This window comes from Helianthus annuus, chromosome 12, assembly GCF_002127325.2.
Source record: "Helianthus annuus cultivar XRQ/B chromosome 12, HanXRQr2.0-SUNRISE, whole genome shotgun sequence".
In the NCBI taxonomy this organism is placed as follows: domain Eukaryota; kingdom Viridiplantae; phylum Streptophyta; class Magnoliopsida; order Asterales; family Asteraceae; genus Helianthus; species Helianthus annuus.
The window spans coordinates 146,130,715-146,202,803 of NC_035444.2; the positions used below are offsets into that span (position 1 = coordinate 146,130,715).

Here is a 72,089-nt window from a genome sequence, read left to right on the forward strand (position 1 = left end):
TTAGAAAAAACCTCTATTTTAAATAATGCAAAGTGTCATTTTAGATGATATGTTGGTATGATGGTAATAGATAGTTTAATATTTAAATATTTTTTAAACTGATTTCTAACAATTTTTTTATATTATACAACATATATATATATATATATATATATATATATATATATATATATATATATATATATATGAATATTGATTCTTAAAGTTTTTAAAGTTTTAATACAAAGTTTTATTTGCCATTTGATATGGTTCTGTTTGAGATTTTAACACGACTAAACGCTTGATCAATTGATCGCTATAAATGTTTATGTAGACAGTTGCTTGACGGTCTATCATCCTTTGAGTTTAAATGATTTTGAATTTAAATTGAAAAATTATAAATAAATGTTTACCTTAATTGATTCTATTTATTTTTAGAAAAAAACTTTACTGTAAATAACGCAAAGGGTAAGTATACATGATATTTATGGTATGATCGTGATAGATAGTTTAATATTTAACTATTTTTTTTTATTATAATTCGGTTATATATGAAGTTCAATATTGTAAAAGTTTAATATTTCGTAAACTGATTTCTAACAACTTTTTATATTATACAACATATCTATATGAATAAAAAAGGACCATTATTTATAATTGGATCGGACCAGGCCCATACAAAAAATTATTAAATCCATTTACATATAAATTAGATATCTAACCTATTTACTATCCATTGTTAAAGTTTTTAAAGTTTGAGTACAATGGTTTATTTGCCATTTGATATGCTTCTATTTGAGATTTTAACAAGACTAAATGCTCGATCAATTGATCGCTATTGTCACACCCCGATTTCCACGTGTATCACCGGTGGGCCCGGTGGGGGATTACCGTGACGTAGTTGGCAACAATATAGTCAAACCACACAATTATAAAAATGCACAGCGGAAGCTTTAAAGATAAATATATACTTCAACCTCTGGTGGTAATATCAAATGTATTACAGAAGTCGAATGTATCCACAGCGGATCAAAACAAAAATAAAATATTGTTCATTCAGATACGGCATCGAGTTTGCGAGACTATGCGTGATGCCTAGGAAGCTACTACCAGCCCATTTCGTATAGTACCTGCACTTAATCTTTGGGGAAAAATACGTCAGTTTACACTGGTAAATACATTCAACTGACACATTTGAAAATGTTTATTAAAATTGATTTGAATGCACAAGGCACAAACTCTTTTATAACTTGGGAAAATTATTAAAATCTTGTGAACGTATTACATGTTCTTTTATGCGTTCAGTAGCCCGGGTCGTGCCGGGTTAAAGATTTATAGACACACCACATTGCGTAAAACCGGAGTATAAAAACCAACGGCTACGTCTTTTAATTTAATGTCGACAATATATACCGGGTGTACGCCTACACCGGGATGTCGATGGTCGTGGCCATTTCGTAAAATGATGCCAAGGATATCCGAGACAACGGTCATTAAACCCCCCAAAGGCTTTTAAGAAACAAAACTGTTTAAATGAGCCGATCATATTATTTAATTAACCACCTAAGCGATGGAAAAATATAATGCTCAATCAAGCGGTATTAACATACCGTAACCCAAGCCCGTATAGGGGAAATAAGTTAAAGTATTTACCTTTGCAAGTATTATTCCTTAATTTGATTAAATCACCGATAGCTTTTACTGGGGCTCCTAATCTGGAACGAAGGTTTTAATTAACCTCTTAGAATCCTAACGGGTCTTTTATATTGGCCGTAGCCTAGACCGGTTGGTTCCGATATATAGATATGGTTTAATCGCGTGAAAGGTGAAAACTGAGAATGGAATGTGACTCTGCCCCAAACAAGTTCAGAGACTTGTTTCATACGGGTTTAAGGTTCACACTCTGGATTTTGGGGTCCAAATAATATAGTTTGACCCGTATCGGCTAATTTATGAAAACTAGTTTCATAAGCCGAACCGTGCGCGCAATAGGCGAAACGGTTAACCATGAGAGTATTACGCTTATTTCCTAAGTCAATATGCCTAAAAGAGGTTGTGGTATCAGTAGGATACCTTCCGTGATGCCCGTAACGAGTTTAAGTCAATATTATGCCCCGTAGGGGCTTTTCGGTCATTTTAAAGACTTTTAAAGAGCTTTTCGAGTTCTACAGGAAATCTGAGTTTCCTGATCAGTTTGTAAAGTCTAAAATACTTTATTTATTATTTAAAATCAATAGCAACTGGAACCGGGTCAAAGACCTTGTAGAACTCAAGTTTTGGCCAAAAAGGGCATATTCGGTATTTACCGAACCGTAGCCATAACCGCAGGTTATGAGCAAGGTAAAAATTATTAAAAATCTTTAAAATTCCAAAAATATTATTTTATAACAGTGGGTAAAAGTTTTCGTGACGAAATCTTGGTTTAGATAGGCGTTATGCTAATTGCGCCGTTTATTACAAAAGTTTTCTTAAATTGCGCTATTTAGCATAACTCTTATTCTAGACCTCGGATTGGCGTGAAACTTTAAGGACATGCTTATAATTTAATAAGCAAGGTTCTGGTTCGTTCACGTGTCCGAAATACTCGTTTTATTTTCAAAATGGCGTTACGGTCAATGTTTAGGCGATTAACGGAAATGCGCAAAAGACTCGGATAACTCATGAACCGATCACAGAGGTTTATACCATCATGTAACCTGGTCCTAAGAGAGTCCTAAGGCATATCTATACCTCACTAAAACGGGTCAGAACTGAAGTCAAAGCAAAAGTCAAACTTTTGCGACATTCGGCTCCGAACCGGTTCAATATAGCAAATGGTCGATTCAAACGAGCGCAAACAAGTTTATATACTTATTATCATGTTTTATGAGTGTCTAAACAGGTTCCATAGTATATACATTACAGATTATGCATAAATCGCAAAAATAACTTTCTGTTGACTTTTTAACCGTTCGTTTGACTCGACATTTGAGCTAGTTAGAGTGGTGATCAGAGGGAACCCTTTTAGAGGTTTATTACCCACATAAATACCAACTCATAACTACTTTTGATTCGTCATAAGACTGAACCGTCTTGGATTTATTTTAAAGTCAAACCGTATTTACGACGGTTTGGTTTCTAGTGATTTACTAAGCATAATTTGAACTACAAAGGATCTAAGCAACTTACAGAAGTTAAGACTTGTTTAGAGAGCAGTGAAGAAGACTTGAGAGCTCTTGAAATGACCAGATGAGTGAGTTTGAGTTGTGATGAACTTATGAACACAAGCTTGCTATTTATAGCCAAAGACATGGTCCAAGATCATCACACAATGGTCTATAAGTGCTCATGGATGATGGGCAGGTGTCCCTAAGTGTTATGGGTCGAGTAGGGGGCGCCCATACGTCTGGAAGACCCATCATTGAGTGTTTTGCCGCTTTAAACAGCCAACAGCCAAAAATCTGTCGCTGGGCATCGCTTACGGACCGTATGGCTTCGGCCTTGCGGTCCGTAAGCCATAGGCGGATCCTCAGCAATCATTCCCCCTCCTTACGGTCCGTAAGGCATACCCTTTACGATCCGTAAGGGGTTAAAAATAAATCTTTTTCAAATCTTTTTGTAATGATTAAAATCTTGGTAATTAATTACCTGACCTTTCGGGTTTGAAGGGGTAACTTTGCGATAAGGCCCTCGATTAATTACGATTAGGGACCTCGCGTTATTTACCCGTATTGTTAAGCCCCTGGTTAATCTATTTATTATTCAGAAGGACTTAGTTTATATTATTGACGCTTTTAACCCTTCTCACATAAAATCGATCGTAACTTTCTCGTTTGATAACGGAACTTCGCGAAATTTATATATTACATTCTAGTGAGTGTATAACGCCGTTACAAAGCCTTGGGAACATTAACGGGTCACTCAGAGGTATAATTAAACATGTTGACACAGTTAACCCCTATGGTTTGTAATCTCTCACTTTCTTCCGCGTTTCACTTCCGTACGACCTATGATTTACTCGTTTGAAGGTACAAGCATTATTCAGGGTTACTATACAGTATATTTACCCTTGATTGACATTTATAACCCTCGAATTTATATACTTTCAAGGTTTGTCAATATTAGTCCTTTATTTAATATCAATGCCACGTATATCAAATGACACGTGTTAACACATTATTGGACACAAAAATTCGAGGTGTTACATCCTCACCCCCTTAAAATAAATCTCGACCCGAGATTTACTCAAATAAATAGGGGTATTTTTCTTTCATTGTGTCTTCGACTTCCCACGTATATTCGGGACCTCTACGAGCATCCCATTTGACTTTTACAATCGGTACGTGCTTTCTTCGAAGTTTCTTCACCTGTCGATCTTCAATCGACAAAGGTTTCTCTACAAACTTTAAGCTCTCATCTATATGCACATCTGTGTGTGGAATCACCAATGATTCATGGGCGAAGCACTTTTTGAGATTGCAGATGTGGAACACATTGTGAATTCCATTGAGCTCTTCAGGCAAGTTCAACTTATAGGCGACTGATCCGACACGTTCAATGACCTCAAAAGGTCCTATGTATCTCGGACTCAGTTTGCCTTTCTTGCCGAAACGCATCACTCCCTTCCAGGGTGACACCTTAAGTAACACCTTTTCACCCACTTCGAAGTGAAAATCCTTACGCTTTGGATCAGCGTAGCTCTTCTGCCTATCGCGGGCAGCTTTGACACGTTCCCGTATCTGGACAATCTTGTCCGTTGTCTGGAAAACTATCTCTGGTCCCGATAATTGGACCTCTCCTACTTCCGCCCAACAAACAGGCGATCTACATTTCCTACCGTATAATGCCTTGAAAGGCGCAACCTTTATGCTGGTATGGTAGCTATTATTGTAGGAGAATTCGATTAGGTGTAGGTTCCTATCCCAGTTACCACCTAAATCGATTGCACATGCGCGTAGCATGTCTTCTAATGTTTGAATGGTACGCTCACTCTGACCGTCCGTCTGTGGATGGTAAGCCGTACTGAAGTTCAAACGCGTGCCCAAAGATTGCTGGAAACTCTTCCAGAAATGAGACGTGTATCTAGTATCCCTATCGGAGATAATAGACACAGGTATGCCGTGTAAGGCTACAATCTTATCAACATAAAGTTGGGCTAACATATCGGAGCTATACGTCTCCTTGATGGGTAGAAAATGAGCTGATTTAGTCAGCCTATCGACTATGACCCATATTGTATCGTTTCCCTTCCTGGTTTTGGGTAACTTGGTTATGAAATCCATAGTTACACATTCCCACTTCCACTCGGGAAGCTCAGGCTGTTGTAGCAAGCCAGACGGCTTTTGGTGCTCGGCTTTGACTTGAGCACAAGTCAAGCAGTTTGCTACATGGGCGGCCACAGACTTTTTCAAGCCTATCCACCAATAGTTCGCCTTTAAATCTTGATACATCTTGTCTGCACCAGGATGGACAGAATATTTGGAACTATGGGCTTCCTGGAGGATAACATCTCGTAGTCCTCCATAAATCGGAACCCATATACGTCCGTTCAGTCTAAGGATTCCATCCTTGCTAAGAGTCAACTGCTCCTCAGTTACTCCTAACTTTTCATTAGGATAATTAGCTTCCAACACAGCCTCTCGCTGTGCAGCTAATATCCTTTCAATTAAATTGTTCTTGACTTCAATGCTCTTGGCATTGATTCGAATAGGTTTTACCCTTTCTTTCCTGCTCAAGGCATCAGCGACTACATTCGCTTTGCCGGGATGGTACCTGATCTCGCAATCATAGTCATTCAAGGTTTCCATCCAACGGCGCTGCCTCATGTTCAACTCTTTCTGATTGAACAGGTGCTGGAGGCTTTTGTGATCAGAATAAATCACAAATTTAATACCATAAAGGTAATGCCTCCACAATTTCAGTGCAAATACAACGGCACCCAACTCCAAGTCATGGGTGGTGTAATTCTTTTCATGCACCTTTAGTTGTCTTGAAGCATAGGCAATCACCTTGCCCCTCTGCATAAGCACACACCCCATGCCTGTGTGTGATGCATCGCAGTAAACTACGAATTCATCTGTGCCTTCAGGTAGTGTCAACACAGGTGCGTTGCTTAGCTTCTGCTTCAGAATTTCGAAGGATTCTTGCTGCTTTGGGCCCAAATAAATTTTTCCTTCTTCTTGGTTAGGGAGGTTAAGGGCGCAGCAATCCTCGAAAAATTCTCAATAAACCTCCTGTAGTATCCTGCTAACCCCAGGAAACTACGAATTTCGGTAGGCGTCTTTGGCTCTTGCCAGTTCATGACTGCCTCTACCTTAGCGGGATCCACTTGGATACCACGCTCACTCACAACGTGACCTAAAAACTGAACCTCTCGTAGCCAGAATTCACATTTCGAGAATTTGGCGTAGAGTTTCTCACGCTGTAGTAATTCGAGAATGCAATGGAGGTGCTTCTCGTGGTCAGCTTGGCTTTTGGAATATATAAGAATATCGTCGATGAAGACGATGACAAATTTGTCCAAATACGGCTTGCAGACGCGATTCATGAGATCCATGAACGCAGCCGGTGCATTTGTGAGCCCAAAAGGCATCACTAGGAACTCGTAATGACCATAGCGAGTCCTAAATGTTGTCTTATGTACATCTTCATCTCTGACCCTTAGCTGATGATAGCCCGACCTTAAGTCGATCTTTGAGAAGTAGCTCGCTCCTTGCAACTGATCGAACAGATCGTTGATCCTTGGCAAAGGATATCTATTCTTTATGGTAACTTTGTTCAGCTCGCGGTAATCGATGCACAACCGCATCGATCCGTCCTTCTTCTTTACAAATAGGACAGGTGCTCCCCAGGGAGACGAACTAGGTCTGATAAAACCTTTTGCCAACGATTCATCCAACTGGGTTCTCAGTTCCTTCATTTCAGTAGGAGCTAGCCTGTACGGTGCTCTAGCTATAGGTGCTGCTCCTGGTATGATATCTATTCTGAATTCCACTTGTCTATCTGGTGGCAAACCAGTTCTTCAGGAAAAACCTCGGGATATTCAGAAATGACGGGAAGATCCTCGATCCTCGGCTTAGGTTCTTCAATTATCACCTGAGCCATGTAAATTACACAGCCTCTGTTCAAACATCTAGAAGCTTTGAGCATGGATACGTCCTCGGGTAATCCGTACTGCGTATCTCCTCGAATGGTAAGCGATTCACCACTCGGAGTCTTTAATACTATATGCCTTTTGCCGCAAATGATTTGGGCCTGATTATGGGATAACCAGTCCATGCCTAGAACAATGTCGAAACCCGCTAGTTTGAAAGGAAGTAGAGATAGAGGAAAAGAATGGTTCTTAATGGACATTTCACATCCTTCTAAAACAGTGGAGACGGTTTCTATCGTGCCGTCTGCTAACTCTACTTCGTATTTCATATCTAGGGTTTTGATCGGCATATTCAATAGTTTACAAAACTTTTGGTCTACAAAGGATTTATCGGCGCCTGAATCGAAAAGTACTCTTGCAAATATATTATTTACGAGAAAAGTACCTGTAAGCACATTGTCGTTCAGCACAGCCTCCTTCGCATCCATGCGGAAGACTCTAGCATTAGTCTTCTTTGTCTCCTCCGCCTTCCTGGCGTTCTTAGGGCAGTTACTCTTGATATGCCCCTTTTCGTTGCAACCATAGCAGGTTGCATCCTTGATCTTCTTGCATTCCACAGTCTTATGATCCTTGGACTTGCACAGTCCACAGGAAGGAGTCTTTGGTTGTGACTGTGAATTCGATGCAAACCTGCACTTCCCAGAGTGGGGTTTCTTGCAGATTTTGCAATTGGGTCTTTCACCAGCCTGCCCATCCTTCTTCGTCTCAGCCCCTCTCTTGCCGTCACCGTTTCCACGGTGCTTCTTTCCAGACCTTCGTGAGGTATCATCCTCACGTTTCCTCTTCTCAGCCTCCTTGCTCCTTAGCGTCCTCAGACGGACAGCATCTAAAGTTAGAGACAAGGAGAGGTCAGTAACTGACCTGAAGGTCGTCGGCCGAGAGGCCTTTACGCTAGCCTTTATCGCAGGCTCCAAGCCCCCAATGAAACGGGCGATTCTTCTAGACTCTGGTGTCACAAGGTACGGAACCAGGCGAGACATCGTATTGAAGCTCGTCAAATAAGCCTGGCAGTCCAGGTTCGTTATCACCAGTGACACAAAGTCAGCCTCGATCTTCTCAACCTCATGCTGAGGGCAGTAGTTTTCCTTAATGAGAGTAATAAATTCCTCCCATGTCATCTTGTATAAAGCAGACTTACCAGATGCCTGCACCAACGCTCTCCACCATGCCAGGGCCTCGCCCTTAAATGACTGGGACACAAACTTCACCACATCCTTCTCTGCGCACCCACTGATGTCCACAATAGTGTCCATCTCATCCAGCCAGGTGATACAATCAACAGCACCTTTCTCCCCCGTAAATTCCCGGGGCTTACAAGATACAAAATACTTGTAGGTGCAACCCTTGGCACCAGATGCATCAGTGTACTCTCGTTCACGACGAATACTATTTTCAGCTGACGAGTGATTGTCGTCATCCTTCTTGGGTTGAGAGGGTGGTTTGGAGTGTGTCTTTGGTTTGGAGGGTGGTTTTGTTACAGATCTGCTATGTGACTCAGTGTATTGACGATCAAGAGCTGCCTGGACAGCATTGTCAATTAGAGCCTTTAGCTGTGCGCCTGTCAGATGCACTGGCGCATTGTCGTAGTCATCTTCATTAGTATGGCTATTCTCTCCATTGGGATCCGCCATTGTAACTTGAATCTGTTGCAGAAGATAACAAAATTTTATTCAGGAGATTATTATATAATTGTCTTTTATGACAATTTGTCAACCATGGTAACAGAGACCATATTTGGTTAACTTATTACTCATTAAATCTTAGGATTTGAATATATCCTATTTTAGCTATATCACTAATATTGGCGGCATAAAGCCTAATCACGAGGATGTTTTATACTATTAGCCGAGATTTCAGAGAATCAAAGGCATAGAGATTTGAACCGTAGTTCTTTTATCTCTTTCTGACAGGGAGTCATAGACCACCACTGTCTTTTGTCTTTATAAGACAATTATTACGGCCCATATGCACTACACCAATAATGGATGTTTTTATAAGGTTGGCCCGTAGGCACTACATCACTAATGGATGTTTTAATAAGGTTGGCCCGTAGGCACTACATCACTAATGGATGTTTTAATAAGGTTGGCCCGTAGGCACTACATCACAAATGGATGTTTAATATGATTGATCACCTTCATTGGTGATTTAACCCTCGATTTATAAATCATTTAGTTGGGTTCTGAAATCCTTAAAGGATTATTGTATAAGAATGACGTGTGTGATTTTAACGAATCACATCTGCCACGATTGTTAACATGCTTGCAGCGGTTAACAGGGAATCTGAATCTTTTAATTAAGTCCTACCATCTTGGCCGGATCTTAAAAGACACCAGGCTAGGTTTCACTCTTTAAGATTCTTTATTTAGGCAGATCAATTTAAAAGGAATGGTTTTGATTTATTTCATACATATTAAAACAAAACTCATAACATACATTCCATAATCTCAAATACAATCACATATTGCCCTAAACGGGTCTTTCAAATAGTACATACCTCCATAGAGGTTTAAAATAAGTGACAAGTCCACGCAGGGACTAACATAAGATAAGTGTCCATGTAAGGACTAAAAGATAAGTCCACGTAGGGACTGAAATATGATAAATGTCCACGCAGGGACTTCTTTCAAAGTAGAAATTACATTAGTACAACTATTAAGGGCTAGTGGTCACGTTTCTTCTTTTTGCCCTTTAGTAGGTTCGCCAAGCCTTTGAGAAATCCTCGGTGGCTCTTTTTCTCTTCCTCGAACTCTCTCTCCACACGATCTAGTCGATGGAGTATCTCTTCCTGTTCAGGAGGAGAGAAACGTGGTTGTGGCGCTTGTTGCGGAACTGGGGGTCTGGGAGGTATTGGATACCCATGAGCTGAGTAGTCTGGTGCTCCCATGTTCCCATGAGCTCCGTCAGGGTAGCGTGCATTATATCTAGCCGACACCACATATGGGTCGCGCTCATAATTGTAGTTGTAATGTGCTTGTGACGGTTCGAACGGGTTGTAAGCCGTTGGACCCGTGTAAGCAGGTATGGGTTGGTCATACCCAAATGGTGGCGAAATTGGTGCAGCTGGTGCGGAGTTCGCCTCCTGTATAGGACTTGAAGGTCCTTCTTCTTGTAGTGGCGGATAGTGGCTACTACTAGAGTGTCGAGGGGTGCTGAAGTGGATACCCCCTCCTCCTCGTGTGGACATACGAGCATTCGTCCTCCTACGCCTTGGCGGATCAGGCATTACTGGTTGCGCCGGCGGTGGAGGTGGTGGCGTAACTGCCACAAAGCATGAATCCTCAGAGGGATCCTGTGGATGTCGCGGTTGTTGTGATGTCTGTTGAGGTGGTGTGTAGTACCACTCATGTCGGTCAAACAACGCTTGGAAACTATCTGGTCCCTGATAGGGTGTGCCATGGAAGGATGACCCATCAGAGACTTCTATCGGATGCGTGGGCGTACCACGAGCAGGTTCTGTTGGATCAGTATCTTCATCCATATGGTCCTCCGAGAAATGATCTTGTGGCCCTAGTGGAACAAAACCTGAAGGTTCCTGTATGTAGTCAGCTGGATTAAACTGACCTATGAAGTATGGAGTAGGGTCGTCATAATTCCGGTGCGACACCGAACGTTGTAGAGGTATGAAGGAAGGTTGTGGGTTGTTGGGATCATTTTCTGAGTTTGGCCCAAAGGAGTGCCGGTATGATGGCGTCGAGCTGTGCGAGGTGGAATGCCTCGCAGGTTCATACAGGTCTCTTCGTCGTTGTGGTTCTTCGCTCCTTGTCATTGAAGGAGGTCTTGTACCTGACGGTCCAGCTTCGTGATCGTGATGTGTCACGATATCTCCTCTGCCTCTTCTTCCCCTTCCTCTGCCTCGGAATATAACAGGTGGCATTTTCCTGCTCCAAAACTTATTAAAAATCGAAATGAAAATAAAGACAAAAAGGAGTATTAATCCGAATTTGTCCTAAGTTATTGTCTAGACTCAAGTACGTGCAATTGTGTCATTGAGATTAAACACAATAGGATAGTGTTTAATTCACTCAATGTTGGCTCTGATACCAACCTGTCACACCCCGATTTCCACGTGTATCACCGGTGGGCCCGGTGGGGGATTACCGTGACGTAGTTGGCAACAATATAGTCAAACCACACAATTATAAAAATGCACAGCGGAAGCTTTAAAGATAAATATATACTTCAACCTCTGGTGGTAATATCAAATGTATTACAGAAGTCGAATGTATCCACAGCGGATCAAAACAAAAATAAAATATTGTTCATTCAGATACGGCATCGAGTTTGCGAGACTATGCGTGATGCCTAGGAAGCTACTACCAGCCCATTTCGTATAGTACCTGCACTTAATCTTTGGGGAAAAATACGTCAGTTTACACTGGTAAATACATTCAACTGACACATTTGAAAATGTTTATTAAAATTGATTTGAATGCACAAGGCACAAACTCTTTTATAACTTGGGAAAATTATTAAAATCTTGTGAACGTATTACATGTTCTTTTATGCGTTCAGTAGCCCGGGTCGTGCCGGGTTAAAGATTTATAGACACACCACATTGCGTAAAACCGTAGTATAAAAACCAACAGCTACGTCTTTTAATTTAATGTCGACAATATATACCGGGTGTACGCCTACACCGGGATGTCGATGGTCGTGGCCATTTCGTAAAATGATGCCAAGGATATCCGGGACAACGGTCATTAAACCCCCCAAAGGCTTTTTAGAAACAAAACTGTTTAAATGAGCCGATCATATTATTTAATTAACCACCTAAGCGATGGAAAAATATAATGCTCAATCAAGCGGTATTAACATACCGTAACCCAAGCCCGTATAGGGGAAATAAGTTAACGTATTTACCTTTGCAAGTATTATTCCTTAATTTGATTAAATCACCGATAGCTTTTACTGGGGCTCCTAATCTGGAACGAAGGTTTTAATTAACCTCTTAGAATCCTAACGGGTCTTTTATATTGGCTGTAGCCTAGACCGGTTGGTTCCGATATATAGATATGGTTTAATCGCGTGAAAGGCGAAAACCGAGAATGGAATGTGACTCTGCCCCAAACAAGTTCAGAGACTTGTTTCATATGGGTTTAAGGTTCACACTCTGGATTTTGGGGTCCAAATAATATAGTTTGACCCGTATCGGCTAATTTATGAAAACTAGTTTCATAAGCCGAACCGTGCGCGCAATAGGCGAAACGGTTAACCATGAGAGTCTTACGCTTATTTCCTAAGTCAATATGCCTTAAAGAGGTTGTGGTATCAGTAGGATACCTTCCGTGATGCCCGTAACGAGTTTAAGTCAATATTATGCCCCGTAGGGGCTTTTCGGTCATTTTAAAGACTTTTAAAGAGCTTTTCGAGTTCTACAGGAAATCTGAGTTTCCTGATCAGTTTGTAAAGTCTAAAATACTTTATTTATTATTTAAAATCAATAGCAACTGGAACCGGGTCAAAGACCTTGTAGAACTCAAGTTTTGGCCAAAAAGGGCATATTCGGTATTTACCGAACCGTAGCCATAACCGCAGGTTATGAGCAAGGTAAAAATTATTAAAAATCTTTAAAATTCCAAAAATATTATTTTATAACAGTGGGTAAAAGTTTTCGTTACGAAATCTTGGTTTAGATAGGCGTTATGCTAATTGCGCCGTTTATTACAAAAGTTTTCTTAAATTGCGCTATTTAGCATAACTCTTATTCTAGACCTCGGATTGGCGTGAAACTTTAAGGACATGCTTATAATTTAATAAGCAAGGTTCTGGTCCGTTCACGTGTCCGAAATACTCGTTTTATTTTCAAAATGGCGTTACGGTCAACGTTTAGGCGATTAACGGAAATGCGCAAAAGACTCGGATAACTCATGAACCGATCACAGAGGTTTATACCATCATGTAACCTGGTCCTAAGAGAGTCCTAAGGCATATCTATACCTCACTAAAACGGGTCAGAACTGAAGTCAAAGCAAAAGTCAAACTTTTGCGACATTCGGCTCCGAACCGGTTCAATATAGCAAATGGTCGATTCAAACGAGCGCAAACAAGTTTATATACTTATTATCATGTTTTATGAGTGTCTAAACAGGTTCCATAGTATATACATTACAGATTATGCATAAATCGCAAAAATAGCTTTCTGTTGACTTTTTAACCGTTCGTTTGACTCGACATTTGAGCTAGTTAGAGTGGTGATCAGAGGGAACCCTTTTAGAGGTTTATTACCCACATAAATACCAACTCATAACTACTTTTGATTCGTCATAAGACTGAACCGTCTTGGATTTATTTTAAAGTCAAACCGTGTTTACGACGGTTTGGTTTCTAGTGATTTACTAAGCATAATTTGAACTACAAAGGATCTAAGCAACTTACAGAAGTTAAGACTTGTTTAGAGAGCAGTGAAGAAGACTTGAGAGCTCTTGAAATGACCAGATGAGTGAGTTTGAGTTGTGATGAACTTATGAACACAAGCTTGCTATTTATAGCCAAAGACATGGTGCAAGATCATCACACAATGGTCTATAAGTGCTCATGGATGATGGGCAGGTGTCCCTAAGTGTTATGGGTCGAGTAGGGGGCGCCCATACGTCTGGAAGACCCATCATTGAGTGTTTTGCCGCTTTAAACAGCCAACAGCCAAAAATCTGTCGCTGGGCATCGCTTACGGACCGTATGGCTTCGGCCTTGCGGTCCGTAAGCCATAGGCGGATCCTCAGCAATCATTCCCCCTCCTTACGGTCCGTAAGGCATACCCTTTACGGTCCGTAAGGGGTTAAAAATAAATCTTTTTCAAATCTTTTTGTAATGATTAAAAATCTTGGTAATTAATTACCTGACCTTTCGGGTTTGAAGGGGTAACTTTGCGATAAGGCCCTCGATTAATTACGATTAGGGACCTCGCGTTATTTACCCGTATTGTTAAGCCCCTGGTTAATTTATTTATTATTCAGAAGGACTTAGTTTATATTATTGACGCTTTTAACCCTTCTCACACAAATTCGATCGTAACTTTCTCGTTTGATAACGGAACTTCGCGAAATTTATATATTACATTCTAGTGAGTGTATAACACCGTTACAAAGCCTTGGGAACGTTAACGGGTCACTCAGAGGTATAATTAAACATGTTGACACAGTTAACCCCTGTGGTTTGTAATCTCTCACTTTCTTCCGCGTTTCACTTCCGTACGACCTATGATTTACTTGTTTGAAGGTACAAGCATTATTCAGGGTTACTATACAGTATATTTACCCTTGATTGACATTTATAACCCTCTAATTTATATACTTTCAAGGTTTGTCAATATTAGTCCTTTATTTAATATCAATGCCACGTATATCAAATGACACGTGTTAACACATTATTGGACACAAAAATTCGAGGTGTTACAGCTATAAAACAAGTTGTAGATGTTGTTTTATTCCCAAGATTTACTAAATCACTTATATTTCGTGAGAATGTATATTGCTCCGTCTTTGATTATTTTTTCTTTCTTTTAGTTTTTATATGTTATGAATTATTATTTTGATGTTTTCCTTATAAAAAACATAATTAAAAAATGGATATTACACATATTATATAACAGATTATAATTATAATAAGTAAAAACCATTGATTTGCATATCACAATTTTTTTTTAATCCAACTAAAATTAAAACTGGAAATATTATTCATAAGGTAGGAAACAGTTATTATAACGAACAAACAAGCCATAAGTTAAATGTTCCAAAAGACTAATGATTTTTTTTCACCAATCGTGTTATCTTCTTCCATTGCCTCATATTCTTCTATTTTTCTGCGTTTCGATTCAGGAGAAAGTACTCGTCATAAATGATTTTATATAGCGTTGGGCAATCCTCCCAGAAACTTTCCTGCGTCCATAAATCGGAAATAATTTTGAAGAAAAAAACAGACATTGTTGTTAAAAGTAATTTAAATTTTGAATGTAAGTACAAGATAAGTATAATATATTACCGCATATTGTTTAGCATAGTTGACGTGTAACCATTCAAACGGCCATGTGATAGCCCTTCATTCCATTGTTTGCATACACATTTGTACTGCTCAATGTCTCTACCATTGAGCCTAATTAGAATTTCAAACAGTATAATATCGAAAGGAATATAAACCATTATGAAAGGGCTTTGAAACCTGTAATTGAAGATGCTATGTTGATGCTTTATATAGTAGAATAACTTGGGCCTAATTGAATAAACCAAAAAAAAACGAAATCTAATTAAAAAATGGTGATGAAGTTTCTAAATGTTAATTTTCGAAAATATTGTTAAGTAATCAATTCCATATTTGTATAATCGGTTTTTGTACGAAATGCTACAAGAATAAGGTTATTTGGTTACTTTTTCTGTTTTGCTATAATTTTGGTTGCATAAACTCATTGAACTCTATAGGTTTGATGATCAACAGTTAAGTGAGACAAATTTAAAGGTTTCTGATTAGGTGGTGATAATTGAGAATGGTCAAAGTACTCTATATCAACTTTATGATGATGCCAACTAACAGTATCATTGAAATCAATATTGTCGATTTTTCTTCTTTTGAAATAAGTAATAATTTGTTTTCAGTTATAATCTAAATAATATATATCTATTTTTCTTCTTAGTATTAGTAATGTGCGACCACAGTTGACAACTAATGATACTATATAATCCTAATATAAACAATATTGTTAACATTCATACATATTGTTATATAATGTTTCAAAAACTTCCCATCATACATATACTGAAATATTAACTAAACTTTTAGAAAACAAACTACCAACAACATGTTCATATGCAAATATATAAGTATCCAAAAAAACCATAACCATTAACCACCCATAAACCAACAAAAAGATCTATTACCATCCTTCGACATGCCTTAAATTCGATCCACATTTGTTAACTCCATCACCTGTGTCACAACCCCCAAATTACCCCTTAGGGAGTGTCCCTGATAGGCGTGTGACGTACCAGCAGTGAGCCACTAATTACATGGAACCCATACATGTTGCTAAAATAAAGTTCTTGATTATTAATAAAACACAATCCAAGTTCAAAAGAAAACCCAAGTATTCAGCGGAAGCAAAATTAAACGAAGTTAAATAGTTTAAAAACCAATATATAGTATCAAGAAATCAATAGCATTAATCCCCCAGTCGACCCATGACCTCTCCAGCTACTCCAGACCGCAAGTTCCAATGCATACAGCTAATGACCTACAAGCATGCAAACAAGTGTGTCAGACGACGCTGGTGAGTTCAAAGTTTTGTTACCGAGTTTAGTTACCAGATACATGTATAAAACAGTTTATCAATTCGATTTGACGTTGTTATTAACTCGATTACTGAAATGGCTACAAGATGTGTTTGCCCAACCCCAATGTCTCTATCAAAACATTGGTCATGCTTTAAGGAAATTAGTTCACGCCCGTCCTCCCAGGTATGGTGTGAGGGTGCCAAACCTAATAGCGCTATCAACTAATAACCTCGTTGCCTCCTCGGCAATTGTTGGTAGATGTAAGGGGTCTTATATGATAGAAACTGAGAATAATAACAAATATCCCAAAACCTGACGTTCCTCCCTGGAACGCTACCCGATATCCCTCCCCGGGATGCATGCTTGAAAAAGAGCAGTGAACTCACCTGAGATTGCTCGGTATGTTATATTACTTGTTCACTCTTAGTTAATCAAAGCCTATGGTGTCCAGGTACACGTAATCAGTTTACATTCGCATAACTTGCGTATAAATTGTAATCATATTGTGTTCAAGCAACAATCAGCAAGCATCACATAAGCAGTTATTCAGTTCACATGTGTATTCACATCCTATGCATATCAACAACAGTTAAGTATTACACAACAGTTAACTGGGTTACTTCGCCAATTCGTTTATCAAAAGTTAACACCCTAATTAACTACCACGTCGGATCCAACCATATGCTCATATCATGCTATGCTTACATGTGTTCACAACACTCATTATTTAATCACACAATCAAGGTTCTATATCATCATAATAACCATCTATCTTATAAACACATGACCGATTACATGCATAAAATATTGTACTATTGAATCATTACTCCATGTTGACCCCCATCCCCATGCTCATTAAGATACCCATCACGTGAACAGCCATTAATCGGCCCAATAGCATTCTTTTTTTTTCTTTTTTTTAATAATATTGACAGAAGCATCTAATTGTTGTGGGCTATATCATTGACTCACAACTTATTTTACCTTAACTTACATCACATCGGCCACACATCAACCCATTAAACATCAATCCACATATACATGCAGTCGTACGGTTCCATTCAAATAATCATTCAGCCATTTAATTAAATTATTAATTATTCGTCCATGCACAAGATTACATCATGCTTCTTAGTCAAAAGTTGAGCCGCCACCTACACCAATTTGAATTACACACACAAAACATCATCTCACATTTATTATTCAAGCTAATGCTTACTGACAACTTATGAAAATAATTATATTGCTTGATTTCACCTCACATGGCTGCATTCTAATTTCAAAGTTACAAATCAATCACTATTAGATCTCATATGGCCATGTGCCTTCAATTATATTGGACCAAATAATCCCACTGATATATTGAATTCCTAGCATATCACATAATTAATCTAACTCAAGTTCCTTATTTTCTTTAATCACAACAAGCACAACAAATAACACGCACACAAATTAAACAATAATGAATACTAACCAGGAAGCTTGTTCGAATGCGACGATGTTGCCTCGAATGGGGGGGGGGTCTCTACTGAAATCGTACGATCAAAGGGGGAAGGCTGTAGGGTTTGTTTTAGTTTTTAAGCTAATCTAATTATAAGGACCTATATTACGTATATTAGTTAGCTAAGGAAATATAATAGCCAAGTTTAGGGCGGTGGATACCTTAACCGATCTGGGCCAGGCCCACAAACAACAAGTATTGCTAGGCTTAGCTTCAGTCGCAATTCAAGGAGAGGGTGTAGGGTTAGTTGGACTATAATACCAATTACTAAATCAAGTGGGTCGGTTGCATGATAATATCATTTATTAGAACACTAGAGAAGGATAGCGAGAAATAAAGATCGTAAAATATAGCGTTACGGACCTTGAAAGTTCGGGTTATCACAACCTGTGTTGAGGTAACAAAGTTGAAGTGAAGAATGTCACCATTCTTCAAACTATTTGCTGACATAAAGTTACCCCAATTGACCATTTTGTAACGCGGTACATCACCATTTTTTTCGGTTTCCACTTCGTTCTCCATTATTTTTCCATCCAGAGTTTTAATCTTCAATGCATGAAGCTTCTTTGTAAGACCAGATCTCCTCGCTACTTCAACAGGAAGCCTCTACATAAAATATGTTACATTATATTATTATAATTTACCCTATAATTTATACATTATTTAACTACAACTCATTATACAAATTATCATACCAATCTATTTTCTCCTTTTTTTTTTGTAAACTCATAATTTTCTTGATCAATTTCAGCCTTCTTTCGTTTTCCACTATGTTGTCTGGTTTGGCTTTCTTCTCCAACTTTCGATACCTTATTATAGTAGTTAACAACATTTGAAGTTTAATATCAATAATCAATAATAACCAATAAATAATTCTAATTTTGGTTCTATAGCAATCACTAAATAAATCAATTGTTACCTCTTTTTTTGATGATCTACGACAGCTTGAAACATCTGGTTTGAGCACTTCTGGAGTTTCTTCAATTTCCTTTCCCTTTTTTGATGTTGAAACAACAACTTATGCAACCTTTTTGCGTTTCTTTTCAATATATTTAGTATATATTTTAAACATATAAATTTGTAAATCAAATACATACTAATCATACTGAATACTGTTTCTATTTATATTAAGTGATTATTACCTTGTCACTACCTTGAACTCCTTTTTTTGTATTCAACATCTTCTCAGTTTCACTTCCAATGTCTTTAACCTGATATTAAATTTTTATTCAATTTTAATTTATATAAAAAACATAAAATAAAAAACTACATTAGTTCATTAATAAAAGTTATATTAAAAAAAATACAAAGTATAACACACTACCTCATTCATCAACGTATCTCCACTTGTATCCGTTCCATTATCAGATTCAACAAAGTTCTGTAAATAAAATTTATAAATATTACTAATCAAATTTATTTGATAAACCTTTTTTTTAAACTGGAAGATACTTACATAATAAGCATTTCGTTGATATGTTGATTGAGATATTATTTCACAGAAATCGCTCTCTACTGCTTCTTTTTGAATACCCAATCCAACTTCGATTCCATTCCTGAATGCCCTCAGATGAAATATCACATTACCAATCTTATCGAATATCAGTGTGTCACCATCACATATGTTCAAACTTTCACACAGTTTCGGCCATCCATCCTTAAAAACATAAGTAACATGTAGTTTAGCTGCCATTAGATCCCAGTACTTACCACCTGCAAATACTTGGTAACTGCCGTTTAGCTCGTGGTTTCTGTAGAACATGTTAATAAATTCATCTGGAATTACCTGCAAATTATTAAAACATATTAATAATGATAATTACTAAATATGTATTACATTTCAAGTGTCTACAATGTTCACATTTAATTTACTATCAAACATTATGCTTACCGTAAGACCCAGTTTTGTGTAGTTGTTCTTTGTTATGTATGATTCACCATGCACATTGTTTATGAAAGGATAAACCTCCAACACTTTTTCCCCGATGCTTCTAAATAACAACCATGTGTTTTTTAACAAATGAAGATTATTAACAACAGCCCTCCAACCATCTGTTAATACTGGTAGATCATCCATGTGTCTAAGTCTTACCATCCAATGTCTACCGTCTTCATGACGAACCTCTATGTTCATATGTTGCCAGTCATTGCCCCATTTTTTTTAACAAGTGCAACAGGTACCATCTACATTATACGGCTTGTATTAGGTACAAAGTAACATATTTAAATAATTCATATTGTGATAACCTTATATTTGATCAACTTAGAAACCGAAAGTACACATACCAACGAAAGCTCTTTAGGATCTTCCATCAGTTGAACAAACCATAGAACCATTTTGTACACTGCATTGCATAATACTTATTATTTGGAGTTCATATTTTTTATGGTTAAATAAGTTATTATAAAGTTTTATTAAGAATCATCAAAAACACATTAAATTTGCATAATTGATCCAAACATCTAATTCTGACTAAAATTCATAATTTTTAATGTTATGATTATTTGTAAACAGAAAAAGTTATTTGTTACCCATTCTTTATTTACTTCCGTATTCCCAGTAGCTATATGTTTAACATACAGATATAATATTTACATAATTTTAGAAAATAATTAATTAATTTAACCATTGCCTTCGTTCCTTAAGTATAAATTTATTCCTTTTATGAGTTATAGCATCTATCAATTTGTTAACACTCTAAATCCATGATATTCTTAACATACAATCTATAATTACTACTGAATTTCTGTTTTAATCGATTTCCTGTTCATTCTCTATCAGATCTATACTTAAATATCTAAATAAATCAATGTATGATCCAAAAAATACTAACCGATTAACAAAACTGAAGATACGAATCTTACCTTTTCTTTGAAATTATACACCAATCTTTCTTCTGTACACTTTGATTGTCTGCAAGATTATGTAAGAAAGGAACTTGAAAACCCTAACCGATGGTGTTTGTTGTTGTTGAAGTGATAATAGTCTTTTTTGAATTTTGATAGAATTGATTAATTAAAGGCAATGATGGTATTTCATTGAAACAAGGTATTGAAGTGACGTTTATTAATATGGCTATGTAATAATTTGTTTTGTTAACATTTTTTATTATTTATCTTTTCTTTATTTAATATACAAATAAGAAAAAAATATACATTATTTATTTTAACAATTGAATTATTTAGATTTTAAATATAAACGATTTTAATTACTTTCCATATTAAAGACAATCTAATTTTTTTTAATAATTCATATAATTAAAGTATTGAAATTTCCATTATATTTTAGCAATTCAAATCTTTCCAAATATTATTACTTATTACATTTGTTATTTCATAATCTTTTTCAAACTTAACGAATTTTGTAACATTATAAATACGACCGCTTTTACATTAAACCTATTATCTCAAATTGAATTTTGGCTTTTATTTTCAAACAATCATGTTTTCAAAATCTCATGATGTCTCTTCTGAGTGTTTTAACAATGCATCTTTCAGTAGCATTGATGTTTTATGGGAGACAACTAAGGTATGTGTAATTAATTTTCCGTTAAACTTTTCAATTATTTATTTTAACTATTTATTGTATTTTGCAATTTTTTTAGCCAAAGTCTCTTATCATATTCGGTATCATCAAGAACATATTTACTGGTTTTGGTTGGTACTACATGACATGTCCAACGTGTTTGCATGAGGCTACTATGGAGATTGAGGAATATCTTCCACTTGATGGTTCTTTTGATTCTAAGAAATATGAAGTTTATCACTGCTCTAACTATGAATGTTTTGAACACATCATAAAACCTCTTCCGAAATTTAAGATCAAAATTGAAGTTGAGGACGATACTGATTCAACTCATCTTATATTATTTCATGATCAAGCTGTACAGGTTTTGAATAAATCTGCTGCTGAATTGCTAAAAGATAATGAATCGGTATATTTTCAGTTTATAATACTTTTATTCTATAATCTTTATTTTAACATTTGTAAAATATTAACAGATCGATGAATATTTAACATTTCCAAAGGAGATTAAATCTTTGGTTGGGAAGTTGTTTGCTTATAAGATTCAAGTTACCCATGAAAATATCGAAAAATTTGATGAAGTTTATGATATCACTGCGATAAGCAGCGATTATTCTGTTATTTCCCATGTTAAAAAGAGCCTTTTGACTAAACAGGTAAAAATATTGCTTATGAGCAATACATATTATTACTTATTATAGTAAATTGTTAAATATTTAAGTAACTAATAAAAAAATATTTTGCATTTACAGGAGGAGAATATCGCAAAAGGTAAACGTAATCTCTATGAGCTGTACGACGTTGATCCAGCATTTCCGAGTTGTTCTACAAAGCGTAAGATTGATGAAGAAAAAAATGGGAAAGATTTTCATTGAAGTCTACAGAGTTATTAATTAAGAATTTATTTTTTATTTTTGTTTAGTCACACGAGTTTAAAGTTTTGAATTTGAACTTTGTTTTATGTATTAGACTCGATTCTAATTTTTATAATTGAAGTTTTGGTGTTTTCCTTTATAATCTTTTTATTTATACTGAATGCTTTAAAATTCACATTTCTGAACTTGATATTGTAATATTTGTGACTATGTATAAATGGAACCTTTAAACTAAATTTAGAAATTATATAACTGAATATAACCGAAAATCAATTCAGCAAATTTAATAGATAATCTCAATTAATGCAAAATATATAAAAGACCTTATTTAAGCCTCTCATTTTGCATTAGAATATTTGTTATGCATAATATTTAATGAAATTCAAAAGAGACAACTTCTCACTTTCAAAGACATTCATACACACATTTCAATTCTTTATGTTCCAGTTCATCCGTATCTATTTTTGAAGGTAATTCTATATGTATTCATCATTAGTGCATGTTACATACAAGATGTAATTATCACCAATTCCATTTCCTTTAGCTATTCTACAATTTTAATATGAACAATTTTGTTTTCTAATAATTTTCTTTCTGGTTGTTAATGAAGTTGTGATTATTCACATATACTATGTCAAAAAGATCATATAACTCGCGTTCATCTTTAAAGGATCAGAATTCATTACAACAAATATTTAACAGTAAGTGACATACTAAGTTATTCAGTTTTCATTTACCTAACCACAAATGATGCATTTTTTATATTAAATCTGTATTCATATTTGTGTTTTTTAGGTCCTATTATCAGAACTCCTCTTTCAGATATCTCAAATGGTAAATGCTGTTAAATCTAATTAAAACTATAATTTTTACATTTTATGTTTCGAATGCTACTAATTCTTATGTTTCTTACGTATTCTACCTTTTTAATTATTAAGTTGATTCACCTGCTGAAAGACGTAAGCTTCGAAAAATAATACTTGATAACAAGAGATCAAAGAAATCGTCATCATCAACAAATGTTCCTAACATATTGCCTGAGAACATAAGTTCGCTGCAGTCTTCTAATAATAACAAGAGATCAAAGAAATCGTCATCATCAACAAATGTTCCTAACATATTGCCTGAGAACATAAGTTCGCTACAGTTTTCTAATAATAACAAGAGATCAAAGAAATCATCATCATCATCAACAAATGTTCCTAACATATTTCCTGAGAACATAAGTTCGCTGCAGTCTTCTAATAATATTGATCGCAATATATACTCCTTTTCTCCTCATAGAAGTATAAACCATACAAGTTCATTAGTTTCAACCATAACAGGTATGTCTTATGTTTCTGTTGTCTTACTTTTCTATTATATTTTACTAAACAAGATGCTTATACTAACATTTATGATAAATTATGTAACCTTTAGATAACTCCAGAACCAAATCCACACCGTCAAATGAAAATTGTCGATATTCCATTTCTCCTCGCATCAATATTAGTAACAATCAAGTGGTATTTGGTACTACTTCTACAATTACAAGGTTGTCTTCTGGTAAACGTAAGCTTGAGCACAAGAAACGTGATACCACTCCTATACCTATGGTTAATTTGGATTCCGATGAAGATGATGTTGTTTTAGTTAGAGTGGACGACCCTTATAAAGGGGTATCTAAAGGTTTAATTCTATTTCATCTTTTTATGTGATATATTATACTGAAACTGAAATATAACCATTAATATTTTTTAATAGATTATTTGGACCATGGTGACCAAGTTCTTACATGCCAAATCTGTAGTGCAAAGTTATGGACATCAGAAGGTGGAAAAGGTCGAATAACTATTAATAAGCTGTGTTATGGTATGTGTTTTGGGTATGGTAAAGTTGAGCTACCGCCTTTAAAGGATGCGCATCCGTCTTATCAAAATTTGTTTTCTTCCACAAATGAAAAAAGCAAGTTTTTCCAGAAGAATATTAGACGATACAACTCTATGTTCTCTTTTACATCTATGGGTGGAAAGGCTGATTCTACTATTAACAAGGGCAGCGCTCCATTTATATATCGTATAAGTGGCCAAAACTATCATTGCATCGGTAGTCTTAAACCTTCTAATGGAAATCAACCTCAGTTTTGTCAGCTATACATATATGACACTGAAAATGAAATAACAAACAGACAGACATTATTCGGGTATGATTCATTATAAGCACCATCTTTTTTACTTATATTTATTTATAAAAAACGATGTTCTATTATTATTATGCTATATTAACTTTATGTTGTTTATTTATATTTTGTCAGGAAAACAAGCAAACCTTCGTCCTCTAATGATAAAGAGCTTGATGTTGAAATGATACAGTATTTGAGGAATTTATTAGATTCAGAAAATATGTTGGTTAAGACATATAGGATGGTCAGAGACCATTTTCACGAATCCCCAGAGGCCAACCTTAAACTCCGTCTTATGTATAAAAGAGAAAAAGATGGCAGAATATATAACTTACCAACCACGTCTGAAATTGCTGCTTTGGTTGTCGGAGACATAGATAAAGCTATAGATCATCGTGATATTCTTGTGGAGACTCAGTCTAGAATGCTCCAGCGTATTAGTGAATTACATCCATCATATCTTGCTTTGCAATATCCGTTGCTATTCCCATATGGTGATGATGGATATAGAATTGATATTCCCCATAGAGATTTCATTGCGACACAAAAGAAAATAAAGCCAAAGTGCACCATGAGAGAATTTTTTGCATATAGGATCCAAGATAGAAATTATGGTTTTTCCTTAATTCTTAATGGAAGAAGGTTGTTGTGTAACACCCCCAAAAATTTCACCTGCGGAAACCCCGCGAGACGTGTTACGCATCAGAGTTCGAGCCACCAATCACATTGAACCAATGATAAATATCTAAATAAGTCATGACAATATTTTACCAGAATAAGTTATCAACATAATATTAATTCTCAAAAGTTGTGTAGCGGAAGCATGTAATAAGTTGTTTAGCAATTGTTTCATAGTAATGCTTAAAACCAATGTATCAAATGTAATTTAATCCAAGAGCCTCGATCCATGACCACTCCAGCACTCCCAGATAGCAAGCTTCCCAATACCAAGATGCCTAACGTCCTGCGAGCATGTAACACGTATATCAGACAAAGCTGGCGAGTTCATAGTTTTAGAAAACGTTTGTTACCCGTTGTATGTAAAACAGTTCAATAACCAATGCAAGTAATATTGTTAATATCTCATTTCCAAACACGGACGGCTCCTGAAATACATGACTGCCCTTCCCACGTACTCCTATCTAGTACTGGGCCAGACTGGGTCATTAGTTCACCTCCGTCCTCTACAGGCACGGGGTGAGGGTGCCAAACCTAAGTAGCGCTACTAACTAATACCCGATGAGGGACTTACAAAAGATGATAGGTGAGAATATTAACCAATATACCCGTTTTTACCCAAAGACTTATCCCCCCATGGAATACCCACTGACTGTCCCCAACCACTGGGACGCATGCTCGAATGTAGTGAACTCACCTTTGGTTTGCTCGGCTAAATTAAGTGCTTGTTTAACAGTTAACCGATCAAATCCTACCGAGTTAACAGAGATAGTGAGTTCCATGTATTCACGTATTTATTCACATGTAATATTCAACAGTAACTATGCACTCATTTCGTCACATTTTTTCCATACAAGTACCCTGATCATAGTTCGTTCATCGTACTAGTTATCACAACACACCAAGTCTCATGCAATAGCTTATCATACCGGTAGTCAAAATCCAATCACATGTAATCAGTTCATGATTTCAACGAAATTAATATAATTCACAAGGTTTATGCAATCACAACATTTCACTAATCCCTTGACCCGACTAGATTACACCACTCCTAGACTGTTTGTATCCGGCCCATTAGCAATATACATAACATTATTAATTCATAAATAAAGCACCAACACATATACAACCCGGCTTGGACTTTGGCCCAACAGGATATTACAACAAGTGTGCGGCCCAAGGGTTCAGCCCGGCCTCACAACGAAGCCTAACAGGCCTGGCCCAACTGTTGTAGTACGTAGCCTGCACCATTTCCCATTGCGGCCCAAACACACCGTAGCTTACAGCCCATCCGAAAGAGATGGCCTCAGTTGCTTGTAACCGAGTGCAGTTTCCAGGTGTGACCCCCCCTTGTTAATCCACCCAATAATTCAAACCATATGAACGGGACCTGTTATAATATTCAGTCCGCACAATAGGCCCAGATCACGAGTACTAGGTTTATAACAGTGATAAAAAAAAGAACTGATGTTACATGTGTTCGGTCCACCATTAAATCATTTATGCAGGCGGCCAATTATGAAGCATCAATCCTAACATTACAGCTATGTGTGAACGATTAAATGTGTGGCCCAACCCTCAACATCGACCCAGTTCTGTTTGCGTTTTAACTCTTATCGTTCTTAGTCATTATCGCTGAATTCTGTATTTATTTTAATCTGGACATCAACAGCCCCATGTCATCGTATTATCTGTAACATTTAGGTAGTTAGAACCATGTATCCTAATAGAAATCGACAAGCATGTTCACACCATCGTTATCATTAATCCACATAAGCATACTCTCGGCTAATCATCAGGAACAGTTTATAAGAATGTTGGATCAATTAACTCAGGTAATTCATAATAATCACAACTAATCACAGTCAAACATTACTATAAATCAAACTTTCACTGATGCATGCGATCATGTAATGAATAACTTAAACATACATGAATGGACTAACCAGGAATCTCGAATGATCAGCCGCTAATGCGAAGAGGGGGGGGTTTCTCCTGCCGACGTGAACAATAGAGGGTGTAGGGTTTGTGTTTGATATATTGTAATGATAGGGCATAGAGGAGTATTACGTTCGTTCAGTTATAAATCCAATCATGGTAAGTGGGCCGATCCATATCAACACACATTAAGCATTACAACTATTGGGCCTAATATGGTCGAGAATCATTCAAGCCTTGTTAGTCTCGGTTCATGCTTGTTCGGACATGATGGGCCATCAGTGCAGCCCAATGGTCGACAGCCCAAGAGTATTAACGATATTAAATCTTTTAGTTCAGTTACTCGATGCATAGAATGTTTTGACGATATCTCAAGGTTAAACAACTACACTCAAGAAAACATGTTCATAATACGTCACACATTCCACTACTACATTTCAGGCACGAGCGTTTATTAATTAAATTAACGTAACGAATACGAACAAGGAATAACGAAAAGTAGAATCACGTGACCACAAAATACTGACCTTAAGGATTGGGTTGTCACATCATCCCCAACTTAAAAGGAATTTCGTCCCGAAATTTGACACGTAAGCACGAAAGAATGAAGTGAGAATTCAATGTTGTTGCGGATTTTGCTCAGGTGTTACATCATCCCCAACTTGAAGAGGAATTTCGTCCCGAAATTCACCAGTGATAACCATGGTTGGTTCAACCTCTTGAACCATTGAGGATATTAAAGTTTCAACAGATCCTTACATTCCTATGTAAACTCCAGTCCACGTATTGAGGTTTAACAAATCCACACAATTGTCATACAACTTATGCTAGCGAACCTTGACTCCTTAGTCCGTGTTTTCGATAGGTTCCCTGATAAATACAACTGTTCCAATGACTTCAGATTCCGACGAGGGTATCATAAGGGTTTCATCGGACAACACAGTCTTACATCCATGGCATACATACCATTACGACAGTTATCCCACTCCATCAATCAGTCCGAGTTTGTGAGCCATGTCACCGTTTCATTCTTGTAATTCGAATGTTCCCACGCGTCGAAAACTAAGATTACCGTGTTTACTATAGCGTACCGCACTCTCCTAGGGTGATACTTTCGATTATGACACGTTCGTCCACAACAAACTCCCAGAGTTTCTTAAGCTTATCAGTTTTCCTAGCAGTTACGCGTTGCCATCAAACAATTTCCGATCTAAACAATCTTCAAGAGTTTTGAGCTCAAATCCTGGACCTGTGATTAGGTTATCACCCACCTTAATTCAACAAGGAGATTAGCGTTACTGTCCAAGCGATGCCTCAACCAAGGCTATATGCATACTAATACGGTAACAGCTGCTGTAGACTCACCCAAAGATAAGCGTCCTTCCAGTTCTACTACAGTTAACCATACACATGCTCACAGCATGTCCTCGTGTGCAAGGATGGTTCGTTTACTCTGATCGTTTGCCCCACGGTGATACGAAATGTCCATGCCTAGACGTAAGCTGAGGATATCGTGTATTGCCTGTCATAAATCAGGTATAGCTCCAATATCAGAAGTACAGAAGTTGGCACCTCGTGCATGAGGCCGCCTCTCTCAGAAGAACATCCACAGCTTGTGAAGACTCACTAGTTTTCTTGATTGTAGGAGAGTGTGCTGGTTTCGTGAGGCAATATACGATCACCAGGTGATATCGGTTCTGTTCTGAGTTTTAAGTAAACCAATGACAATTTTATGGTGTTCGTTCTCGTTTCCATATGGGTGTTTCTAGTTACTGTCAAACAAGTAGGTTTCCGGTGTTCCACCTTGACTTTCGCACACGTCCAACATCGTTCATATGTAGTGTTATGGGGCCTTCATGCCCGGTTATTCATACGAGACTTAAAATCCTAATGTCCCCTATCAAGTCCGGACTACCGGAACATCGGAGTCGGTGTGCTTCGCTCAGTATGAGTTCCATACGGTTGCTGTATAGTGGGATCCACATTTGTTCCATGAGATAGCGAATGTCGTCCGCCCTGCCAATAGTTGCTTCTCCATGCCTTGCATGAACCCATCTTGTGAATTCTCTTCCAACAGGTCTTCACTTCGAACAAGGTGAGTCTGGTCAGGTGTGTCAGAGTGGATAGCGAACTGCAAGGTCGTGCACGTTCAGGTCTCACGGTCGTAATCATCCAAAAGTTCCATCCAGCGTTCTCATCAACTGATAAAGCTTCTTTCGTGGCCAGGGTACACGGGAGGCCCTTGTGATCGGTCTAAGTAACGCGTTCGGTACCGCCCAAGTAATGCCTCCAAGTGAATCCAAAGGCCACGATTTCTACCACCGGTTGTGTGTCGTGCTGTTCTTCTTCGTAACTCCGTTACGTAAGTCGTCACTTTCTTGTGTTGCGTCGGCGTGTATCTGGGACTCCGATTCAAACATGATGATATACCACTGTATTTCCCACACCCTCGGGTAAAACGATGCTCAGCGTCTTGCAGAGTTAAAATTCGAAAGTTGGAAAGGCGTCCTCCTGTTCTGTCTTTCGCAATCACCTCACTCGGCTGTACTAGAGAGGTCTAAGTTTTGGTGGTTTCCGGAATCCTTACGATTAATCTGCGGTAACATCAAGCGGGACCAGGTAATCGTTGTAGCCTCGGGGAATTCTTCAGTGTCGATCAGTTTCTAACCAAAACGGGTCTTAGCGAGATCCACGTGCATCCCTGCTTCATTGATTATATGACTCACCAAAGACACCTCTCGAATCCAGAAGTTACATTGATCGAGACTTCATGTGGTATGGCTCCTCCCTCAAGGTTCTTCTAATAAAATGCAAGAATGCCTGTGATGTTCTTTTTCCCTTGGGGAAAGATTCGGAACGTCATCGAATAACATGGTTGGTTCACATGATACGTAAAGCTGCGGGTGTGATGACCACCCCCAAAGGTCATGGGATACAAAGTCGCATGGCTGAATTGCGTCGGATGTGTCGCTTTAATAATCTTTTCCCCCTGGACTTTCATCTAATAAAGCTCGTTCCTTGCAACTAGTCGATGGGTCGTCAATACACGGTCATAGAAAACGGTTCCTTGACTGTCACCTTGATGAGTTCCCGATAATCAGTACACACACCAAAAGGCTCATCTTCCCGGATATATCTGGGGCTTTCCAACGCGAAGACTAGGTCTGACGACCTTCTTGCCGAACAGTTCTCATAGTGGCTTATACTGCTCTTGCACCCATCCTGATGCAAGACAGTAAGGGTACGAGTATTCGGAGCTTCCTCTGATCGTGAGATCAACGAGTTTCTGACTAATAATTGTGGTGATATGTCTAAAAGTTCTTCGAGTTGTACATTGAGATTAGTCACGACAATTGATAGATCCTCGTTCTTATCGCCCTTTGTCTGATTATTAGAGTTAGTTGCTACTACAGTGAGGTCATCCCTTCATAGACGCTTTCTGGGCTGTCATTACCGACACGATGCAAATCTTCTCACCACTCTGGTACTTCAATGCATAAAGTGACGCTAAATTTCTTCACACAGGGTGCGTCTGAGTGATTTGTCTAGTTAATGAACCATTACTGACTACTATCTCGTAACCACCTAGGATAGTAGGAGTGAGACCGGTGTCGCATGCCTGTCTCCCGTAGGGTCGAGTTTGTGTCCCAACTAACATGTGAGGTCGCAGTGACTTGCCATCAGCCGGTTCCATAACATGTTTGGTTTTGCGAATCATCAGGGTTAAACAGAATTAGGGCGAAACGATTTTCTACCCATCCAAACCACCATGTTGTTATTGTCCTGTCGTTGCTCACATCAATCCTAACTTCCCTTCCGTGAGCACCACTACCGGTGTAATTGTTACAATCACGCGGATTCCTCCCGTACCGTCATCGCTCCCTTGGTTGTGGTCGTTTTGAATTACCAACGTCCAATGCATGCCGAAGGCACCTTCATTTCTCGTACAGTAGGCTACTATTACAAGTACCTGGGTGTCACGAATACTGTTGCTCTAATGTTGGTGCTTGAAGCTGAACGCCACGTTCTTTCACCACAATGTCCCTCTCTTCACACTTCGTGCCGAGTTCCAAGGTACTACTCGTTGTGTTGGAATTTACACATCCCACACTAAGATCTGTTGTCATTGCTAAAGTCCAGATTGATTTGTAACAGTTGACTCCCACGAGTCGCTGACCAGAGTTAAGTTTTAGATTGAAGTCAGTTCGCTGGTGTCCGTTGCTGGTAATCGGGGTCGTCCAAATACTGAAGTCGGTAGGATACTACACTCATCCTTTTGTCTATCATTTCAGCAAGTGATTCGAATTATTCCCAGTGTGTTTCAAGAGTATTGCAAATGTGATCGCACTTCGAGGTTTAGGGCGTTAGTGTGTTGGGTCCAAACAAATGAAGATAAGTGAGGAAGGTAATAACCATTCATTCGACGCTACCACATCCAACTCAGGGACGTTCGCACAAGCACCTAACATTCTACACAGTTTGCTAGGTGTTCTGATGAGTGTTCAGGCAATGTTTGTTAACATCGAGGTTCGTAAAAGTTTGATGAGAAGTGAAAAGTTCGTGTTTCAAAATTTTGTGTTCATGTAAGAGTCACTCACTGCTATGCCTCCTATAGGCTGTTGTGTGTCACATTAATCAAATAATAGAAGTGAAAAGCCGTGTACAGAATATGGGGGTAAAGATGCTTGGTACATTCCGTACCAGCTTGATAGGCTGCTAAAGCCTCAGCCACGCGGGTGTTGATTAGGTCGGTCAACTCAGCCTGAGTCATGGTGATGTTGCCACGTCCGTGTCCTCGTCCACTCATGTTTCTATAGTTGGGAATAAACCGATTTAGAGGTCGAAACGAGATGAGAATCAAGTATCATACTGATACTTACGTACTACCAAGTTCACACATAGTAGGGCAGAACCCTCCTCACGCTCGATAAGTCTCACTGGGACTTGCATGCACCCCGCGTTATTATTAAGTGTGCACCCATAATAATAAGGCAATTTGCATGCTTATCTCAGTGCTTCTTAGCTCGCGTTCAAAGTTTCCCCCGTTCAAACAACACAACAGATGATATCACAGGTCTATGGCTCGCATGAGTCGATGTGTGGGGTCACGCTATCAAGTCACTATGGTGCTAATTGTTTCAGTTCATATACGTTGTGAGTGTGTGACTGTTAAATGTATAAATGAGAGGGAAACGAACCTTGCAACCTGGAGCTGAGTGTCATGATCGATTTTCGAAGTTGTTCGGTTATAGTCTGGTTTTATAAAACGTTTTAAAACCTAGTTCACTATAACCAGTGGCTTTGATACCAACTGTAACACCCCCAAAAATTTCACCTGCGGAAACCCCGCGAGACGTGTTACGCATCAGAGTTCGAGCCACCAATCACATTGAACCAATGATAAATATCTAAATAAGTCATGACAATATTTTACCAGAATAAGTTATCAACATAATATTAATTCTCAAAAGTTGTGTAGCGGAAGCATGTAATAAGTTGTTTAGCAATTGTTTCATAGTAATGCTTAAAACCAATGTATCAAATGTAATTTAATCCAAGAGCCTCGATCCATGACCACTCCAGCACTCCCAGATAGCAAGCTTCCCAATACCAAGATGCCTAACGTCCTGCGAGCATGTAACACGTATATCAGACAAAGCTGGCGAGTTCATAGTTTTAGAAAACGTTTGTTACCCGTTGTATGTAAAACAGTTCAATAACCAATGCAAGTAATATTGTTAATATCTCATTTCCAAACACGGACGGCTCCTGAAATACATGACTGCCCTTCCCACGTACTCCTATCTAGTACTGGGCCAGACTGGGTCATTAGTTCACCTCCGTCCTCTACAGGCACGGGGTGAGGGTGCCAAACCTAAGTAGCGCTACTAACTAATACCCGATGAGGGACTTACAAAAGATGATAGGTGAGAATATTAACCAATATACCCGTTTTTACCCAAAGACTTATCCCCCCATGGAATACCCACTGACTGTCCCCAACCACTGGGACGCATGCTCGAATGTAGTGAACTCACCTTTGGTTTGCTCGGCTAAATTAAGTGCTTGTTTAACAGTTAACCGATCAAATCCTACCGAGTTAACAGAGATAGTTAGTTCCATGTATTCACGTATTTATTCACATGTAATATTCAACAGTAACTATGCACTCATTTCGTCACATTTTTTCCATACAAGTACCCTGATCATAGTTCGTTCATCGTACTAGTTATCACAACACACCAAGTCTCATGCAATAGCTTATCATACCGGTAGTCAAAATCCAATCACATGTAATCAGTTCATGATTTCAACGAAATTAATATAATTCACAAGGTTTATGCAATCACAACATTTCACTAATCCCTTGACCCGACTAGATTACACCACTCCTAGACTGTTTGTATCCGTCCCATTAGCAATATACATAACATTATTAATTCATAAATAAAGCACCAACACATATACAACCCGGCTTGGACTTTGGCCCAACAGGATATTACAACAAGTGTGCGGCCCAAGGGTTCAGCCCGGCCTCACAACGAAGCCTAACAGGCCTGGCCCAACTGTTGTAGTACGTAGCCTGCACCATTTCCCATTGCGGCCCAAACACACCGTAGCTTACAGCCCATCCGAAAGAGATGGCCTCAGTTGCTTGTAACCGAGTGCAGTTTCCAGGTGTGACCCCCCCTTGTTAATCCACCCAATAATTCAAACCATATGAACGGGACCTGTTATAATATTCAGTCCGCACAATAGGCCCAGATCACGAGTACTAGGTTTATAACAGTGATAAAAAAAAGAACTGATGTTACATGTGTTCGGTCCACCATTAAATCATTTATGCAGGCGGCCAATTATGAAGCATCAATCCTAACATTACAGCTATGTGTGAACGATTAAATGTGTGGCCCAACCCTTAACATCGACCCAGTTCTGTTTGCGTTTTAACTCTTATCGTTCTTAGTCATTATCGCTGAATTCTGTATTTATTTTAATCTGGACATCAACAGCCCCATGTCATCGTATTATCTGTAACATTTAGGTAGTTAGAACCATGTATCCTAATAGAAATCGACAAGCATGTTCACACCATCGTTATCATTAATCCACATAAGCATACTCTCGGCTAATCATCAGGAACAGTTTATAAGAATGTTGGATCAATTAACTCAGGTAATTCATAATAATCACAACTAATCACAGTCAAACATTACTATAAATCAAACTTTCACTGATGCATGCGATCATGTAATGAATAACTTAAACATACATGAATGGACTAACCAGGAATCTCGAATGATCAGCCGCTAATGCGAAGAGGGGGGGGTTTCTCCTGCCGACGTGAACAATAGAGGGTGTAGGGTTTGTGTTTGATATATTGTAATGATAGGGCATAGAGGAGTATTACGTTCGTTCAGTTATAAATCCAATCATGGTAAGTGGGCCGATCCATATCAACACACATTAAGCATTACAACTATTGGGCCTAATATGGTCGAGAATCATTCAAGCCTTGTTAGTCTCGGTTCATGCTTGTTCGGACATGATGGGCCATCAGTGCAGCCCAATGGTCGACAGCCCAAGAGTATTAACGATATTAAATCTTTTAGTTCAGTTACTCGATGCATAGAATGTTTTGACGATATCTCAAGGTTAAACAACTACACTCAAGAAAACATGTTCATAATACGTCACACATTCCACTACTACATTTCAGGCACGAGCGTTTATTAATTAAATTAACGTAACGAATACGAACAAGGAATAACGAAAAGTAGAATCACGTGACCACAAAATACTGACCTTAAGGATTGGGTTGTCACATGTTGCAACAATTTTTGGTTGATGCATATACTATGATCGAGAGTGAGAGACTACATTTCATTCGGAGACAACAAACAAAACTTTGATCTGAGACATTTGAAAATCTTCAGAAGCATAAAGCTAAAGGTAAACAAACTTTAAAAGACACTGGAAAGGCTGTTATACTACCTTCTTCATTTACTGGAGGTGCAAGATTCATGCAACAAAACTACCTTGATGCAATGGCCTTATGTAAGTCGTTTGGGTATCCAGATTTCTTCATAACTATAACTTGTAATCCAAAATGGCCAGAAGTAAAGAGATTTCTAAAAGATTCCACCATCAAAGCTGAAGACAGGCCTGACATATTGTGTCGATTGTTTAAAATTAAGCTTGATTCCATACTCAAAGATTTGAAGGATTCCAATTATCTCGGTGAGATTAATGCTGGTATGTTACTTTATTTTTTACATTTCTTTTTTTCGTTTATAATTTGCAATTACTTTTATAAAGTACTCAATATGTGTTTTTTATTTTTTTTAGTTGTTTATACGGTAGAATTCCAGAAGCGTGGTCTTCCTCATGCACATATATGCTTATTTATGAATGTCGATCACAAACTTCCTACTGTAGATCACATAGATCCATTCATATCCGTTGAGATTCCTGATAAAAATGAAGATCCGGAACTTTATTCCTTGGTAAGTGATTATATGATTCACGGTCCATGTGGAAATGCTAATTTGAATTGTCCTTGCATGGTTGATAAAAGATGTTCAAAAAACTTTCCAAAGAAATTTTCACCACATAAAACTGTTGATTCAAGTGGTTTCCCTGTATACCGAAGACGAGATTCCGGTCACACAGTTATAAAATCTGGTGTTAGTTTGGACAACAGAAGCGTTGTTCCATATAACAAAAGGCTTCTAAAAAGATATCAAGTACACATCAATGTAGAATGGTGTAATCAATCTGGTTCAGTTAAATATTTGTTCAAGTACATTAATAAAGGCCCTGATATGGCTACTGCGGTTGTTTCTGGTGTTCCAAATCCAACCATTAAGGATAAGCCAAAAGATGAGATCATGGAATATTATGATTGCAGATATATTTTAGCTTGTGAGGCATCATGGAGAATATTCTCAAACGAGGTTCATTATAGGTATCCTGCAGTTATGAGGCTTCCCTTTCATATGCCGGGTCAACAGAATGTTGTATATGGTGCGGATGACGATATTGATAATGTTTTAAGCAAGCCTTCTGTTGCTTCTTCAATATTTGTTGAATGGATGAAATTAAACGAGTCAAATGAAAATGCTAGAAAGTTGACTTATGTCGAGTTTCCTTCCAAATTTGTTTGGAAACCTCAAGATAGATCTTGGCAGGTACGTAAGACGTACCAAACTGTTGGTCGTATACATTCTGTGTCTCCTGAATTAGGCGAACCTTATTTTTTGAGGATACTTCTGAATAAAGTTAGAGGTCCTAGATCCTTTGAGGAAATACGTACTGTTAACGGTCAGTTATTCCCGACTTTTAGAGATGCTTGCTATGCAATGGGGCTCTTAGATGATGACAATGGATATGTTGAGGCCATTAAAGAAGCAAGTTTTGAAGGACATGCTGGGTATCTCCGACCGTTATTTGCTACCTTGCTGTTGTCAAATACACTTTCACGACCAGAGTTTGTGTGGGAGAACACGTGGAAATACTTAGCAGATGATATTTTATACAGACGTCAAAAAGAAACAAATATTCAAGGTTCTTAGCTGTCTTTCTATTTTACGTTCTACTTTTCCGTTTGATTATCAATAACAATTAATTTTTTTTTAGGTTTACTTCTTCCTGAACATCAAATTAAAAACCTTACTTTGTTGGAAATTGAAAAATATTTACTTTCGAATGGTTCGTCGTTACGAGGATTTAACACGATGCCTTTCCCTGATGATGATTCGTTACGTGATGCTACTAATCGTCTAATCAATGAAGAGCTATCACATGACGTAGATCAAGTACAAGCTGAATTTAATAATTTGCACCAATGTTTGACAGATGAACAACGATCTGTTTTTGACGAAATAATGGCGGCAGTTGCAAGCCGTAAAGGAGGGTTATTTTTCGTCTATGGTTACGGTGGAACTGGAAAAACGTTTTTATGGAAGACTTTGTCTTCAGCAGTTCGATGTAGAGGTGAGATAGTTTTAAATGTTGCTTCAAGTGGCATTGCTTCGTTATTACTTTCTCGTGGAAGGACAGCCCATTCTCGCTTCCATATCCCAATTAATCTCACTGAAGATTCCATGTGTCATATTATGCCAAATAGTGATATCGCGAAATTATTAAAGGAAACTCAATTGATCATATGGGACGAAGCATCGATGGTCCATAAACATGCCTTTGAAGGTTTAGATAGGACGATGTCTGACGTATTTTCTGACGGTAGGAGTATTCGTTCTGATGTTCCGTTTGGAGGGAAAGTTTTTGTATTTGGCGGTGACTTTAGACAAATCCTACCAATTATTCCTAATGGTACTAGACAACAAATAGTTTGTGCTTCTTTAAGCTCTTCATATATATGGTCAAAGTGCAAACTGTTAAGGTTGACTAAAAACATGCGCCTAACAATTGGAGCTGAAAGTTCTGATATGGACTCTATCAGGGATTTTGCGAAATGGCTGCTTGATATTGGTGAAGGTAAGTTGGGAGATGATAACGATGGTGAAGCAATTATTCAGATACCAGATGATCTATTAATCACCGATAATTCTGATCCAATACAAAGCTTAATTGACTTCGTCTACCCTTCAATTATGGAACAATTTCGGAATCCTGGTTTTTTTTTCTGAGCGAGCAATTCTAGCACCAAAAAATGACGTAGTTCATGAAATTAACGATCGATTGCTTTCGTTATTTCCAGGTGATGCTAAAGAGTATTTGAGTTCCGATAGCATATGTCAAACTAAACAAATGCTTGATTCATTTCAAGAAGGTTTATACTCAACAGAGAACTTGAATGCTCTTAAGATTTCTGGCTTGCCTAATCATAGATTAGTTCTTAAAGTTGGTGTTCCTGTCATGCTTCTCCGAAACATCGATCAACAAAAAGGTTTATGTAACGGTACAAGGCTAAAAATTACTTTTCTAGGCAAACGGGTAATAAAAGCTGAAGTGATATCTGGCGGTAATATCGGCACAAGAGTTTTTATTCCAAGACTTAATATGATTCCATCAGACAAAAAATACCATTCGAATTCCAACGAAGACAATTTCCTTTATCAGATTGTTTTGCCATGACAATTAACAAGAGTCAAGGACAATCCTTATCAAAAGTTGGTCTGTATTTGAAAGATCCTGTGTTCACTCAGTTGTACGTTGCATTATCAAGGGTCAAGACCAGAGAAGGAGTTAAAATATTGATATTCGATGCCGATGGAAAACCAACAAATAAGACGTCTAATGTCGTCTATAAAGAAGTCTTTGGTAGCTTATAATGTAAACTGTTGCTTTTTTATTCCATTAACATGGCAGTTATTTTTTATGATTTTCAGTATGTGTTGCTTATAAATAATAAGTATATTAATAACTTTCTCCAGCCCGGGAAGCATTTCCCGGGTGATAACCTAGTATAAATATATATATCAAAAAAGTTTCACCCAAAAAAATGTCAAACTTCATAATAACATTAACTGTTAAAAAATTTAACTTAATTTTAATCATTTTAAGTAACTCGTCATATTAAACAAAGACGTTATAGTATTATAAAATTTTAATTTGAATGTATAAATTCTGGCTACTAATTAAAGAAGTTGTCTTAACACTGAAAATTATAGTTTTAAAAACTGTATTCCTATTTAAAAAACATATTTTATTTATAGTATGATTTTTTTAGATATGTAATATTTTTTTATACTAGGATAATATTCGTATCTTGTCTCATTATCCATATTTCCCAAAATAGTATTTATTATATTATTAATACACATTGTAGAATATAATCACAATTCATTTGTCACAACCTTGTAACTTACAATTTATTATTATAACACTTATAGGCTTATAATCATTATTTTTTATTTTTTAGTGTCAGTATAATGCGTCGCTTGCGGTGTGCACATATAATGTATATATGTGTGGGCGCTCGGGGGGCAAAAGTGAAATGGTACTAATTTTACGTTATTTTACTAATTTCGTGAAAATAACGTTAAAAGCGGCGGATGGTTAATCATGCATCATGTGGTGACGTTGATAGCTGAAAGACACGGAGGTACATGCACCAATCAGTCTCTGTCCTGATTGTTTGAGTGTTATGTGTCTTAGGTCCAAGACTTGATACAAAACTACAATCGAGCCCGGGGTCTCACTGGAACCAGCCAATCTATTCCTACGGGGTAGAGGTAAGGATGTCTACATCTACCATCCTCAGACCGTACTTTAACTTTGCTATTGGTGAGATTTACTGAGTATGATGATGATGATGATGATTTTTAGTGTCAATGTCTTATAGGAGTAGGATCAAATACAAACCACATTTCGCATACAAACTGTAAGAACCATTTAAAAAGTGTCACGTGACATCCAACCAATTATAGAGAAATGATAAAATAATATCAATTATATTGAATTCTCTGTAAATATGCTAACAAGAAATTAATTCTTTATTTGGATCTTCCTTTTATTTTCAATGTGCTGGTTAAGAAAAGTGTTGATATCATTCAAATATGTGCTAAAATCAATTATCTTGATTAATTTTCAAGTGCTAATATAATTCAAAAGTGCTACTTTTATGTATGTATTGTTTTGTATGTGCTAATTTAACTTTGAGTAAATTACAAGTTTTGTCCTTTATGTTTGTCCCAAATTTCAGGCGTTGTCCTTTACCTTTAAAATTGATGAGTTTTGTCCTTAACGTTTCAAAATCCTGCACGTTATGTCCTTTAGGGCAAACCCAGTTAGAATTTTCTATTAAGTTATGTCATGTGCATTGCCCACGAGGGTAGAACAGTCATTTCCCCTCCCACTTGTGTTTCCCCCCTTCTAAAACCATATCATTCGGTTCGGTACTGACACTTGTTATAGCAACCAATAGAGAAAAAAACTAAAAAAAATCATGATATGACCAAAAATATACCAACACAGTGGGAATTTGATCGGTATTGGTTTGTTTTGTTACATCACCTACACTCGTTACAACAACCCATAAAGAAGAAATCTTGATATGACAAAAAAATACGGACACGTGATTTACATGGATAAAAAATAAATGTAAGTTATATAAGATATATAAAAAACCAAATGCTATTAAATCCGCGCGTTGCGCCGGAAATCCTCGCGTTGCGCCGTGGGTAGGTATTAGTTCGTTTAACTTCGGTACTGACACTTGTTATAGCAATCAATAGAGAAAAAAACTAAAAAAAAAATCATGATATGACCAAAAATATACCAACACAGCGGGAATTTGATTAATATTGGTTTGTTTTGTTACGTCACCTACACTCATTACATCAACCCATAAAGAAAAAATCTTGATATGACCAAAAAATACCGATACGTGATTTACATGGATCAAAAACAAGCGTAAGTTATATAAGATATATAAAAAACCAAATAAAACATATAAAAAACCACTAAACAACACATATAAAAAAGCCTTTAAAACAAATAGTTAATCATTATTTAGTTTTACTGATCATTTACTTGGTTTATTAATAGTATACAATTATAGAATATAATTACAATTCATTTGTCACAACCTTGTAACTTACAATTTATTACTATAACACTTATAGGCTTAGGGGGGTGAGGGTGGTAATCACACATCACTCACAACATCAAATCAAGTTCCGCTATGTCATCAACCATTATTTCATCACTCACAACCTTTTTAGTGGAAATGATCATTACCCACCACATCCAACAATTTCCCGCAAACAATCAAAACCATCACGCCGTAAAAAATACCATGTGTTACAAGTTTACGCGTGAAAAATGGAGGTGGCGGCCGTGTGTTCTTATCTTCCACGCATTATAAATTGCCATCACGGGGATTAAGTCCTACACCCCGCCTACCCTTATAATCATTATTTTTATTTTTTTAGTGTATAGTTGTAGATTATAAAATGACTTACAGTGACTCAATAGAACTTTCAAAACGTCTTATAGCTGTAAATTATATGACTTATAGTGATTCATGAAAAAATTATATTAGAGTAGCTAAGAATGTAACTTTTTATTTTGTTTCACTATTTTATGTAATAATTTATTTTATTGATAAGAAATATCTATATAAGTTATGATTTATATTTGGATATTCAATGTATGTAGTATATGAGTTTGTAAACTAGTTATAATAATAAAATATTACCGGCAAAGTTAGCAATATATATAATAAGTGTGTGACATCATTAAAACAAAAAAATCATATAAAAACGAGAAAACTCTATTTCTTTAGACAACTTACCAACTACAAGACATGTTTAAGATCGTTAACTTTAACTATTTCTTTAGACAACTTACCAGCTACAAGACATGTTTAAGATCGTTAACTTTAATATACATGCTTGACTTCAGAGAAATAAAATAGCAAATTAGATATTTAAGTAATAACATCAAACAAATAGCATCAAGTCGTTGTAGTATAGTGGTAAGTATTCCCGCCTGTCACGCGGGTGACCCGGGTTCGATCCCCGGCAACGGCGTTTTTTATTCCACATTTTCACTTTCACGTGATCTTTTAGCTTAACCCGCATAACATATATGGGCCAATTTCTGGGCTAGCAACCTTAATTCGCCCATCATTTATGGGCCAATTCTAAATACGCATATTTGGAACTAGTTGTTCAATATCAATGATCATGCATAAACATTCAAGTGTCACAACTCACAAATTTTAAAAGGTCAAAATGATTCTATGAACCGGGCCACCTTTATAAGCTTTAGTCTACACCAACCGAATCAACCCCATAAGTCAGTGTACGTGATCCAATTAAGCCGACAAAGTCCAAATATGTCTGGCCAAACCAAATCAAAGAACCAAACATCATTAAACGAGCTCGGTTTTCCCTTTCTTGCTTTTGATACTATAAATAATGATATGCCATAAAGAAAATAGAGTAAAAAAGAAACATGAAGGAGCACAAGAACTTGAAACGATTCACCATGCACATGAAAACATTCATCCTAGTTTTCTTCCAATTTAAAAGAGAATCATATGACAAAATCCACATTTTACCATGAACAAACCTCTTTAATGGCCGACCAACTTTTTTGAAGAAGATGATGTACATACCACATAAATGCTTATTCAGGATATGACAAATGGATACAAGACCATGCTATAGCCATTGTACTTGTAGCTTTACTACTTGGACCATACTACACCTTATTTCCCAATCCCTATTATTATATAACAATCCCTTTTCTATCCCCTATTCCTAACACTCACATTCATCTCTAAACCGATAAATGGGTGACTCCAATATAAGTCAAAGGTCAACAAGAAGACTAAAAAGCATAAGATTTGGCAGGTTTCTTAAACAACAAAGAGGAAGGCTTTACATTATGAAGAGATGTGTGGTCATGCTTCTTTGTTGGCATGAGTAGTAGAAGTCTAGAACTACTTTTTATAACGTTGGTTCAAACCGATGGGAGGCCCGGGTGAGTGCGGTTTAGTTGACATGCACTATATATTTGGTCGTCTGATAGACTAGTAGTATCTTGGCGTAGTCGGCTATATGCTACTAAGGTTCATTTTGTTTAGTAGGCTTCTATCATCAGTAGGCTTGTGATTCCAAAATAATTGTAACATATGTTTGATGTAAGTCAATTTCTTACGTAGTTGCAACTTGCAAGACACTTATTTGCAATTTGTCATTTTGGCATTTTAAAATCTTGGTTACATGTCATCAATGATAATATGTTATCGTTTAATAAGGGTACAAAATGTATGGAGTTGACCCATATGTCGTCTGAAGAAGCTCTAAACCCGAGCAACGAGCCTACCAATCAAATTTATGCAACCATAATATCATTTTTAGGGTGGAGGCGCACTCATCTTGGAGCCCACTTGAACCTATGAATTCAGTCAATTGGATGATGCCATCTCATTTTAACCCACTCTAATCCAAATTAACCAATATAAGGGAGAAAGGAGCACCCAAGGGTACTATCGTTACCCCGACCAATCAATCGGTGTCATGTCAAATTCTTTACAAAGTACCCTTACACTACAAAACACTGGTGGCGCCCTACCCTAAGTACCTTTGAACTATGAACACCACTCTTTTACTCCACCCACCAATCACACACACCCTTAAACCTTAAACTCATCAAAAATCCCAACCGTCAACCCTTACCCTTGCGGCTTCCTCTACCCGCACAACTTACCATCAACCCTTACCCTTGGTGGGTGGCGGTGGTGTTGTAGTGAGGGTTGGAACCCTCAACTCTATACCGTGAGGTGGCCCCCAACCCCCCCCCCCCCCACACACACACCAAAGGGAGGGGACACCCATTTAGTTGAGCCCACTATCCATTTCATGCCATCATCCAATAATATTGTGCCACTCCAACACCTATTACACATATCCAAGATCAACCACATGTTACGGAGATTCTAGAGAGAGAGAGATCAACATAATGATAGCTCAACAACTAACTGATTAACTGTCATTAACCAACAGTGTTTAAGTACAACAGACAACTAACCACTTACACTATTCAACACAAAGACCCTGAACTATACAACAATTACAAAACAGACCCTTATACTTTGCTACATAACAATGCCCCTTCCTTTAACAATTTTGACCTCAAAATTGAGTATCAAAATTGAAATCTGGGAACCGCACCTTCATTTCTTCTAAATTTTCCCAAGATGACTCCGACACCGGCAAGTCCGTCCAACGAATCAAAACATCCATGCTCATCCGATTCCCTCTCTTACACACCCTCCTATCAACAACAGCAGCAGGAGTGTATTTGAACCGTGGCTGGTTAGGAAGAGGTATCACCACCGAGTGATTTCCACGAGCTAATTTCAACAACGAAACATGAAATGTCGGATGCAATTGTGCCTCATCAGGTAAGTCCAGCTTGTATGCAACCTTTCCAATTCTTTCAATGATTAAGAATGGCCCGAAATACTTAGGGCTCAATTTATTGTGCTTGTAATTCCTCATTGTATTCTGCCTATATTCTTGCAACTTCAAGTACACCCACTGACCTACTTCAAATTCCCTTTCAGTACGTCTTCCATCAGCTGTTTGCTTCATTTGATTTTGTGCCACATGTAATGCCTGCCTCAGTTGTTTGATAGTTTTTTCTCTTTCAATGCACAACTGATCCACTGCATCTACCGAACAGTCTTTTGGTATATATGGCACAAATAGAGGGGGTGGGTATCCATATAAAGCCTGGAAAGGTGTTGTTTTTATTGCTGAATGGAAGTTGGTATTGTACCACCACTCAGCCAAAGACAACCATTTCAGCCATGGAGTGTTAGTGCTCAATGTCATACCTCTAAGATACGCCTCAGTACACCTATTGACCACCTCAGTTTGCCCATCCGACTGAGGATGATAGGCTGTAGACATAGCCAACTGGATTCCCTGCATCTTTGTAAACTCTTTCCAAAAATTACTTAGGAAAATCGGATCTCTATCACTCACAATAGTCTGAGGCCAGCCATGTAACTTGAATATATGATCTAAAAATAGTTGAGCCACTGTACTTGCAGAATAGGGATGCCCAAGGGGTATGAAATGACCATATTTGGTCAACCTATCAATTACCACCAAAATAGAATCTTTACCATTCACCCTAGGAAATCCTCCTATGAAATCCATAGATATGTCTGAGAATACATTTTATGGATTGGCAGAGGTTGCAAAAGTCCAGGATAAGCCAGCCACATTTTCATGTTTAGTCCTTTGACATGTATCACAATTTCTAATGAATTGTCTGACCTGTTTATACATCCCTTTCCACCTAAACATGCTTACAATCCTCTGGATAGTAGCATGGACCCCTGAGTGACCCCCCATTCCTGAATTATAACACAACCCAATAATGTCTAACTGTAATTCCTCATCCTTTCCCACTATGACTCTGTCTTTTTTCAGCAACAATTCACCCTGCCACTTAAAATCATGAACCAATTCTCCCTTTGACAACTTAGCAACTATTTCAGCCAACCCCTGATCTTGTTGCCACGATGTCTTAATCCTCTTCAACAATTAGTCATCCAAAGTGGATAGAGACATGGTAAATAATGCAGGACCCTGCACCCTTGATAGAGCATCTGCCACTTGATTTTCCACTCCTTTCTTGTAAACAATTTCGTAATCATACCCCAGCAATTTTGAAAGCCAAGCACGTTGCAGATGGGTAGTTAATTTCTGTTCCAGTAGGTATTTAAGGCTCTTTTGATCTGTCTTGATAATGAAATGGTTCACTGACAAATAATGATGCCAGTATTTTACAGCGTAAATGATTGCCAATAACTCCTTCTCATATACTGAATAAGCTTGTTGTTTAGGAGACAAAGCTTTACTAATAAAGGCCAGTGGATGGCTATCTTGCATAAGAACAGCCCCAATCCCTAAGGCTGATGCATCAGTCTCCAAAACAAAAGTTTTATCAAAATTAGGTAGGGCCAAAACAGGAGGAGAGCATACAACCTCTTTCAACTTCTCAAATGCTGCTGTAGCCTCACTGGTCCAAACAAAATTGTCTTTCTTGAGAAGAGAAGTAAGGGGTTTTGCTAGAATGCCATAGGACTTGATAAACCTCCTGTAATATCCGGAAAGGCCCAAAAATCCCCTCAGTTGTTTCACATTTGTAGGTACTGGCCACTGCTTGACTGCTTCTATCTTCTTAGGATCAATGGATACCCCATTTCCTGATATGATGTGCCCCAAATATTCCACACTAGAACCTCCAAATGCACATTTAGACAGCCTAGCAAACAACTTATTGGCTCTTATAACACCTAAGACTTCTGTAAACCAAATGCTGCTCCAAAGAACTGCTATAAACCAGTATATCATAAAAAAAAACTAATACTGATTTCCTCAAAAACTATTTGAATGTATCATTCATTAAAGACTGAAAAGTAGCCGGTGCATTGGTAAGCCCAAATGGCATTACCAAGAATTCGAAATGGCCCTCATGTGTCCTAAATGCAGTCTTATGAACATCTTGAGAGGACATCCGAATTTGGTGATACCCAGACCTTAGATCCGACTTAGAAAATATGACAGCCCTTCCCAACTCATCTAGTAACTCTTCTATCAGCAGAATAAGGTAGCCATTCTTTATAGTAGCATCATTAAGCTTCCTATAGTCAATACACATCCTCCATGAACCGTCTTTTTTCTTAACTAAGACAACAGGAGCTGCAAAAGGACTAGAACTTCCCTGAATTACCCCTGTATCCAACAGCTCCTTTGTCATCTTCTCAATAATATCCTTTTGTGTTGCAGGATATCTATAGGGCTTTTGATTAAGGCCTAGAAGGAGGTAAAGATGTAGGAGTAGCAAACACATCCTTAAACTCCTCTAGCAAGGCTTGTATATGAGGATGATCAACCTGTTTAGTAACAACAGCCTTATGTTGAAATTGGTCACCCTTTTCTTCTTTGTGTAGGCTGAATAACTGAGACTGCACCACTTGTTTGCCTTGGGAACATAATAATTGACTCATGACTTCATTAGAGCACAAGGACACCCTATTAGTATTACTACCTTTCAGCTGATATGTCTTATTATTGACCTTGAACTGCATAGTAAGTTCCTGGAAATTCTAGACTATATCCCCCAAAGATGATAACCACTGCACCCCCAAAACCATATCATAACTACCTAAGGGTAATACCAGAACATCAACTTTCATCCATAAGCCCTGCATTTGCCATTGAAACCCTGGGCACATCTTAGCACACAACAGTTGTGACCCATTGGCTACACCCACTTTCATACCCTCAATATCTTTCAATGAACATTTCAATTTTAATGCCAATTTTTCATCTATAAAATTGTGGGTGGATCCAGAATCTATTAAAATCTGAAGAGGCTTAGTACCCAAATTGCCCACCACTTGCATAGTAGAAAATGATGGTATACCACTCAGTGCATGTATAGAAATATGAGGATCATTCGAAGTAGTGTCAATCACCTGATCTTGGACAGTGGTATCAATAACAGTCTCTTCCCCATCAAACCCTTGTTGATCCTCTTCTTCTCCACTCCACACTTCTAACACATATAACTGTTTATTAGGACACTTATGAGTGGGAGTAAACTTATCACTGCACCAAAAACACTCCCCCTTTGATCTTTTACTCTCAATCTCCTTACTAGTCAGCCTCTAAGTTTTAAACTTCTGATGAGATGGTGGATTAGGTAGTAATGGCAGATGAGAAGTGTTGACTGGTGGTTTAAAGTGTGAGATAGGTTTAGGATTAGGATAAGAGGGTTTAGAAGTGGCTAGAGGTTTGGGTGTGAATTGATTCTTGACTTTATCATTAGCAACCTTTTGTTTCTTGGCCAACATATAGGCCTCCTTCATGGTCTTGGGATCAAACACACTCACAGGACCTCCCAATTCAGGTTTTAAGCCCTTAATGAACAAACTAATTTCATATTCCTCAGCAATTGTCACTCTCAGCAAATTTTCATCAAATTCATCACAATAATCCTCTAATTCCCCATTTTGCACTGTAGATGACAATATTCCCATTGCATCTTTAAACATTTGTGTAGAAAAACGATAAGTTATAGTTCTAGCATACTCTGCCCATGTTACACCAGCAATAGCTCTTGTTTTAGCAAAATTATTGTGCCATTTTATCGCCCTTCCCTCCAAATTGATAACAGCATAACGTACCTTGTAATTCTCAGGAGTTTCATCCACGTCAAAAAAGTGTTCACATCTGCACACCCAGTCCTCTACATCATTTGTACCATTGAATTTGGGAAATTCAATCTTCCCCAGCCTGAACAACCGATCAGTAGACTTACTGATCATTTCTTAAGTAGTTGAAGTGCCCGTATCATTTGAATTGGTATGATTAGTCAATTTTTCTAACAATTTCTTGATATCAGAGAAAGTATGCTCTGTTTTTCAACAAAAGCGTCGAATTTAAGCAACGAAGTTGTATGATCCTTCAATGTTTTCTCAATTTCAGCCTGATTGCGAGTAGTTGTCATCTCGAAATTGCTGGAATCTAAACGAATTTGAGTAGAATTGATCGAACAATAAACAATCCTGGATTGAAATGAACCGAATCAATCGAATAATTGATTGATTTCACTGAATTGAACACACAATCAATCGGTAATGGAGCTTCCGAGGATCGGAAAGCTCTGATACCAATGTTACGGAGATTCTAGAGAGAGAGTAGAGAAAGAGAGATCAACAGAACGATAGCTCAACAACTAACTGATTATGTCATTAACCAACAGTGTTTAAGTACAACAGACAACTAACCACTTACACTATTCAACACAAAGACCCTAAACTATACAAAAATTACAAAACAGACCCTTATACTTTGCTACATAACACCACACATCTCGCTCGGGCTAACGAACCCGTAAATGAAGTCGCATGCTGAACCCACCATGGTTGACGGTGTACCCTGCCCAACATTCATGGTAAACCCGTGGGCACCCACTCCACATTTATACAAATTACAAAACCAAGCTACGAGACAATGGTACTTATTTATTCCACAATGCTAGAATGTTAATTATATGCCTTTTTTATGAACTTTTTTTTTGGCGTAAGCGAGCATACCTCACATGAACACAATATATCTATACTATATAATAAAAGAAACCAATAAATGGACACATGTTATTCATTGAAGTAATCTATTTTTATAGATAATTAATATTAATTAAAAAATAATTATAAAATTAAATTTAATATAAATTTAAAAAAATTGTATAGGAGATAATATATTACAGAAAGTTTCACAAAATAGTAACCAAGTTTTAAAAGTGTTCTAATTAGGTCACTGGTGTCATTTTTATCCCAATTAGATAACTTAACATTCAAATCGAGTCATGTCATTTTTTCCATGTGTCAAGAAAAAAATGAAGCATAAGATGTTGGGTCGAATTATTTTAATATATGAAATTATATTTATTTAAAATAAAAACCATTTAATTACATTAAAAATTAAAAAAAACAAGTTACAATTCACGTCATCACTCGACACTTGCGTCAAATAAAAGAGAAAAAAGAAACAAAAATCCACATCATTACGGTTACCTATGAAATGGATGAAAAAACCCTTAATTTTAATAAAAAATGAATGTTGAGTGACCTGATTGGAACACTTTTGAAACTTGAATGACCTAATTGGAACACTTTTAAAACTTAGTTACTATTCTACAAAGTTACCCCTTATAATATTTATAACTTTGTTATAGTTTCCTTCTTACCCAAAACTTTATCAAATTTTATTTTTACCCTTTCTTAGCCCTTAAGTTCAGAAAATCCAATTTTTAACCACTTAACTTTTTATGAACTTTGTAAATGTCACTTTGACCCCCTCAAGAGTTTTTGCCTTGACGATATAAATTCGAGTTAGTCGGGTCGCGTATAATACGTTATGATTGTACGATACAAATTCGATTTACGTTACGTTTTGATCCAATCACAATGCAACTATATGATATATTGAGTTCAATCGGATACGTCAAAACGTGCGTTTTCATATGGTTAACACATTACATAACGCTTGGACTAATCCCTTCGATATAAATTGATATAATGTAAGTGATTTATTTATTTTATTAAACTAAAGTAGTTAAGGATAGAACCTATTTCAAAAATGTTTATAAGGGGTAAACAAAAATATTAATCAATGTTTTGTTGGTTCTATACTTTTATTTCCGTGTTCAATTCTCAACTCAAATACGGTAATCACTATGTTTACGTGACATTTATAAGAACCATCACCGCAATCACCCCATCCATCGTATATCGAGAATATCCGTTAGTTTTTTTTAAAGATATTACTACACAAAATTACATTTTATGCAACTCGTGTAATACACGGGGTTTTTAAAAAATATAATTTTTTATTATGTAGTATATAAAATTAGATTTATTCAATCTATATAATGCGTAAGGTTTATAAAGATATAACTTTTTATTGTTTGGTATATAAAATTACATGTACTCAACCCGTATAACACATGAGGTTCTTAAAAATGTAATTTTTTTCATTATTTAATATATAAAATTAAATTTACTCAACCCGTACAACACAAAGGTTCTCAAAGATATAACTATTTTATTATTTAATATATAAAATTACATTTATTCAACCCGTGTAATACACGGGGTTATAAACTAGTGGGTTAGGATCAAATACAAAGGATAAAATAAATAAGAATGGTAAGAAGGATTCTAGTCCATTGATCTTAGATTTGGAGGGTTGAGATTTGTTATAGGGAAAAGAAGATAATAGAAGGGCATCCTATATTTATGGATTTTCTCTCTCTACATGCAAGGCACATGCCAATTCCCCAATCGATTTAAAACGTCCATAACTTTTTCATACGACATTTTTTTTTTAAATTTCACCAAAATAACGAGCGTTTTTTTTATCTTTAATATGAGTACCATATTATCATATAAAAATAAAATAAAAATTTTCATTTTTACTGGGTTTTTTTTTGCATTGTGTTAAAGGTTCAGGTCATTGTGTCTTTTAACTAGGTTTTGGTCAGTAGAGTTTCTATACATTGTGTTATTATCAAAACCTATAACACAATGTTAATTGGGGATCTATCCATTGCGTTTTTTTAAGAACCTATAATACAATATATAACACAATGAAGATGGTGTTATATCTGGGTTTTCTATAAATTGTGTTATTAGTTCAGGTCATTGTGTTTAATATGTTATTCATTGTGTTTTAATATGTTGTCCATTGTGTTTAATAATTTGTTCAATTTTTTTATTATCTTTGTTCATTGTGTTTTAGTTTGTTGTGTATTGTGTTTTTAGTTTGTTTTCAATTGTGTCTTCATCTGCTCTCCGTTGTGTCTTTTATCTGCTGTCATTAATTGTGTCTTTTATCTGTTGTCATCAATTGTGTTTTTATTTAGTCTGATACTTATTGTGTTATATGTTATCGCCATTGTGTTATATGTTATGGTCATTGTGTTTTAGTATGTTGTCTATTGTGACTTTATCTGTTGTGATTGATTGTGTTTTTGATATACTTTACATTGTGTTTTACATCATGTCCATTGTGTAATTATCAAAACCTATAAGACAATGTTAATTTGGGTTTCTATCCATTGCGTTTTTTTTAAGAACCTATAACACAATATATGATACAATGAAGATGGTGTTATATCTGGGTTTTCTATAAATTGTGTTATTAGTTCAAGTCATTGTGTTTAATATGTTATTCATTGTGTTTTAATATGTTGTCCATTGTGTTTTAATAATTTGTTCAACTTTTTTATTATCTTTGTTCATTGTGTTTTAGTTTGTTGTGTATTGTGTTTTTAGTTTGTTTTCCATTGTGTCTTCATCTGTTCTCCATTGTGTCTTTTATCTGTTGTCATTAATTGTGTCTTTTATCTGTTGTCATCAGTTGTGTTTTTATTTAGTCTGATACTTATTGTGTTATATGTTATCGCCATTGTGTTATACGTTATGGTCATTGTGTTTTAGTATGTTGTCCATTGTGTCTTTATCTGTTGTGATTGATTGTGTTTTTTATCTACTTTACATTGTGTTTTACATCATGTCCATTGTGTAATATACAATTGGGTTTTTGAATTTTTTTTTGAAAAATATAACAATATGGTACTCATATTAAAGATAAAAAACGCTCGATTTTATGGTATAATTTTTTTTAAAATCAAATGATGTATAAAAAAGTTACGGACTTTTAAAAATTGGGGGGGGGGGATAACATGTGACTTGCATGTGCATATTCTCTTTCCTCTTGTAGACAAAATTATCCTTTTCATTTAATTCCTCCTAGGACACTTGTCACTCTCTGGTGGCTTCTTACACTTCTTATTTTTAAATACTTTGTATTATAACTCAACCCATAAACTAGTATACACATATAGGGATGGTTCAACTAAAAACTCATAAATCCTCAAAAACTCCTTCTTAACAGTGGCGGAGCCAAACAATTTTTCTTATGGTGTCATTTTTTATGGATACCCAGGTTTATAGTAACCCGAAGTCGAACTTTTTTGGATCGGTTCGAATCTAGTTGGGTCAAATCACATAGTAAAGGCAAATATCATAGTAAAAGTACAATGTCATTGAATTAAAACACATAATAAAATTCCAAAGTCATTTGAAATATATAATAAAATGCATTTAATAGTTGCTCTGTACGCATTCTCATGTTTTGAAAACGATTCATAATGTTTTCAATGGCAACTTAAAAAAAACCTCTTTTTCATTATAACAAACAAATGTATGCATCATTCAAATGATTCATAATGATTTAAAGTATACTAATTAAATTCAAGTAACTGGGCTTAATTTTTGAAATATAAATTTGTTTATTATGTAATTGTTTTAGAAGAAAACAAAACAATGGTGTCGCTCGTAAAAAACAATGGTGTCGCTCGAATTTTTCCTATTATACGTTGTATTTGCTACACAAAATTCAGTGGTGTCGGATGACACCGTTGTTCAAAGTGTGGCTCCGCCACTGCTTCTTAATGAAGGGAAGGGACATATTAACGAAGGATGGACATAATTGGAAAAAAAATATAAAAAATTTCAAACATTACTATATTCTTCATATGTTATTATCTTTTTTAGAAAAATGCATCAAAAAATCACAAATTTTCTTATCTTTCATTTGATTATATTCGAGCATATTTTTTCGACACAAACAAAAGATTGTCGTTCTTTTTTCAATGCTACTATTATAGTATTGCATATATGCAATAGTACATAGCTTTAGGGTTTAGTTTAGCCTTCGGGGTTAGGTTTTTTTTTTTTTTTTTTGGTGGGGGGGGGGAGGTGACTGGTTTAGGTTTTTCATAGTGTTGCACACGTATAATACAAATTTATTTTTTTTTTCAAAAAAAAAAGTTTTTTTGTTTATTTTAGAAATGCTAGATTTGCAGCCAAAGAATGTTTAAAAAGTATATTTGGTGTGATTTTTAAGCTTTTTAGGAGTTTTCGAGTTCTCGCAATAAAAGGAGTTTTGTCTTGAACCCTCCTCTCTCTCTCTCTCTATATATATATATATATATATATATATAGGAGGGTTCATCGGGGAACACTAAAAAGTGGGGAACCACGGGAAACTGACTCAAACGAACTCCGATTGGACACATTCCAGTGGCGTTGGAAACGGCTCCTTGAACCCAACTAAGATCTCTTAACTCTAAACTGTAAATCCTAAACCCTAAAGCCTAAAGCTAAACCCTAAAGCTAAACAATAAGGCTAAAACCTAAGCTAAACCGTAAAATCTAAAGTATAAAATCTAAAAGCTAAACCATATAGGCTAAACCCTGAAGCAAAACCCTAAATACAAATTATTAACACTAAAACTAAACCCTAAAGCTAATCCATAATGTAAAGCGCTAATATAAGACCCTAAAAGCCAAACCCTGATATATTTAGGGTTTAGGGGGTTAGAGTTTAGGGTTAAGAGATCCTAGTAAGGGTTCGACGAGCCTGTTTTAACGCCGCTGGAATGAGTCCAATCGGAGCTCTTTTAAGTCGGTTTCCCACTTTTTTTAGTTTTCCCAATGAACCTTACACTATATATATAACTTGAAGGCACGAAAATACCCTTACAATTAGTCGAGGAGCAAACTGACAATAAAATAGAAACATCCACTACAACAAAAATGACTTTTTAGGACCTTTTCTGTGGGACGCTTGTAAAAGAGGGGCCTAAAAAACAATTTAATAAGACTAATGAACTTTTGAGGTCCTTTTATAATATACTCTACTAAACCGGTGTCCTAAAAATCTATTTAATATGGTGGATGATTTTTGGGGTCCTATTATCGTATAATTTAATAGGACACTTAAAATGTAGATCCTAATAAAGTACTTTATAAGACATTTAATTGTTAGTGTCCCATTATGTGGTACTGTATTAGGACACTTGATCATCTGGGGTCCTATTATAATATAACTTAATAGGACACGTTGTAGTTAAGTCATAATTGTTCAGTGTTACAGGACCCTTTCTAGTCTAAGTAAAATTAGAACTTAACTTAATAGGACACTTGACACTTAGGTCTTATAACTTTAAATTTGATAGGACGCTTAATCATTGTGGTCTTATTATAATACACCGTAATAGGACACTTGATATTTAAGTCATAAAACATTAGTTTTATAGGACACTTATTCGCTAGAGTTTTATTATAATATAACTTAAAAAGACACTTGACACACTACTAGAAAATGAGGTTAATGCAACTTTTTAGATCCAACATTTTTAAGTTGTGTTGCATTTGACTCTAATGCAACTTCGTTTAGCATAAAGGTTGCATTAAAAGATCTAATGCAACCTTTTTCATAAAATGTTGCAAAGTTTTATAGAAATTGCAACCTTTTTAATTAAAAGTTACAATTTTACCAAAAATGCAACTTTTTTCTTGAAAGGTTGCAAATTTTATTGATGTTTGCAACTTTCGTTAGAAAGGTTGCTTAGTTAGAATTTAGATGCAACTGTCGTGTTAAACGGTTACGTAAGTCAATAAAACACTTTCATTGTTATTTTGGTGATATTTGATATTAAAATAATATTTTTTTAATAACAAATATATGGTAGGATAAATTATTAACGGACCCATGAAATAAATAAAACTTTTTAATCTTTTTAGAAAAATTATCGATGGATTTCATGAAATCTTAAAAGTTAAAAATAGTTTTGTTAGCAAATTGATACAGTAAGATTGTTAAAATCTTTTGTTCTAAGATAACCCATGAAAACCCCACAAAAAAATTTGTCATTGTTGTGAAACAACGGCCTACTAGCGACAAGTATATGAACATATGCGCAAGTATCAAAGGAACATAGAGAGAAAGATAGAATAGAGAATTGTTATTCATTGAGATATATATACCTGGTACATGCGTGACTACACATATTTTTACAATGAAATTACACATGAATTGGTTTTAAATTTATAAAAGTGATTATTACTTTTACATCAAAACACACACGAAAGGGCAAGTGTACCCCGTCATATATGTAGTAAAGTATCGGTAAGAACCAAGTATCGATCCACGGAAATGGGCGGAGAAATAATACTAGACCTTTGCCACTAAATTATCGGTAAAAACATAATTTGTTTTGGTTTTAATTAAACTAAAGTAAGCATAAATAAATACTTATAAAACATAGTAGATTGTATATAATTAGCCTTGCTTAATACACAACCAAAGCATGTCAACTAAGTCAGTTTTGGCATTAGAAGCATTCGGTCAATTTTCCATTTTGAGACAATTAGTATCCCTTTCGGGAATCCTAACATGACAATCATTCGGAAAGTTAAAACGATAAACACACTTTAACCACCTAAAATTGTTCTTTAACGTGCAATTGATAAATGTCTATGAAAATCTCCTAAAAATAAGTTAGTCATCCGTTAGGAGTTTTCTAACCTCACTTAATCAAGGAAAGCGACATCGATAAACACAATGCAACCACCGAGACAAGCATAAACTAGATTAAATCACAACCGAGATCATTTTACAAATCTTACGCATAAATTCACCAAGATAGCAATTTTGGCCGAAACTACTAACTAAGCTAACAAATCATGGCAAGAATTCATAACAACACCATCTAACCCGTTAGAGTCCTTCCGTGAGGGCAAGCTTTCTTGATTAACAATAATTACATTTTATTAAACCACTAACCCGTTAGAGTATCATGGTGCCCACATTTTAACCAAGTTAAGCTAGTTAACCAAATTAAAAGTTTACTAATACATGATTAAATAAGCTTCATTTTTCAACTATCTTACCTAACCAAGCACCAATCATCCAACACAATTACTTATAATCAAGAAATCAATATCAATAACAAGGTTGCAAACTAATCATCAAAGATAATCATAGAAAATACTTCAAAGTGTCATTACAAACAAAGATTAACATACTAATGGTTATAATCAAGCAAGGGATTGTTGTGTTTTTACCCAAAGGCTACAATAATACATAAATATTAATCTAAATGCTTGAAACATTAACAAAATTCTGGAAAGATTAGAAATCCAAACCATAAACAAGCACAAGATTAAGAATCCGGATAGTAAATGAGCAAAACCGGGCAATGTGGCATGAATCCGGGTGACTGCAGGAGCCTTCGGAGCCTCAAAATCGCCTGCAAAGCTCTCCAAAATTCCAGAGTTACTAATAGAATGGTTCTATTCTGTTTTTATGCTTTTTCGAAGTTGCACGGTCGTTCTTGGTTTGGCACGGCCGTGCACTTTAAGCAATTATTGGTGGTGGTCCACCATACCGCATGACGTCATCAGATCGTTGACCAGATTCGAAATCGCACGACCGTTCTTTGGGTGGAACGGTCGTTCAGTTCCGGGTTGTTGTTGCACGCCGAGTCGCACTGACCGTTCATCACCGAGACTCTGTTGGTTCATCGGATACGCACGGTCGTTCTTCATATGGAACGACCGTTCTTCACCGAGCCGCCTTGTTTTCCTAGAACGCCCAGTCGCACCTCTCATTCATTGCCGGGTTGATCAACTTTGTCGGAGATGCACGACCGTGCATCAGGTGGAACGGTCGTTCCACAGGCCCAGTTCAGAATCCTTAACAGAATGTCCGCAGCTTTGTCGTTTTGTCCAGAAAGTCCTCGTTTTCGCTATCATCTTGTCTGGTATGCTGTTTTAGGGCTGTAAACAAAAAATGTAGATAATTAAGTATCCGAATGACGGTTTTACGGCCGAAAACGCATAAAATAGGGGTAAAACGGGGGACTAAAATATGTGTAAATTAGCGAATATCAATACCATATACAAATGTCATTATATATAGGCCTTACATTAGTACAATAGTAACTAAAGAGATAGGAGTTATAGAGGTGGATAGTCACTACATAATGGATGCACTAAAGGGATAGGAGTTATAGATGTGGATAGTCACCACATAATGGATACATTCATAACACTCCCCCTTGACTATCCACATGATATACTATTCTTTAATACGCTTGGTGATGCTGCCTCGTTAAAAACCTTGCTAGGAAAACCCAGTGGGACAAAACCTCAGCTAAAGGAAAAAGAGTGCAGCGCGCATTTTCTCCCCCTGATTTTTGGATCAGATATGTTGCCTCATTAAAAACCTTTACTAAGAAAACCCAATGGGACAAAACTTAGTCAAGGGAAAAAAGAGTGCAACTTGAATAAGTTTCCCCCTCATTTTAACATGTATCCTTTAAGTGACGTGTGTCCATCTTCTTTGAAAGTCGAATAAATCCTTTGTAGCGAATGATTTGTAGCTTGATCTCTTAATGTGCAATCCTTTATGTTGAGCAATGTTGTATAATCTTCTAACGAGACTTTAGGTTCCTCTTTCCAAAAATTATCATATGTCCATGATTGTGTTTCGTTACATTCCTACATCTACAAGACTAACCAAACTTGTTTTGATGGGTTAGTAAAATATAATCAAATATCGTTTATACCTGAAATGTTTCTTTGAACTCATTCCAATGTCTCTTCGCTTGACACAGGTTATATCATGACAATAAGCTCAAGTGAAAGATATTATAACCATACATAGCTAGCAAAACATATTAATGCACTTATGGATTTAACGTTGGTACTTCTAGAATGAGAATCTCTACTTTGATAGGAGATGATAATAGGCATTTCTTATAACAAATGACTTAACAACCTTTAACATACTTTAAGGTTCAACTATGTCCATACTAAATATCCAAACATCATCTTCTAGATGTACTTGGGGGATTGGTAAAATATAATTACATATATATGCGAACTGCAGTTCGAGTAATAATTAGAACGTGCTAAGGTCATTCAAAAATTCTCCTTCTAAAAGCTCGACAATTTCTCTCGATGATGCCTAGACATCATCACTGTAAACTGCGATTATAGTGAACTTTTAAAAGTAGAACGTCGATAAAACATGGCTAATTTAATCAAACTTATATCCCTCTTTATGCAAATATCTCGAGTTGTATAACACTCGATCTAACTATTTTAGTCCATACATATTCTATGAACTTGATACAGTACGTTCTTGAGGTTTTGACATCATTAATGCTTCTAGCATTATCAATCCATGAGGGAATTCTTTCCATCTTATCCAAATATGCATGTGCTTTAACTCTTAGAAGTTTTTCTATATAAACTTGCCCTTTTAACACACAGATATCTATATCATGTGCAAAAATATCAAGACCACTTGCTTTTATCTCCAAAATTCATATTGTACCATGTTTGTACACAGTGTACGTTGAGATGCCATAATAACCAGGTACACATTTTCTATGTATGTTTATTGGAGTATTGGTGCACTATAATTACATCCATAAGGTGTTTCAATTAACCTCTTAAGCACTTAAATGCTTTAGGATACTCATGGGGAGTTCCAATTATATTCAATTCAATAACATATACAACATGTATATGTATTCAGATCTGAATTTATATAATAATCATAATATTCTCGAGAGCTTATTTTATATGACTTAGTATCAAGTGATACATAACTTTCATAAGACGCGTGTCAATTCTCTTTTATATATTACCAGACTAATAAGATATTGGAAAGTCAATGCATCCACCACTGAAGAATACGTTTTCTCATAATAAATCATAGGTATTTATGAAAATTCTTGTGCCATCAATTTTGACTTATATCACTTAATTTGATTTTCACATGATTCGCGTAAAAGACACTTTTGTATCCAACATATTTTACAACTTCAGTTGTATGGACTGTTGGTCCAGAATTCATTAAAGAACTAAACTCTGCCTTATTTGCGTCTTTCTATTTTGGCCAATCATTTCTTAATATTCATTCATAGGCAGATCTTAAATCTTGATTCTCATCATTTAATCATTTTAAGCGCTACAATATATACAAAAGTATAACGACGTCGATTTTTATTTCGATTCCATACATATCTTAGACATGATACAACTTAGCGAGATCTCTTTATTTTCAGGTACCTGAGGTTCTTCTTGAACCATCATGTCTATTGTCCCTCCAGGGGATCTTATTACTATAACCTCGACTTAACCATCTTAATTACTTGCTCCAATTTTCGAGGAATTTTATTCTTGGAATCAACTAGTCTACCACGCTTTAGGCGTGCAATAGACTCATTACAAAAATATGTGGTTGTCTTCTTGGGACACAAAGATAACTGGAGCATAAGCAGTTGATTATGTGACTTACTTAGTCACTCTATTTAGGTCAGTGAACTTGTCTGGTAATTTGTTCTTTAATATTGGTAAATGAATTATACATTAAACTTCTAGTTCATAGTTTATAGTCTGAGGATCAAGATGACATGATAATTCATTTCACTTTTCATTTTCCAACTGCTTGTTATCTCCCCATAATGTTGGGAACATTCATTCACTAAAATGAAAACCAATGAGCCGTAAACAAATTTCTCATTAATGGCTTTAAGTATTCAATCATAGACAATTATTTATACCCAACATATTCTCAAAATTTTTAGAAGTCCCGTCTTTGTGCGGTGTGGTGGATGAGTTTCAATATATGTCGCACAAGCAAAATCTTTGATGGGACATCTTTGGTTCCTGACCAAAAACCAACTGTATGGGGAGAACTATAACTTATTGCTTGATGTGAATTGATAGTACTATATATAAAATTACATGTACCTAAATGAACTTTTGCACCTCTCATGATCATTGGATTTGTAACCAATAGTAGACGTTTAGTGATCATCTCAACAATAACACTTATTCTAATGATCGTTAATAACTTGGGAATCAAATTCACTATTATCAAATAGATATGCTAATCTGGATTAATATGCTTGCTATCATATTAGCTAAGCAGCAATCACACAAATTTCAGGGTGTGGATTTGATAACCATTTAGACGATGCATCGATCTAAAAACACTAAATGGTATCATGTTGGGATATGTGTATCCTTTAATCACTTCCAGAATATTTAGGGATACACACCCATCTTTATTTGGCAAAATATAAAATTTCACTTGAGAGCAAACATTACATGTTAATTATTAGCTTGAAGAATCTTTTAGCTCTCCATTATGTTTCACATCATCATTGACTCGGTGTGGTCTAACCGGTCATGCCAACTAAGTAAATAATCATGATACATAAACTTCTAGTTTATGATCGTATGTGTATTAGTTGCATTATGCGAGAGAACAACGCATGATCATTGCAAATTATCATGTTATATAATTTTTATCCTTTTCACATTTTGTTTTCATATAATCACTCCCGTAATTTGCCACTTTTAGTGGTCTATCTCATTATGACCATTATTACAATTCTGATAGTCGGTCTCATTATTAACTTTGCTATCAAATAATAATATTCTGATGGTCAATCTCATTATCAACTTGGTTATCATAGCACTTCTGATGATCGATCTCAATACTAACATGACCATCATTACAAATTTCTCAATTATGTGCATGTAACGACATTTTCAATGACCATTATAAAATCATATTCACTTCAGGAAATGGGATAACAAGAACTTGCTTCATAGCTTTCCATTATATACTTAGTCATATAAAATCATTTCAATCTTTTCACCATCATGTATAATATGTGTGATAAATGGAAAAAATTTATCTAGTTTTCCTCATAAATAATTTCTCTTCTCATAACATCAATTGAAAAGTAATTATACATATATATATATATATATATATATATATATATATATTAAGTCATATAATTCTTATCGTTCTAAAATCTTATGATCTTCTAGAATCTGATAATAAGATTCAGGGAGTATACACTTCGGATGTCTTATATTCACATATTTTTCCCTCATGATAGTGATAAAAGCCACAACTTAATTTGATTTATGAATTCTACTCAATACTATCTATATCAGAAACAATAACATACATAATAGAGGCTATACAAATAATCAAATCATATAATACATTACACTTGTTAGGATCTGAGGCTGTCATGATTCGTGTTTGTTTGCATAAAACGAGTAAGTGCAGCGGAAATGAGTAGCAAACTATGTAAACACAAACAAAGGAAAGTATAGATTGAGAAACAATTGCTTTTCATTGATTCAAATGATTTACTTTAAAGCAAAAGATTACAGTAAAAGCTTACAATCTAAACTTCCCCCTCAGCCTGATACACCAGAGTTGGTTGCACAAGATGAAAGGATGAATTGAGGAGAAGAACTCACTCAAAACGATCAAGTGTAACAGTACAGAGTACTGTCATACTTATAGGCAAACCAAACTACTGATATACTTCAGCTGACGTCACCATGATAGTGACATCTAACGACCTAACAAACTACAAATACTGTCCTGTACAAACTACTGTTATGTAACATCTGATATTCACTAACATACAAAACAAAATGAAAACTACTGCTTCACGTTCCACTGTTGTAGCCTTAGCACAGATGTTGAGTCTTCAATGCTTTCTTCAAAGGTGATCAGTCTTTGAGAGGGCAGTGCTTGAGTCTTCAGCAGCACTTAGGAAACAGCAGTAGATAGAGCAACAGAGTTCGTCTTTAGCAGTTGTTAGGTAATCATCAGAGTTTGGTTTATCAGTTGTTGTAGTTGAGCAGCACTTAAGATTATCAGTTGTTAGATAACCACTTTCAAGGGGAGAGATTAGAGTAAACTGCTGCTTATTTGAAGTCCACTGATGGGATCCGGTTTTGGCTTTACATTATCTGTTCCTCTGTTAGGGTTCAATCCCAACAATCTCCCCCTGGAACAGATAATGCCAAAACCCTTCCTTATTCAGGACCTTTATTCTTCATCAGAAGTTCCTTTGCTTTTCTTTTAAATTCTTCCTCAAAATCCTTGGAACTTGTATCATCCTCATCCCTGCACAGTGTAAGCTCAAGGAGATCCTGTAGATCTTCAGCACTTAGGCCTAGTGCCTGATTCCTTGATATATGCTTCACATCACCATTGAATCTGAGCAAAGTCAATACGTGGGTCTTTTGATCAGACATCCACTTTAGTATTTTTGAACTCAATGGGTTTCTTGGGAGAGATTTATTATCTGATAAACTTGAAGTGATTGGCCTGAAGAAGTGAAGAGCAGTATCATGAGCTTCAGATACTCGTATGAATGCTTGATCAATGATCTTGTTGGCTTCAGCTATATCTGCTTCAACTTCTTTGTCAATCAGCTCACTGTTTGTGATGCCTGCTGATGACTTTTGGCTTACTACTTTAACCTTTTTGGCAAGGACTTGTAGTTTAGCCAATCTTTCTTTATCTGAAGCTATTTTCTTCACAGCTTCTTCAATCTGTTCAGCTTCTTTGTTCTTATCTACTCCAGCAGACAGCATTTCCTTCTTTTCTTTACTCAGCTTTGTGATAAAATCTTCTGCTGTGCTGATCTGTGTTTCGAAAAGTTTGACTTGTTCTTGAAGCTTTTTGTAGTCAGACTTTTTGGGAGGGTTAGAGGCTTTCATCCTCTGCTTCTCAAGTCTTTCATAAGCTTCATCAGTTTGTTGCCTAGACCATTTTGATATGGCTTCAGCAGTGCCTATCTTAGCATCCACCAACTCCCTTTTCTTCCTTTTATACTCAGCAGTGAGATCAGCAATGAGTCTTTTGTACTTACTCCAGTTTGGAGCAGTTTTCTTCTTTGAGGGATCATTTTTGACCTTTTGGATCCTTTCAGCCTCATGCTTCAAAGCTACTAATGGTCATTCTTTAAACTGGGATTCTTCAGCTGGATAGAACTTTTCTTTCATGATGAAGGCTAGAAGCTGTTCTCTAAATCTCTTCTTTTGATCAGCCTTTTCTTTGTCTAGCTCTTGTGCATATTCTTCCATCTGCTTAACCTTTGCAAGGTAGAACTCCAGTCTATTCGCAATGCCTTCTTCGCTTAGTTTTTCTTTCTCACTGTCAACCTTGGCTTTAACTTTAGCTTGACTTGCCTTTATCTTGAGATAATCATTTATATCTTCTGGAGTTATATAGCCGATGAGTGAGGAGAATTTTCTTTTTGATGGGTCTGCTTCTGCATAAAACTGTCTCATCTCATTTTTGATGGCATCAAGCTCTAGTGGATATTTTTCAGCATTTGGATCATGTATCCCTTCATCGGCAGTAATTGGCTTTCTTTTTCTTTTTAGGAGCTGTGGTTGTGATATGGGAAGAGATATAGGAAGAATTAGGGCAGTTTTGGATGTCTGACTAACAGTGGTTGAAACAACTGGTGTCTCAACTGCTGTTGTCATTACAATTACTGATGTATCAGTAGTTGTCTTCTGCTTTTGAGCAGGGGATGGAGAATGGGAAATGATATTTGAAGGTGGTGATGGTGGTGGTGACTCATCATCAGGAATGAAGACCTTTCTTCTTTTTGAAGAGGAGACTGATGATGTTTTGGGTGGATCAGTGGTTTGTGATTGTGATTGACTAACAGTGGTTGAAACAACTGGTGCTTCAATCACTGTTGTCACTACAGCAGATGTTGTAACATCTGCTGTCTTCTGCTTTATTGCAGGAGGCAGTGGTGGTGATGTGATTGTAGATGATGATAGTGGTGGTTTTTGTGTTATAGACACAGGTGGTGGTGGAACAGTAGTTGTGATGGTGTGTGATGAGGTGGTGTGTGTTGAAGGTGTGTGTGTTGATGAGATGGCAGCTGTTTGGCTACTGACAGCAGTTTTTGTAACTACTGCTGTATCAGCTGTTGAAGTTTGTGAGGTTTTGGGTTTCTCTGGTTCAATGTACACCCCATCTTCTATACCTTTCGTTTTCAACCTGGTTTTCTCCCCCTTTTTGGCATTATCTGCCAGGGGTGTGTCCATGAAGAAAATGGCAGAAGGAGCTTTCTCACTTTGAGCATTCTGTTGTATGTTGGCCTTTATAGCCTTGATGTCTGCTTGAGTGTCTTTGAACCGAGATTCCACCATATTGGTCAGCATTTTTACTTGATTTGCGTGCTGTTTAGCAGCCAATTGTTGCTGATGTTCAAGCAGTGGTTGGAGAATATTCCATAGCTCATTTACAGCAAATGCTTGTGGAGCAGGTGCTTGAGCAGGAGGAGCAGAAGATTGGGCTATTTGAGCTTCTAACAGCTGCTGCACCATATCTTTTATTTCTGCAACTGAAGATTCCAGGTTTTCAACTTTGGCCGTCAATTCATTATATCTTGAATCATCACCTGAATTAACAGGATCATCTGAATCCCCACCAGCAGTGGTTGTATCAATGTTTGACTTAGGAAGTGAATCCCAAATATCATCCATTGATGCCCCTTGTTCTTGGTACTGGGGACTTCTTTCTTCAGCAACCGATAGACCTTTGATGGTACCAGTGGTTATATTTAACTTACTGGTGGTTACCGATGTTGCCATGGAAGAAATTGCCTTCAAGGGAGTCTTAGTTATGAAACAACTGTCCAACTGAAGATCTGTTGATCCATCAGTTGTAGTTGCTGCTCCACTTGAACTACCACCAAGAGTTACTTGTAACTCAAGGGGTGTAACCTCCTCAACTGTTTCTGGGATAGCAGAGGTATTAACATCAGACCCAATCACATGTGAAGGTATGCTCTCAGTAATAGGTGATTGAGAGGAACTGGTTTTTGTCTGTGCAATATCAACTGCATGCAACAGGGGTATTATTGATTGTGGCATTATTATTGGTGAGGGTGTGGGGGTAGAAAGAGACATGTCCTTGGGATCAGGACTGTGGAAGATGGATCCGAGTGGATACAGAGCTTCATAATGTGGTGTCCCTGTGCTTACAACCTGACCCTTTTGTGAGGATGCAGGAGGAGTTTTAGGCTGGGGTTGAGATCTTTCTTGCAACTGCTGTGAGGAAGTAGCAGCAGTAGTTTCTTGTGACTTTTGTGTTGTCACTAGCATTAACTATGGGATCTCATCTTCCAGAGTTGCCTTTGGTGTGGGTTTGGTGGGTTTTCTGGATGTTTTTCTTTTGGTCTTTTTAGTGGCAGGTGTTGGTTTCAAAGCAGTGGGTGTGCTACTTTGATCACCTGGAGCAGTGGGCTCAGCAGTGGTTACTACAGGGTCAAGTGGCAGTTTCTAAAACCTGCTCTGCCTCTTTTGTTTTTAATTTTATTGGTGCCATCATTCTTGAAAAAGTTTCTTTTGTTAGAAAGTTTATTTTGAATGAGACACCTTGTTTGGGCAGTTCTGCATCTTTCTCCACAAATGTTTGTTCAAAATAATAGCTTAGAAATCTCGGGAAGAGCAGAAAAGCCTTATTATCAACGTTCTTTACCAAATCATCAAATATTACCTGGGAGTAGTTAAAGTTTTTATCGTTTAAAATTGCATACCCCAGGCATTGAATTTTTGTTGGTATCTCATTGAAGGACGTTGTTTTATTTGAAACACACATGAGCAGTGTGTGAAATAAAAATCTGGGTGCAGAAGGGAAATAACCCTTTTGTAGGGTATCTACCTTTGGTTGTTCTGCATAACCCCTGTTCATGAAATCCTTTACCAACTCGTCTTTTGTAAAAGAGGTTTTTCCATTTAGATCATCGAGCTTAAAGGTTTCAGAGATGGATTTCGAAGAAATTTTTACCTTCTTACCCTGTATCGAGGAGTTGATGGCGGCGGTGGTATCTCCTTGTTTTTCAAGTGTAGCATTTTTCCAGAACTCCCTCTGGGTATCAAGGTAAATAAGAGCGTCTGCTGTTATCAAAGTTTTGTACTTTGATGCAGAGAGAATGTCAAGGATGGAGTCGAATGTGTGGTTATCGGTGGGTTTTGTGAGTATACCCACATAATTGTGTGGAGCTTTGTAGCGTATCTCCATGGTTTCAGCGGCCATTTCAGTGGCTTCTGCTGTTTTGGAGGAAGATGATGAAGGTTTTGTTTTTGATTTCGATTTTGGCTTCGTCATTTTAGATGATGAATATCGAAGAAGATTTTTGGAGTTATGAGAGGGAAACTGTTTTGTGAATAGAATGTTTGGAATTCAATTCGACAGTGTAATCCTCTGTTTGGATTTAATCAGGGTTTTATTTAGGGAAAAAGTGATTGCTGATGTGGCAGCGGTTATTTTGATCTGAAGGCTAAAAACGGACCACGTGTCAAACATCTGATGGAATGGTAAATGATGGAAGACAGTTGTTTTAACAACTACTGATGGATCAAGCTTCAGTAGTTACAACGGTAATCAAATGAAACAGTGGATGTATCAGTGGATGAAACAATGATTTTAACATCAGTGTTTTTGAAGAACAGAGGTTGACACTTTAGCAATGGACAGATTTTAGAGAGGAGATGTTAAGACACAACAGCATTTTAGATACAACAGTGGATAAGAACAATATGTATAACAACTGGTTGTGCAGCAGTGTTTTGACCACCTACTGATAATTTTAGCATCTGTTTGTTCAGATGTAGGAATCTATCATCTGTTTAGTACCAGAAATGCTATTCTTGATAAAATGCATTTTAGATGTAAATTATCAAGACTCCAGCAGTTATCTGCAAGGAAACTTGTTCAAGGTTTTGCCAAATGTCTATTGTTTAGACAATGGTTCAGCATCCCAGATGATGAAGGCATTTCTACTAGAGCTGCTCATTTTGTGTCTAATTACTGGAACTAGAACATGAGTATCTCAGTAGTCTAAGTCAATTTTCAATCAATTTATGATCAGTGAAAACCTAACTTGAGCTTAACATGACCTTGGTATGTATGTCATTTCCTTTTGACCAGTTTTAGGGATAGTAATTACACAAAAAAAAAAACAGGGTAATTATATCCAGACCAGAGATGAACTTTTACTATAAAAAATGAGTAAAAGAACATAATATATAATAAAATTATATCTGGTCTTTATTTCGGAGAAACATTACCTTAACAAAAATTGAAGGAAGTTTTGAAAATAATCAAAAAGGATCTGACAGTTATCAGAGAATTCATGATCATATTATTCTCAAGTTATTTTGACCATTGTTTGGGTCATTTTCTTGTCAATTGATTGACATTCAATTTAAGTACAATCACTAGAGATGCTAATTGTTACCAGAACAGTTCCTGTTTTTGATGAATGCACACAGTTTCATAATAACCACTGATGATCTAATATTAATCCTCAAGAGTGCTTTATACCAATACTCTTTTCTTCTGATTTCAAAAGTTTTTGAGATAGTCACACTTTGAGATTAATTCATTTTCCTTTACCCTATACCCGGTTTATTCATATGTTCAGAAATACTCACTAGGAAATTTTATTTTGAACATACCTTGTCCATAATCATTTTGAAGCAATGTTTTAAGAAATCTGACCATGTTTGAGCATGTTTTAGTTCAGATCTCACATTACTTATGATTAGGACTATTTTAACATTTTATTTTTCTCAATATGTGTTAGACAAGGTTGATTTCGTCCTTTTGAAGGTACTCAACTTGCCTTTGAACACATGAGAGATTTTGACTAAAGTTTTTCTCCCTCTTTTCGATATCAGCAGTATGCAGGTGTTTTAGATGAACACAAGTTTTGCTGATCTGAGGTACATACTTTAGTGTTTATTAAAAAACATCACAAATATCGAAACAACAATTGTAGTTCATTTTGAAACATTTAACGATCTCATAATTTATCAGATATTTTGCAAATCTGAAAACTATAAGTGACATATGTATGAAAACATTTGTTGTGTGAGATTTGTGTGTCATATGACATCTTGGTTGATTTACAGAGTTTTTGAATAACCATTTTGATCATGATTTGCTCAGTACTCTGTATTTCAACTGAATGCAACCAACCTTAGTATCAATGAATTTTGAGCTGAACTGTTATGTCAAATTGATTGTTAGATCGAATTTGACTGTCCATGCTCTGATACCAATTGTTAGGATCTGAGGCTGTCATGATTCGTGTTTGTTTGCATAAAACGAGTAAGTGCAGCGGAAATGAGTAGCAAACTATGTAAACATAAACAAAGGAAAGTATAGATTGAGAAACAATTGCTTTTCATTGATTCAAATGATTTACATAAAAGCAAAAGATTACAGTAAAAGCTTACAATCTAAACTCCCCCTCAGCCTGATACACCAGAGTTGGTTGCACAAGATGAAAGGATGAATTGAGGAGAAGAACTCACTCAAAACGATCAAGTGTAACAGTACAGAGTACTGTCATACTTATAGGCAAACCAAACTACTGATATACTTCAGCTGACGTCACCATGATAGTGACATCTAACGACCTAACAAACTACAAATACTGTCCTGTACAAACTACTGTTATGTAACATCTGATATTCACTAACATACAAAACAAAATGAAAACTACTGCTTCACGTTCCACTGTTGTAGCCTTAGCACAGATGTTGAGTCTTCAATGCTTTCTTCAAAGGTGATCAGTCTTTGAGAGGGCAGTGCTTGAGTCTTCAGCAACACTTAGGAAACAGCAGTAGATAGAGCAACAGAGTTTGTCTTTAGTAGTTGTTAGGTAATCATCAGAGTTTGGTTTATCAGTTGTTGTAGTTGAGCAGCACTTAAGATTATCAGTTGTTAGATAACCACTGTCAAGGGGAGAGATTAGAGTAAACTGCTGCTTATTTGAAGTCCACTGATGGGATCCGGTTTTGGCTTTACATTATCTGTTCCTCTGTTAGGGTTCAATCCCAACAACACTACAATATGTCATCATATATAAGGAGTTACACTAAGACGTTTTTGAAATAATATTTATCTCATTACTTATAAGAAAACATATATAAATTATACATTAACCTATTAAGGTATAATTAAAAGTATATCTTATTTATAAATACTGTCACTCTAATTTGAACCAAAACAAATATCCTCATATGATGTTTAAATAACATATAATCAAATAAGGTTTTTTTTTTTTTTTTGTAGTAACAAATAATCTCAAATTCTCAATGTAAAGTTAATTTGCAATTAACGTACATGTTTCATACGTTTCATATATTGTAGAAAATAACAAATAATTATGATGATATATTGGGATATATGATAGAAATAAATACACATTCCAACTACGATATATGATAGAAATATATACACACATTCCAACTGATACAACAAGATAAATTAACTAATAATATTAAAATAGTAGCATAATCCATTCATTTATATATCCCCTTGTATCTTAATGATTACTCATGTTAATACGCTTTTCTTTTAAGATTTTCTATAATATTTTTAACAATATTATATAGTAATATAATATTAATATATAGAAGATTGATATTAAATATATGATATATCAGATTATTTTCATGTTTTATTTTCTATACGTATAATATATTAACAATATTTTTTTCTTTCATAGATAATATAAAATATATCATTAGGATTTCAAGGTTACATTATTTCACAATATGTCTCTTGTCACACGAACATTTCACCTATTCGTATTTTATACAATCCATTTATGCTTTAATGACGTTCAAATATCAACACATCATATATGATACATCTATCGATATCATAGTAAATAAAAAGAAGATAATAAAATCAATTAAATTAAAGATGATAGATACCTTGAGATCTTGATGGTAAATTGATGGAAGATTTAAAGCTTCAAAGATACTATAATGATGTCATCTCCATGTGATAAGCAAGATTGAGAATTCTCAATTTTCTCAATATATGTCACTCAGTTTATGAACATCAATAAATATAAACAATGGTTACGGAGAAGATCAAATAAAACAAAATTACTAAAATAATTACAATATATGGAAATCTCTTTTTATGATTCTTATTAATCATACTAAAAATATGTTAGACAACTTACGAGTTTTAATAAAAATATTCACAAATAACACCATAATAATGCCTCCATTCAAATCATGAAAAGGAAATAAATTTTACGATCATAATACACAGTTTTAATAATCCTTATACTAGTTGTGGACCTTAAAATTTATGTAAGATTTTGATAAATATATTTATCCAATATAAATCATATATGTTTTAAATTGGTTCTTGAAATTCACTCGTTGATTTTTATACAATATAGATCAGGTTGAAAAATTATGTTTAAAAAGAATGAATCATAAAGCAATCATACTATTCGTCTAAATAAATAAAATGATCAAGCTGACATCACGAGACTTTCGACGCCCATGTTACAAAACTCATTTTGTTGATAAATTGATTGGGCTTTAATTTCAAGACTTTCCAATTCTTCCTTTTAAAACCAATGTTGTCGAAAATACATACCAAAACCCAATGCAAAATTTCAAGCGGTGGTATGTATATGATTATTTAATGTATACTAATAAAAGAAGATTCAACAAAGATTACCTTTTTTTTTCTTGAAGGGTGACATTTTAGCAAGCTATGGATCTCAAACTGCCCGGATAAGCATTCACGCCATTTACGATGTTTGACAAGGTAATAAGGTACGTAATGACGACTATAGAAACAAGGGTTTTAGAACGAGCACTGTCGTGCTGATAACGTGTTGTGAAACAACGGCCTACTAGCGACAAGTATATGAATATATGCGCAAGTATCAAAGGAACATAGAGAGAAAGATAGAATAGAGAATTGTTATTCATTGAGATGTATATACCATATACAAATGTCATTATATATAGGCCCTTACATTAGTACAATAGTAACTAAAGAGATAGGAGTTATAGAGGTGGATAGTCACTACATAATGGATGCACTAAAGTGTTGGTGCAGTCATCTGTCGTCTTCGTCTTATGTCGAGTCTCGGGTTTGTTGCAGATCTGATCAAGCAAGAAATCAAGAAAAGGATAGCTGGCCGTTTGAAAGGAGCCTGTCCGTTTGAAGACGTGTCCGTTTGTATCTTGGCCTTTTGAAGGCTGGCCGTTTGAAACATGTTTCAAACGGTCAGGGACTAGTATATACAGGCTCTCAAACGGTTTCATTTGTAACGATTGAGAAACTTGATACCGAAGTGCTGCCGGTTGTTTCTCTGACTGTAATTACTGTTATATCAATAGAAAAGAGATTTAAAGTGTATTCAAGCTGTTTTGAAATGTGTTTCTTAGTATTCCGCCTCTGAAACATACAAGAGCTCTTCTGAACGACTCATTCAGGTCGAAACACGATCCTACAATTGGTATCAGAGCTCAGGACGATGAGTTCTTGCCATATTCAGCTTGGAAATCTGACTTTCTACACCTTCTGTTCAAAACTGATACTGTTCACGGTTGAAATTAGCTCAAAACTTCACACTGTGTTCAGAATTGATGATTAACAAAGCCTTACAAGTTTCAGACTATAATTCGAAGTAAAATCGGTAAAAATTGGCTGTCCGTTTGAAATCATTCGACAAAATGATGACGTCATGAGACTTTCCGTTTGAAACTGGGTCCATCGTTTGAACTGATCGCTTGAAAACAGTTTCCATCGTTTGAATTTGTTGTCCTATCGTTTGAAATCAGCTTTTGGTCGTTTGAAAGTTCACGTTTGAACCGTTCGTTTGAAAGTGATCCGATCGTTTGAAATCACTTCCAGTCGTTTGAAATATACTTTCTGTCGTTTGAAAGCATCCTGTCGTTTGAAAGTCGTCCGTTTGAATCAACCACCGTTTGAACTGTGTAGTTCGTTTGAAAGTTGTTTAGTTTGTGAAACATGAGTACCGAGTTTTACAACGCTTTCGCAACACCGTCTACTCCAGCCGCGATTGCTCAGGCAATGAACTCAGAGAATGAAACGGGAACCACCCAAAAGCCCCCGAGATTGATGAGTATCGAAGAATATTATGGGTGGAAAGATAGATTCGAAAACTGGGTTCAGGCAAATCATCTTAGATCGTGGGAGTGCATATTGAAGAAATATGTGTTGCCTGAAACTGAATTACATGTTACCAAAGAGTTATCAGAATTCACGGATCAAGAACGTGCTATGTACAAAGCAGAAAAGATGATGACCAGTCTGCTTCAACAAGCTATCAAGGAAGACATCTTTATTCTACTTCAGCATGACAAAACTGCAAAATCAATTTGGGATGCACTTAAAGTCAAGTTTGAAGGTAGTGAGAATATGATTAAAAGCAAGAAGGCGTTGCTAA

At 36.3% G+C, this 72,089-nt stretch overlaps 1 protein-coding gene and 1 non-coding gene across 2 annotated transcripts; both read left to right on the top strand.

The window, feature by feature from the left end:
• The first annotated feature begins 21,317 nt into the window (after positions 1 to 21,317).
• On the top strand, positions 21,318 to 38,350 carry LOC110880780. Its single transcript, XM_022129234.1, has 14 exons — positions 21,318 to 21,404; positions 21,481 to 21,810; positions 21,878 to 22,057; positions 22,154 to 22,235; positions 23,072 to 23,110; positions 23,215 to 23,601; positions 23,696 to 23,944; positions 24,020 to 24,458; positions 24,570 to 25,023; positions 34,991 to 35,309; positions 35,403 to 36,620; positions 36,693 to 37,691; positions 37,777 to 38,040; positions 38,139 to 38,350. The coding sequence occupies exons 1-14, from the start codon at positions 21,318 to 21,320 to the stop codon at positions 38,348 to 38,350; spliced, it is 5,259 nt and encodes a 1,752-aa protein (XP_021984926.1).
• Positions 38,351 to 41,482: 3,132 nt separating this feature from the next.
• TRNAD-GUC lies at positions 41,483 to 41,554 on the top strand. The gene has a single exon. It is a non-coding gene; the product is annotated as a tRNA-Asp (tRNA).
• Positions 41,555 to 72,089: the final 30,535 nt, after the last annotated feature.

Bases quoted from the DNA above. Each gene is read 5' to 3' on its own strand.
- LOC110880780 (XM_022129234.1), top strand. From the start codon at position 21,318: ATGTTTTCAAAATCTCATGATGTCTCTTCTGAGTGTTTTAACAATGCA. The intron at 22,058-22,153 runs GTAAAAATATTG...TTGCATTTACAG, and splicing joins AGAGCCTTTTGACTAAACAG to GAGGAGAATATCGCAAAAGG. The intron at 36,621-36,692 runs GTTCTTAGCTGT...ATTTTTTTTTAG, and splicing joins AAAAGAAACAAATATTCAAG to GTTTACTTCTTCCTGAACAT.